The sequence below is a fragment of the Bos javanicus genome, chromosome 7 (genome assembly GCF_032452875.1).
Source record: "Bos javanicus breed banteng chromosome 7, ARS-OSU_banteng_1.0, whole genome shotgun sequence".
Classification (NCBI taxonomy): domain Eukaryota; kingdom Metazoa; phylum Chordata; class Mammalia; order Artiodactyla; family Bovidae; genus Bos; species Bos javanicus.
This window is the reverse complement of record NC_083874.1, coordinates 76,268,359-76,340,447: the sequence shown is the minus strand read 5'-3', so window position 1 is coordinate 76,340,447 and position 72,089 is coordinate 76,268,359. Positions and strand designations below refer to the sequence as shown.

At 35.6% G+C, this 72,089-nt stretch overlaps 1 pseudogene; it reads left to right on the top strand.

The window, feature by feature from the left end:
• Window positions 1-22,794: 22,794 nt before the first annotated feature.
• On the top strand, window positions 22,795-47,044 carry LOC133252158 (tigger transposable element-derived protein 1-like; annotated as a pseudogene).
• The last annotated feature ends 25,045 nt before the right edge of the window (window positions 47,045-72,089 follow it).

Here is a 72,089-nt window from a genome sequence, read left to right as displayed (position 1 = left end):
GAGCTATCTGAGATGCTGCCTCCCAGGCTGCAGTCCTCATTTTGCCCCCAATAAAACAACTCACAACTCTCAAGATGTAAATCTTTTTTAGTCAACAGTGTTCAGGACTGATTTCCTTTAGGATTGACTGGTTTGTTCTCATATACATGTTACTAAATTTATTTTTGATTTCCTTCTATTAATCTGTCTCATGCCAGTTGAATTATTAAAGCAGGCAGAAGAACCTGAAAGGGGAGAGAACGTCTTCCTCTTTAATTTTGTCTACTCTGTATGTCAGCTTTCTTTTCTCTTGTGTTGTTCTATATTCTTTCAAGTCATACCCACTAGCTGTTTGTTCTCCTGAGGGTTTGTTCTTGGCTCTCAGAAATCTTTATCTAAATGGTTTTAATTCACCTATTTACCCTGACAAATTCCAAACTACCTGCCAACCCTCAAATCTCTTATGCTCCCCACCTAGTTTTTGGGCTGCTCATAGTGCTGTCTTAAAACTCAGTTAGTCCCAAAATTTAATTGTTTCCCTTGAATCTTATTAGTCTTCCTCTCCATTGTATTAGCGATAATTTTTATTACTATTTCTTTGGCTTTCTAACCTAGAAACACTGATACAACCTTTTTTCTGCCCTGTACTAACCAGTAGTATGGCCTCACAGATAAGAATGAACTCTGAGCAAAGAGATGAGTAAACAAGGGAGGAAGTAATACCGGTATCTATCGGTAAAGCGTTTTAGCCAGAGACTGAGAGAGGAGGAAGAACAAAGTGTCGAAGGCACTAGTGTGTCTTAGGAATGCCAAGGAGGTCAGTGTGAGCAGTCAGAAGCAGTGAGAGAGAAAATGTTAGAAGAAAGGACACGCAGTCCACAGAAAACTTCAAGTCTTACACGTCTATTCATTTTCTGCCTGAGCCTGAAAAGCAGAACGGCTGCAAATGGGCGCATATTTGCATAATTGTTTTCCTTTGTGCCTTTCTTCCTGGGTGACCTAGAATGCCTTTGCTTAAAAAAAAGAAAAAAAGCCCTCAATACTAGGTCTCAAGCTTCCCTGGTAGCTCAGCTAATAAAGAATCCTCCTGCAATACAGGAGATCCTGGTTCAATTCCTGGGTTGGGAAGATCCCCTGGAGAAGGGATAGTCTACCCAGCCAGGCCAGTATTCTTTGCTTCCCTGGTGGCTCAGATGGCAAAGAATCTGCCTGCATTGTGGGAGATCTGGGTTTGAGTCCTGCTTTGAGGAGATCCCCTGGAGGAGGGCATGGCAACTCACTTCAGTATTCTTGCCTGAAGAATCCCCATGGACAGAGGAGCCTGGCAGGGTCACAAAAGAGTCAGACCTGACTGAGCAACTAAGCACAGCACACACAACACAGTAAACAGCAATGAAGGTTACTGGGGTTTTTGTTAGCTTTTTCCCAGTCTTCAGATACAAACAAAATGTTGAATTGTGAACCAACGTTGAGTGTAGTGTTGTTAACAATGTATGTCACAATCTATGTGGAATATTAATAGACAAGGAAAAATTACGGTGTTTGGATTTCTTCCAGTTTCTCCTACAGAAGTGTCAAATAGATGAGAGGGACAACTTGGGAGAATGATAGTGGAAGGAAGTTATGAATTTATTTTTGTAGTATGAAGAAGTTGGCTTAAAGCTCAACATTCAGAAAACGAAGATCATGGCATCCGGTCGCATCACTTCATGGGAAATAGATGGGGAAACAGTGTCAGACTATTTTTCTGGGCTCCAAAATCACTGCAGATGGTGACTGAAGCCATGAAATTAAAAGACGCTTACTCCTTGGAAGGAAAGTTATGACCAACCTAGATAGCATATTCAAAAGCAGAGACATTATTTTGCCAACAAAGGTCCGTCTAGTCAAGGCTATGGTTTTTCCTGTGGTCATGTATGGATGTGAGAGTTGGACTGTGAAGAAGGCTGAGTGCCAAAGAATTGATGCTTTTGAACTGTGGTGTTGGAGAAGACTCTTGAGAGTCCCTTGGACTGCAAGGAGATCCAACCAGTCCATTCTAAAGGAGATCAGCCCTGGAATGATGCTAAAGCTGAAACTCCAGTACTTTGGCCACCTCATGAGAAGAGTTGACTCACTGGAAAAGACTCTGATGCTGGGAGGGATTGGGGGCAGGAGGAGAAGGGGACGACAGAGGATGAGATGGCTGGATGGCATCACTGACTTGATGGACATGAGTCTGAGTGAACTCCGGGAGTTGGTGATGGACAGGGAGGCCTGGCGTGCTGCAATTCATGGGGTTGCAAAGAGTCGGACACGACTGAGCGACTGATCTGATCTGATCTGATCTGATCCTGAAATACCCTTAAATGCTCTCTCTGGATTGCCTCAATGATAATTTTGCCAGAGATCAGGAATTTCTTTCACATCATACCTATAAGCTAGTAACTTCTTTCCTGGAAGAAAAACTGAAAATTTCTCCAGGAAGCTCATAAAGTCAGCTGGTTTCTAACACTAGGCTAGCTGACACCAAAAGTAATTTGTCCCCTCATTAACAAGTCCCTCTTGTGTATGCCCTAATAAAAGAGAAAAAACAACAGGAAGTCTGATTTCCTTTTCTGGAATATACCTTCAGGAGGCCTGCCAAGAAGAGCACTGCTGTCCTTTCATGAATCTCTTTGCAGAGGATAAGAGACTGGGGGCAGAGGGTGCAATCACTTCTTGCAGACTCCTGATTTGTTGTCTCTGATAAAATTTGTTCCTTATTCTGTGTACTCTGTTCTGTCACATGTCAACCCGAGAAGGAAGCAGTCTCATATAAATATTGAATTTTAATTCCCACAAATCTTTGTAAAATCTCCCTTTTTGTTGAGTCAGACTTGATCTTGGATATCGACTTGATTTCCATGGGATGAAGAAATGCCAGGAGGATAATTACACTTTCTAACTGTCTATAGCAAATTGATCTGTATTTCATAGATTTACATTCCTCCATACAGGTAGGGACTGTGGCTATAAAAAGCTGGAGGTTTGGGGAGGAATCCTCCCCAGGGACTCGTACCATCCTTCATGTAAGCTTTCAAAGTGATATAAGCTTAGCTGAGACTATTACTCTGATTCATCACACAATCACACTTAAGAATTGAAATTGCAAGTAAATCAGAGATATGGTAAAATGAGAGGTTCCTGAAGGAAAAGGAAATGTCCTTTGATATTTCCAAGGACACTCCCTCTGCTATGTTCTAAGCCACACCAATTTGACAATGCTTTCTATAGTTAACAATGAAGCAGAAGCCTACACAAAGCCATCACTGAGAACCCCTTTATCTACATTGTTCAGCTGTCTTCATGTGCCTTTCCTTGATGGTTTTGAATAGAAAACATCCCTTGCTACGACAGACCACAATAGTTTCTTACTTTTTAATAGGGAGCAAGTTCTGCCTTTCTGCCTCTGCTCCTATACCCTGAATAATTTCATCTCAAAATGTTCTTTGTTGACTACAGAGGCAGTGAGAAATTTCATTTTACTATTTAGTAGCAAAACCTATAGTTATTTGCCACACTTCTTTCTGTAGTAAGTGTTTTATATCCTCACAATAATGGAACACTTTTCATACCTAAACAATCCACTGTGCAATATATAATATACAATGATAGGCTATATATATATATATATATAAAACGATAGATATAAGCATACTCTTTGTACATATAGTTTCTACAGGTAAGTTTGTACCCAAGAGTTGCTTACAGTAGAGATAAGGACAGCCTAAAACTTTTAAATTTCTTATTTGCGTAATGCAATAAAATGATTTTAAAATTGCTAACACCCTGCCCAGGTATGATCAATCACTGCTAACCTGCCTACAACTTAGTAAATTATGAATCTGAAGAGATTACAACTGTCATCTTCATCTCTTGCACTGACAAGAGATTCATATTTCAAATCTGGGCTATCTTTGCATACAATTCAGTGTTATATTGTCCTGCCACCTACTAATCATGATTTGGAAAGATGATGAGTCTTCCAAATGCAAACATACATTTTCCTCTTATCACAGCAGCACAGTTCACTTTAGCAGAGTTAAGGTAGCATCAGTATTTCCATTATAAACTCCTGATTTCAAGGGGTTATGTTATGAAAGTCTGAAGTAGGAAGAAATATGTCATATGCAGTATGTTCTGGAATACTTAATAAAGTAACACTATACTAAAAAATCTTAAGTCTGAAATTGTGTCTTTTAAATACGTTTTTGTGACTGAAAACTCAGTAAATTATTTTCATCTTACAAATGATATTGCTTTCCTCATCACAAAACGTGAAATTATTTATGAAAGGTAGTTTTGAAACAAAATAGATGGCATTGAACAATAAATCAAAGTTAAACATATCTTTCTACATCATGTGGGTCAACATTTGATCCAAACATAACCAATCAAAGGACTGTGTCCTCCAACCAAATCACATAAATCAGATGTCCTGGGATCCAGGACATGTGATCCAGCCCATGATCTATGCTGGCCGATGAGAATGAAGTCCAATAATTTGCGGACGAGCCTACAAAGGTGTCCAGATCTTTTCTGTGATACATGAGCCTCAGAGAAATTGATGTTGGAGCTCCTGTAGGCATATTTACATCTAGAAAAGAGAGACTGAAACTGGCAGATGTGACGATGTGCAGCTCTAGGTGTAGGCCAGCCCAAAGTAAGGCAGATTCCAGAGGAAACTTAGTCCTAATGGCATCATTTGAGTCCCCAAAGTCATCATTTCTAACTGTAACTCCGCATATGAATGTTTTAGTTACATGACCTGATAAACTCAATTTGTTCTCTCCCTTTCCCTCCCTCCCTCCTTTCTTAAACCATAAAGTTAGTTTTATTTTTTTCTGTGACCTAAAGCTAAATGTCTCTTAATTGACACAGCATCCTAATCCATCTCTTCCATCTGGGCTCTAGGCTCTTTCAGTTCAGTTCCATTCAGTCACTCAGTCATGTTAGGCTCTTTAATCATCTGGAATTTTCTTACCTGACTCATCTTCCTAAGAGCATGCTTAATCATGTCATTCTCTGTTTTAAAAAAAAAGAGTAAGGAAAAAATACACCACCTGCAACAAAGCCCACTGCATCAAGTCTAAAGCCAGATTCTAAAGCCTTCCTTTGTGCCTCCCAAAATATGCAAGCTTATTCCAAGTAATCTGTATACATGTTCCAGTTAAAAAAGTATTTATTTTCTTCTTGCTTTGTTTAAACTCCATGTTTCTGTTCATATTTCCTATTCCTGGAATGACCTATATTATCCTCTTCACATACAGAAACTCTTCTTAAATTTTAAGGACCTATATTCTTCTAAGCCTTTCTCAAATACTACATTTCAATGATCTTCAGCTCCTTATAATTTTGACTGTCTGTGTACGGTCTATATCTTTGCCCTAAATATTTTCTTACATTTCTAGATAATGTTTTTCCTGAATCCAGTGACCATGTTTTAATAATTAATTTAAATGCCCATATTAGGTAGGACTCTTTTACTTTAGGTAGTAGGATTTACCTTAAACAAGAGAGGAAACCATTTTATAAGGGTTATAAAATGTTTAAAGGAAGCCAGGGAAGGTAATTCAAGGCTAAGAAAACTGTACAAACAAACTTTCTTACTTGTTCAACAGTTTGCTATCCCAAGCACAAGTCATTTTGCTAAATCTTCACAAGTAATCATTTCTCTGTCCAAAAATGATAGTGTTGTTTTGGCCACTTCGAGGGTTCCATTTCTATGAGATTTCCAGGCATTGAATTAAATTCTCTTTTTTTTTTCCTCTCCTGTTAATCTATCTTGTATCAATTTATTTATTATATCATCCAAAAGAACTCATAAGAGATGGGGGGAAATCCCCCCTTCCCTAACAGAGGCTAAGATGGGAGGAGTGGAGCCTAATGAAATGTTTGGTTTCCTATTCCAAGCAGACCAAGAGAGGTGAAGACTGAAATTGACTGATGCTGCAATGATCTGATGATCAAGTAGCACATGCTAGAGGGAGCAGTAGGAATAAGAGCTCATGGAACTAAGACTACACTCAGGGTTCCAATCCTGTACAGATTTGGAAGGAGTTAGAAAATGTTAAACAAATGGATAAAATTTATAGTGTTAATATAATTCATACTAACTCGCTCTAAGTGCAGGAATAAGAAAATCAAAGAAAAAGAAGAGGAGGAAGATGAGGAGAAAAGGAGGAATAAGAAGAAATCCAATTACCTTGCATATGAAAACATGTGCCGTGTTCTCTTCCCACATCCAAGGGATACCCTAGTTCATTGGTTCTCATACTATGACCCATAAACTCAAATTTGTCTGCTAATGACTAGCAGGTGCAGTGGTGTGGAGATGCAGAACAAATCTAGCTTTATAAGTAAAAATGCCATGCTGATCTACATAAATGATAATATGCTTTTTAAAGAATAATATCTGAGAGGTAACAGAAACCCAGTGTCTTCATTTCAGTTCAGTTCAGTCACTCAGTTGTGTCCAGCTGTATGCAACACCATAGACTGCAGCACATAAGGCCTCCCTGTCCATCACCAACTCCCTGAGCTTGCTTAAACTCATGTCCATCCAGTCATTGATGCCATCCAACCATCTCATCCTCTGTCATCCCCTTCTCCTCCTACCTACAATCTTTCCCAGCATCAGGGTCTTTTTCAATGAGTCAGTTCTTTGCACCAGGTGGCTAAAGTATTGGAGTTTCAGCTTCAGCATCAGTCCTTCCAATGAATATTCTGGACTCTTTTCATTTAGGATGGACTGGCTGGATCTCCTTGCTGTCCAAGAGACTCTCAAGAGTCTTTTCCAACACCACAGTTCAAAAGCATCAGTTCTTCAATGTTCAGCTTTCTTTATGGTACAACTCTCACATCCATACATGACTACTGGAAAAATCATAGCTTTGACTAGATGGACTTTTGCTGGCAAAGAAATGTCTCTGCATTTTAATATGCTGTCTAGGTTGGTCATAGCTTTTCTTCTAAGGAGCAAGCATCTTTTTATTTCATGGCTGCAGTCACCAATTGCAGGGATTTTGGAGCCTGAAAAAATAAAGTGTTTCACTGTTTCCATTGCTTCCGTGTCTATTTGCCATGAAGTGATGGGACCGGATGCCATTACTTTAGTTTTCTGAATGATGAGTTAGCTTGGTGTCTTAGCTTGGTCTATATAACCAAAATACCATGGCCTGGGTGGTTTAAATTATAGACATTTACCATTTACAATTCTAGAGGCTGAGAAGTCCAAAATCAGGGTGCCACAATGGTTGAGCTTTCTTCCTGGCCTACAGTTGACTGCCTTCTTGATGTATTCTTATAGAGCATAGAGAGCTCCTCCTCTTCTTATAAGGGCATTCATGAATCTCATCAGGAGGCCTTCACTCTCATGATCTCATCTAAACCTAGTTATCTGCCAAAGGCCCCACCTCCTAAAGCCACCATATGCTAGGGCTTCAACGTATGAATTTGGAGGAGACACAAACATTCAGTTTATAACATTCAGATTTTTTCTGTGAATTCATAATGGAGAATCTCAATTTTTAATTATTTAAATTATTTTTCTTAATGTAAATAAATATCTATCATTACATATTTGAAAAGTAAAGAACACAAAGAAGAAAATAATCTTCTATAGTCACGTATTTGACTATTGAAAATATTCTGGTGAATTTTTTTTTCTTCAGTTTCAAATATATGTGTGGAATTTAAACAAATTCATGTTTAAACACTTAAATTTAAATATTAAATTCATGTTTAAATATTTAAACACTCATATGTCTGGGGTTTAAATTCTGTATGTATGGAATTTAAACAAAATAATGGTCACATGCAATATATTATAATCTTTCTTTTTACTTAAACATGTTGCATGTCTTTAAATATTGCTTAAATTTTATTTTAATAACTATAACATATACCTTTCATATATTCTATATATTACTTTTTTTGTTTTGCTAACATTAAATTACTGTTTTTCCAATATGATAAATATATTTTTCATACTTATGTATTCCTATCTCTAAATATTTCTTGATAATAAATTTCAATCATAGGCATTTTAAGTATCTTCATTAGTATTTCAAAATTTATGTCAGAACTATTACAACAAATTTAGACTCTCACTGTTTAGGATAAAGTGCTTTCATACTGGTCCTTTAAAAACCCTAATTCTTATTTTATTTTGTTACTTGCCAATTGTACTGAAATTCTTTCTAATATATTTTAACAAAGTCATAATTGTTTTAGATATTTATGGCAGCATAGTTATTGGTTACAAAACCTAACTCCAAATATAAAATTAAGGACACATTTAGACGCCATTTTACAAAAAGTGTTTTAGTCTACTTTAAAATATTGCTTGAGAAACAGAAATAATTCTTATTAGAAAACTTTCATGAGAGCAAAAGTACAGCAACAAATGTATTTCCTTTAACTACAAACTAGAAAAACATTAATTCAAACCTGAATTACCATCAAGAGCATAAGCTAATGCATTTATAGGTTACCACTTGAATTTTATTTTACATTTAAAAAATAATAAAAAATATAACTTTTCATTGTAGCAGGCTACATTTTAGTTTTAATGTGAGTATATTTCAAAGAAGCATCATTATATATGGAAAACTCCTAGTTTTTAAGAAACCTAATATCTTATGTTTCTACTATCCCGTTGCAATCCCTCTTAAAATAATTTAGTTCCTACTGGGGACTACTCAAGGGAGGGAATCTTTTCTAACAATTCAGATTAACTGTTAGATTAAAATATTGACTTTCAAAAATAATTCTAAAGTAAATTTATTTATTATCCATAAGTCATAAATCAAAGAATTTTAGAACCAGAAATGGCATTAAGGATTTTCTAGTCGAGGACTCCTCAAAGGTTTTTTCTCTCCCTCTCTCTCTCACAGTTCAGTGTCAGTATAACCATTTATTCAAATGTAGTCTTATAAGGAACCCCAATACAAAGATAACAGCAGAGGCAATCTGGGGTAAATAGTTGATGAGTCCCTCACTCCAGCTTCTGAGGCTGAGCAGGAATTCTATTGCTCCATATGGTGCTTCTGTGCCTATTTGAAAAATATAGTCTCCTTCAAGACTATTCTATTAGTGGACACTCATTTAACATACTAATTTTGTCATAAAATCACTTATTATTATACTTCGCCAATATTTTCTCAGCATGCATGGTATCTATGATGTACAGTGACACTGCTGTGTATAATTGAGCCTGCACATGTGATCAGTGAACCCTGATGTGAACACTGTGGTTCTAGACAGCATAGTAGTCTAAACAACAGATCTGGTCAAACTCCCTTGTTTTTCAAATGGAGATGACCCAGTTCAACTGAGCCAAGAGTCCCTTACTAGACAGACCTGCACTTAGAAAAGTACATATTCTGCTTCTTTTTTTTTTTTTTTCTTTCCATAATATCCCTATAGCTTTGCATGGAATAAAACAACTGAAAGGAAATACAGAGATAACCTTTAACAAAATTAAATTTCATATTGTGATTAATTGCTATCAAAATCAAAGGTGATGAGGAACAAGGGTTTCTTTGGCCTGTGAAGGATTAAAAAGGTAGATGAGGAAGAAGTAGTTGGCCTACTGGAAAGGAAATAGAAAATGCACAAACTCTCTTGAAATAAAGGCAATTCATTTGAAGAGGATAGGAAAAGAATCCCTATAAAAAGCATGATTATGGAGTCATAGCCTAGAAATAAGTGGACAGGATGATGGAAATTTGTCAGAGGCAATAGTATCTAGATGTAAGGTTATTTTGCTTTTCAGGAACAGGATAAATAAAAGTAGCTATAATATAAGTAAAGACATATGAGCTATTTAATTAGACTATTTGGTAAAGATGAGTGAGACAAAGAGAATAACTGACAAAAAACATATGGGTGTAATTCCCTTTTAGCCAAAAGTTTCATAGTCTTTTCCATGGTTCCAAAATAAATATAACTACGTATTATGATGGTCAGTCAGTTCAGTTCACTCACTCCGTCATATCTAGCTCTTTGCGACCTCATGGACTGCAGCATGCCAGGCTTCCCTGTCCATCACCATCTCCTGGAGCTTGCTCATATTCATGCGCATTAAGTCAGTAATGCCATCCAGCCGTATCATCCTTGGTCATCCCTTCTCTTTCTGCTTTCAATCTTGCCCAGCATCAGGGTCTTTCCTAGTAAGTCAGTTCTTCATAGCAGGTGGCCAAAGAATTGGAGCTTCAGTTTCAGCATCAGTCCTTCCAAAGAATATTCAAGACTGATTTCCTTTAGGATTGACTGGTTTGATCTCCTTGCTGTTCAAGGGACTCTCAAGAGTCTTCTCCAACACTACAGTTCAAAAGCATCAATTCTTCAGTGCTCAGCTTTCTTTATGGTCCACTTCTCATATCCATACATGACTACTGGAAAAACTAAAGCTTTGACTAGATGGACTCTGTTGGTAAAATAATGTCTATGCTTTTTAATATGCTGTCTAGGTTAGTCATAATTTTTTTTCCAAGGAGCAAGAGTCTTTTAATTTCATGACTGCAGTCACCATCTGCAGTGATTTTGGAGCCTGAGAAAATAAAGTCTGTCAGTGTTTCCATTGATTCTCTATCTATTTGCCATGAAGTGATGGGACCAAATGTCATGATCTTCATTTTTCAAATGTTGAATTTAAAGGCTACTTTTTCACTCTCCTCTTTCACTTTCATCAAGAAGCTCTTTAGCTCCTCTTTACTCTCTGCCATAAGGCTGGTGTCATCTGTAAACCTGAGGTTATTGATATTTCTCTCAGCAACCTTGATTCCACCTTGTGCTTCATCCAACCTGGTATTGTGCATGGTGCACTCTGCATATAAGTTAAATAATAAACAGGGTGACAATATACAGCCTTGATGTACTCCTTTCCTGATTTGTAACCAGTCTGTTGTTCTATGTCTGGTTCTAACTGTTGCTTCTTGATCTGCATACTGATTTCTCAGGAGGTAGGTAAGGTGATCTGGTATTCCCATCTCTTTCAGAATTACCACAGTTTGTCATGATCCACAAGTCAAAGGCTTTGGCATAGTCAATAAAGCAGAAATAGACATTTTTCTGGAACTCTCTTGCTTTTCAATGACCCAACAGATGTTGGCAATTTGATCTCTGATTCCTCTGCCTTTTCTAAATCTAGCTTGACATCTGGAAGTTCTCAGTTCATGTACTGTTGAAGCTTAGCTTGGAAAATGTTGAGCATTACTTTGCTAGTATGTGAGATGAGTGTAATTGTGAGGTAGTTTGAACATTCTTTGGCATTGCCCTTCTTTGGGATAGGAATGAAAGCTGACTTTTCCAGTCCTGTGGCCACTGCTGAGTTTTCCAAATTTGCTGGCATATTGAGTGAAGCACTTTCACAGCATCATGTTTTAGGATTTGAAATATCTCAGCTGGAATTCTATCACCTCCACTAGCTTTGTTTGTAGTGATGCTTCCTAAGGCCCATTGACTTCACACTCCAGGATGTCTGGCTTTATGTGAGTGGTCATGCCATTGTGAGTATCTGGGGCATTAAGATCATTTCTGTAGCGTTCTTCTTTGTATTGTTGCCATCTTGTGCTTCTGTTTTGTCCATACCATTCTGATCCTTATTTGTGCCCATGTTTGCATGAAATATTTCCTTGGCATCCCTAGTTTTCTTGAAGAGATCTCTAGTCTTTCCCATTCTATTGTTTTCTTTTTTCTCTTAGCATTGATCAGTTAGGAAGGCTTTCTCATCTCTCATTGCTATTCTTTGGAACTCTGAATTCAGATAGATATATCTTTTCTTTTCTCCTTTGCCTTTCAATTTTCTTCTCTTCTCAGCCATTTGTAAGGCCTTCTCAGACAACCATTTTGACTTTTTGAATTTTTTCTTCTTTGGGATTGTTTTGATCACCACCTTCTGTACAATGTTATGAGCCTCTATTCATAGTTTCAGGCACTCTATCTTTCACATCTAACCCCTTGAATCTATTTGTCACTTCCACTGTATAATCATTTCCATTCTAGGGGTTTTCCTGGTGGCTCAGCTGGTAAAGAATTCGCCTGCAATGCGAATCTTCCTAACCCGATCCCTGGGTTCGATCCCTGGGTTAGGAATATCCCCTGGAAAAGGGAATGGCTACCCACTTGACTATGAGGAGCAGTGGCCCCACAAGAGACTAAGCCAGATTTGCCTGTGTGTGTCCAGGCATCCCTAGCACAGGCATGGGTCAATAGTGGCCTGCCCTGGAGTCAGGGGCACTGAATAAAACAGTCCGGGCCTAAGTCATTTTGAAGGAGGACTTAGCTCTACCATTAGCCCTACCATATTTTGGCCTCAGGCCAAACTCCAGGAAGGGAACACAGCCTGACAAATCAATAGAAAATTGGATTAAAGATTTACTGAGAATGGCCCTGCCCATCAGAGGAAGACCCAGATTCTCCCACAGCCAGTCCCTCCCATCAGGAAGCTTCCACAAGCCTCTTATCCTTATCCATCAGAGGGAAGACAGAATAGAAACCAGAAAACTAACCAAACTGATCATTTGGATCACAGCCTTGTCTAACTCAATGAAACTATGAGCCATGTCAGATAAGGCCACCCAAGATGGTTGGGTCATGGTGGAGAGTTCTAATAAAATGTGGTCCACTGGAGAAGGGAATGGCAAACCACTTCAGTATTCTTTCCTTGAGAATCCCATGAACAGTATGAAAAGGCAAAAAAATATATGACACTGAAAGATGAACTCCCAATGTTGGTAGGCGTCCAATATGCTATGGCAGAAGAGTGGAGAAATAGCTCCAGAAAGAATGAAGCAGTGAGCCAAAGCAAAAACACCCAGTTGTTGATGTGACTGGTGATGGAAGTAAAGTCTGATGCTGTAGAGAATGATATTGTATAGGAACCCGGAATATTAGGTCCATAAATCTAGGTAAATTGGAAGTGGTCAAACAGGAGATGGCAAGAGTGAACACTGGCATTTTAGAAATCAGTGAACGAAAATGGACCAGAATGGGTGAATTTAACTCAGATGACCATTACATTATGAGGGTAATTAACTTTAAAAAAACTTTAAAGGAAAAAAGCACTCCTCAAAACAAGAGAGATAAACCTTAAGATTATTTGCAGTTGTTTTTGCCTAGGAAATAGCACAGAAAGTTTTAGAGAAATTTACAAGTATTTAGGGAATAACTAAGAGAGTAATAAAAGCCCAGAAGGGAATAGAGGTCTTCTAAAAAGCAGCAGTAGTAACGGGCTTTGTGCAGAGTGGACATCTGCACAAGACACAAGAAAGAAAACACAATTAGCCGCAGAATGCAGTAAAATGCCAAAGAAAGGAAAGACAGAGAAGGAAAGAAAGAATCTCAGAGGTTAAAAAATGGGAAGCTTATAAAATAAGGATAGCACTGTAATAAACAATAATAATTGGTCTTTGAGATATATTTGTCTGATTCATGAAATGGAGGGAAGGAAGGGAGGAAGGAAGGAAGGAAGGAAGGAAGGGGAAAGAAAAGGAGGTGTACAGGAAAAGGAGGAGGAAAGGAGAGAAAGATGATCAAAATAATAGGCCTAAAACATGACCTCACTAGAGAACATATATCAACTCCCTCCCTCTGTGAAGAAGGCCTCCTGGCCAAAGTAAACTTTACAATTCAATAGTATATTGGTAATTAGTTGAAATGTTTAATTTAATGGTTTAGTAAATTCAGTTAATAGTTTATCTCAAGTGTGAGATTAAGTTATTCTTGAGGAAATTCTTTTTTTTATTACAAATCTCAATTAAGATTTCTAACATGGTATTGGTTCTTTCAATACATCCCAATCCAGAAAAAGAAATAAGATGTATCTCTATCTTAATCTGTGTTTGAAAACATGTTGCAGATGGATCAAAGACCTAGATGCACAAACTAAATTCAGAAAATTGCCAAGAGCAGCAAAACTTACATAGTTGTATATAAAAACTTTTTACATAATCTGAGTAGGAAAGGCAAAATATTATATAAATCCAGGAGCCCTAAGGAAAAGATTGATAAGTTTGTTCACTTTGAGTTTTTAAAATTCTGATTCACAAGAAAAATCTTAAAGTAAAAGAAACAGTTGAATATTAGAAGGAAATACATGTAATGTATGATAGAAAAAAAGTAAATTCTTAATACTTACAAAGCTCTACATAATCAGCCTTTTTAAGAAGAAAAATCATTGGATGATAAAAATAGACAACTCCACAGCTATTAAGTACTTGGTTAATATTTAGACTTGCTTACTGTGTAATATAAAGTAAAACTACATTAATATTCCATATTTACTTAGCAAACTGGCAAATTATCAAAGGTTGGATAACACAATTTGTTAGTGAGATTGGAGAAAGAGAAACAGGCACTCTCAAATATGTTAATATAATTATTAAAATTATTATTATAAAATTATAAAATTTTATATAATTATAAAATTATAATTATTAAAAATTAAATTTGCAATTTACTTAATCTTTGTCTCCCCCCCCCTCAAATTCCAACTCTAGGACTTTTTGCTACAGATTATCATAAACTATGAAGGGTCTGAGATTTTCCCCTACTTCTGAGAAAACAGCCTGCCACAGTTTCATGGAAGCTGCCAGAAGACTGGAGATTTCTGAGGCAGAAATGAACCACCTGTTCACTTTATCATGAGACAGAAGCAGCCTGAGTTGCCTGTTTCCATCAGTTTCCTTTCAGGTCCCACAGGGGTGAAAAGGAAGGACTCAAATGGATGTGCTGAGTCCTCTGTGCTTGCGTCACAGCTGAGGAATCTTGAGTTTAGGAATCTGAATCTTTTATGCTGACCAATAACCGCCCCTGCTCTCCTTCCACAGGGACTTGCCATCTCTATCTTCCATGGGCTATTTGCCGTACAAACCTTGACAAAACAGTCTGGAGTAAAATGGCAATGAGTGCCTCTACTCACAGGCCCATAGAAGGTTGCCTCCTAATACAGACATCTCACATAGCTTTAAGTATGTGTGTTTCCACTGGAGCTCTGTATAACAACAAACCATTACAAATAGTTAAGTTCTAAATGTACTAGTGAGTTTGTATGTTTGTTGGTGACCAGGGCAGGCCACCCCAAAATATGACATATTGATTATTTTCAGTTAATGTTACTTTAGAGAAGGCCGACGCAAGAGGGACATTTTGACTCTCTTTTCTCTTTCCTTGAAAGCCAGAAACAAACTCTTACCACCAGAATAGAGAATTCTGGGCTAAGAAGCCTGTATAAACAAACTTTGTTCCTTCTTTAATTTACTACCCCATACCCAAAATCTATGTAGAATCTTCACTAAGCACCCAAACCCTAAATTTCTTTTCCTGTCAATTCCTCATAAATTTATTATTTCTTTGTCTAAAAGGTATAAAACTTGCTTGCTTTGGCTACTTTTCAGGTCCTATTTCTATGAAACCTCCATATGCACAAATTCAAATTTGTTTATTCTTCTCCTGATAATCTTGTGTCAATTTTATTATGAGTCCAATTGATTAGAATTCAAGAGGGGTAGAGGGGGGAATTTCTTCTTCCCTGACACTGGTATTATCAATGTATAATAAAGGCAGGAAATTGGTATATCTCTATCTCTTTTCCAAGTCTTATTTTCTAGAACTTAAGTTCATTCATATAATGAATTAAAAAAAAAAAAAAACAGCAAAAGCATTGTGCCTAGGAAAGGAAGCTGCATAGTTTGGGGCACGTGGAGAAGAAATTTACTTTTAAGACTTTTTTTTGCCTTTTGAATTTTATCATATTTACCAATTCAGAAAATTAGTCATCTTTTAGAAATATCCTGATTTACTTAATTGTTCTTGCCACTGGACTCATGTTGAGGCGTGGCCCCACTCTGATACTCACTTATCCCTAAATAGTAAAGAGAAATAGGTAAAAGGCTTCTAAACCCCTGACTATATAGTAGAATATTACCACCATTATTTTTCATTTCAAGATCCAGTTTTCTTCCTATAAAATACTCATCACAAGTGTAAATACTTTATCTAGTGGTTTATTTGATTTTATTCTGCTCCCTGACAGAGAGCACTGTAATCTCTACTATGTAGTTCATACACTAAAGCCACTGTAAAAATTAGAGAAATTATATTGTAACATGTAACTAAACAGTAAGCTCCAGTGTATGAGCTTTTTTGTACTGCTATTTTGTTGTACAACTATAAGAGTAGATTAATCAGATTAATAAAGGGGTTGTATTGTTTAAGAGATTAATACAAATATTCATCAGGAATTATCCCAACTCTAAGGGGTGATAGCAATATCTTGTATTAATATATTGATGTGAATAAGAGCAATGGATTATCATTAGTTAGATGTTTCTTATTCTGGAGCAGAATTTACAGGACTACAGGCCACAGGCCAAATCCAGCCCACCACCTATTTTTTTGTTTAATAGTGTTTTAATAGAACACAACCACATTCATTTATTTAAATATTGTATATGACAGCTGTCACACCACAACAGCAGAGGTGAATGGTTGCAACAGAGATCACAAATCCTAAAATATTTACCATCTGGCTCTTTACAGAAAATGTTTGCTGACTGCTATTCTAGAGGTTCTTTGTGATGCTTCAAATAATGGGGAGAATAGTTGCTTCCATCAACATTACAGAGAAACCGGATAACCAACAGCATCAGGACTCAAGCTACTCAAAGTCCTTTGTCTGGAAAGGAAAGGAATAAAATTCTCATATGAATACTCTCTAAAAAAATCCCTTGAAAATAATAGCTATTTAGTCTTAGGTTAAGATACAAGGCAAGAAGCACGGGCAGTGAGAAACTCATGTATGTTTCTAGACATGGTCTCCTGAGGTGATGCTAGTCTAATTGTTTATTCAAGGGATCATTTTGTGTTCAGACACAACTCAGTCTCTAGAAATGGAAGGTGATTGCCATTTTCATGTTCTCAATGATTCAGAGTTTAACAGTCTTCTCTTCCTCAACATAATTTCCCTTATTAAAGTACTGATGACCAGCAAGCAATTTAAGCCAACAGGAGAACTAATTGCAAAGCAACATGGCTATATCTTTCAGGCCCACAGGCTCCCTTCTGTTTAAGGTGAGGCTCAAACTCTGAAATAGGTATGATATCTGTTCACCATCATTAAAGGTACTGCTTTGATTATGTGTTGTGAGTGTTTAAACATCCATCTATGAAAATCAGAGCTGAGATTTTCAGCACATTCATTTGGATTATCCTGAAAGAGCTTTGAAAGACGACTTTTAATCAATAGCAACTTAGCTGTATATATTTTTAAATGACCCAGAGGTAAAAATATTCTTCTGAAATCTATATTATTCAAGCCATACATCTCCTCAGCCTGAATGTAACTCATTCATTTTTGTTTATGTTTTATGAAATAATAATGTTCCAGACAGTGGGTAAGAAATGCTTATTTGCCCATGGGTCACACTTGAGCTTATATGCACCCTGATGAATAGGAGAGGGAGCTTCAATTTGCTTTAAAAAAGCAAGATAAAAAAAGATAAAGGAAGGGAAACAGCATTCTCAGTTGATCAGTTTGATCACTTTTATAGATTGCTTGTCAGAGCGAGAAAAGAAATCATAGACATTGCTTCAAGTTTTCAAAGGATTAGCATTGGACTAAGTTGTTCCCTAAACCCCTTCTTACCATTATACCTCAATTATTTGACTTTTCTGTTAGCAAACGCCAATCACTCCCAGGTGTCCTTCATTATCAAGTCAAAGCATTTTCCTTCTCAAACCTCAGAATGCAGCATTTCCCAAGGCTTACTGATGGTTTTAAGGGGGACCAAACTTTCAGATAAGATATTTTATACTTTGAAAATCCTTTTAAGAACAGCATGCTGTAAGTATGTGATATTAATTCTCTCTCCATCACACACAGATAAAGTTGGGGAGGTTTGTCTACTATAATCAAGAGAGCTTTTTCTGTTACAGTAACCCTTTCTGACTGTGATATAGCTTCCGACTGTTCACAAAATAAAGGGGAAAAAAGAGCTTTGACGCTGTAAGTCACAACTGTCGTATACTGTTAAAAACTGCAATGATGACAGGTGACAGATGACAAGTGACATATGTTAAATTATTTCTGTACATCAAATTAACTAGATTTGCTTTTTTTCAGATGGACATCAATGCTAATATTTTGTAGTTCAGTGTATATGTTTAGTTCAGTGTGTATGCAACTCAAATTCAAAGTACTGTAAAACAGAAAGAGCTAGTGTTTATGCATTTCTATTTAGAAATGTCCAAATTCAAGGTAAATATTTGCACATCAATGCAGGCTAATCAGGCATACTTATTAAGTGGTAAAGCTAGTGCTTTACTCAAAGTTTAACATGGAATGGTTAAAGGCAAGGACAACTTTCAGATGCCCTTATCAACATATTAGCCCCAATTGCATTTTCCAAATATGTTATCAAAATGGTAATTCTGTGCTTTCCTTTCTGTAGCTGGACTAGGTTTCATAAAGGTAGAATTATTACTATAAATATATTGGGGGGAAACTATTTCAATTACTGGGAGAATATGTAACTCCAAGTCTATTTATTTCAATTTATTCAACTGTCTTGATATATTCGTGCACAGAACTTTATAAAGAATGAATAAATTCACCTTGAAATTGTACCAATTGACTTTGGCTGGGCTAGACTGTGAGAGGAATCAGAGTACCTTTTTGAAATAAGCCTTGACAATACTGATCAAAACAAAGAGGCTATTCATTTATTAAACTGACAGCTCAACCCCAGCTTCAAACTTATGGGATGATGGGGCCTGGGGTGTTAGTCATGGCCTGGGGTGCTGGCCTCTACCAGATACATTTTTGCTACTCACACACTCAGAGCCTATATCTGATAGTGTGACATTTCCTAGGGCATTGGCAGCTGTTCAGATGTCAAGCAGCTGGTGTGAGAACTGTCATCCACTTGAGGTTGTTATTCCATGAGTGACATGTTATCCCACAGAATTTTTTCATAAAACCATATTGGTTTCCCTTTAGTTACTTACAATCTATCAGAAATTTCAGCAAAGAGATATGTTGTGGATAACAACTCTATTAAAGCAAAATTGAGCATGCAACCATCAGGCCAGATAATAGTGTCTATTATTACAGGGTTGTGAAACTTGTTACTACAGTTAATGGACCAAATGTTGTGAATAAATCATTTATTTTGAAAGTGATAGTGAACCCAACTTTCCCTTTACTAATGTAAAAGATTAAAGCACTGTAATGCCATTCCGGATACTCTCGGAATACTGCATAAACCAGAATAATATCGGGTATGGTAATAAATGTGAGTTGGGCACACAGAAACATCACTATCTACCTATGTGTGACCATCCAAAAGCTGTAAAATCATATGGAATGGCAAAACCATGATAAACATGGCAACAGTACATTAAGGTTCAGTCATCTAAAGCATTATCTTGGCTTGTTAAGTACAGTTAGCAACATTTTAGTGAAAGCTTTCTCTCTTGGGACACTGGTTATTCTATGCTAAACCAAAGGGTTTCTACGTCTAAGAATATTCTATTTTAAAATCAATACTAATTCACTAAATACAAGTTCTGAACCAGCATAAGTTGGTGTCAGAATGTGATTGTTGCTAGAAAAAGAGTAAAGTATCTTCTTTAAAAAATTAATAGTCTGAAAAGAATGAGGCTGATTAAGGACCAAAATGCTTGTATAAAACCTTTAAACGAGGATAGGAAAGCATAGTAACACTCCCAACTAGAGGCTAGACATCCCCAGAGCTTATAAAACATCTCGGGTCCCGTCAAAAGACAAGCTTACTCACGTTTACTCAAGATGGCAAAAACAAATTTATAAATGTAAAGCCCTTTTAGTAAAGCTAGAACAATGTGCTGTGATAAAAAATAGATGGTAATATTGCTAATTTCCATTCTTTCATATCATGCTGAACATTCACACATGCTCCTTCATGAACACACAAGTATTCACCATCATATAGTTGACTTTATATTTTTTTTCCTAGATTCCTCTCAAAACTTTTGTAACATTATAAATTTCCCTCAAGACCAAGGGGACAAGCATGTGATCTGAGTTTATATGAATCACTGCCTTGCACACCTCTAAATGTGGCATATGATTCTAATTGGGCCAAACTTAGTCCTGAAATTCTAATATGAATTAGTGAGGCTGTAAGTCAATCTCCTTACTGTGCTACAGAGCGGACTTCTCTGAAAAGTAACTTATTACAGAATGAAAACAAACACAGAAAAGAACCTGGTAACATACACTGAGATCCAGAATTTATCCTTATCTGAAACTAAACATACCTTTCAGTTATGTAAGCAAACAAATTCTCTATTTCATTAAGCCAATTTGCAATGATTTTGTTATTTGTACCTGACAATTGTTTAATTTTTATTAAGTTCTCTTTTGAAAGTTCTTCTACAAACTGTGTTTGGAAAGGAAAAATATCAGAATAGATTTATGTCAATATTTGACAGATTTCACCTACATTTTTTGCCTATGCTGTAAGAGAAAAATATACTTTAAAATGGTGCTAGATAACTGAACATTCAGATGCAAAAAAAAAAATGTATCTAGACACAGAGCTTATCCCTTACAAAAATTATTTCAAAATGGACCAAAGTCTTAAAAGCAGCCAAGGACAAAAGACAGAGTATTTTCAAAGGACTGAAGTCTAGAATGAAATTGACTTACTAGAAAAACAAAATCCAGAAAACAATGGAATGCTATTCTTCAAAAATCTGAAAATTAAATAAAGTCATTTATACAGAATTCCACATCCAGCAAAAACATCTACAGAGAATGAAAATGAAATATAGATATTCTCAGACAAAAACAATGTAAATAATAAAAAGGGAAACCTGGGAGAATTAATCACCATCAGGCTTGTAGTAAAGGATATTTTGAATAGAATTGTTCAAGTGGAAGAATGTTGAGCACAGAAGGAAGCTAGAATGAAGGAAGGCAAATAATAAAGAGTTGACTAGGTACAAAAACAATCTTAAAATGTATCACAGACCCAAATGTAAAAAATAAAACATAAAACTCCTAGGAGCTAACATAGGAGAAAACCTAGGAGACCTTGTGTATGGTAATGACATTTTAGATACAACACAAAGACATGATCCATGAAAGAAATAGTTGATTAATTGGACATCATTAAAATTTTGAAAATGTCTGTTCTGTAAAAGATAATGTCAAAAAATGAGAAGATGAGCCAAAGACTGGGAGAAAATACTTATAAAAAACATATCTGATAAAAGACTTATGTCCAAAGTATGCAAATAGCTCTCAACAAAAATTAAAAAAACAAAAAACAAAAAACCTTATGGGCCAAAGACCTTAGCAGACACCTCACCAACAAGAGATAGAATATACAGATGACAAATAAACATGAAATATACTTCATGTCAAATGTCACCAGGAAATTACAAATTAAAATAACAGTTTGATACCAGAACATACCTATTAAAATGGTCAAAATCTGAAACTGGCAACATCAGTGCTGGGTGAAGAAGCAGCACTGTAAGAACTCCCATTCATTACTGGCTGGAATGCAAAAGGGCAAGGCCAATTTGAAGATAGTTTGGCAGATTGTTACAAAATTAAACATACTCTTATCATACAATACAGGAATCCCATTCCCTGGTACTTACCCACGTGAGTTAAAATTTTTTGTCACAGTCTTAAGTCCTTACAAAAACCTACACATGGACATTTATAGCAGCTTTATAAGTAGGGATGAGTAGACTAAGCACAGAGGGGTTTTAGGGCAGTGAAATTACTCTGTATTTTTTGAAAACACCATAATACCACATAACTTGTTGTTATATGTATACATGCATGCTAAGTCACTTCAGTCATGTCTGACACTTCATGACCCTATGGACTGTAGCCCTCCAGGTTCCTCTGTGCATGGGATTCTCTAGGCAAGAGTACTGGAGTGGGTTTCCATGCCCTCCTCTAGGGGATCTTCCTGACCCAAGGATCAAACCCGGGTCTCAAGTCTCCTGCATTGGCAGATGGGTTCTTTACTACTAATGACCTGGGAAGCCTCACATTTTGTGACACATTTTCCAAGCCCACAAAATGTACAATGTCAAGAGTGAACCATAATGTAAGCTATGAACTTTGAGTGATTATGATGTTTGGGTGTCAATATAGATGCATCCATTGTAACAAGTATAACTCTGGTGGAGAATGTTGATAATAAAGAATAATGGAGTGGGCTGTCCTCCTCCAGGGGAATATAAATATATTCTCACTTTTACAGTTATTTTTAATATCTTATTTAATCCTACCTTTTCTTTGAATGTTTCTACTGTTCACTTAACCATGATAACTGTTACCTAAATATTTTTTGCTTGTATTTTGGTTTCTTGATCAGATGTAATATTTAATGAACATGAAAGTGAAGTCACTCAGTTGTATCTGACTCTTTGCAACCCCATGGACTGTATGTAGCCTACCAGGCTCCTCTGTCCGTAGAATTTTCCAGGCAAAAGTACTGGAATTGGTTGCCATTTCCTTAATATTTAATACTAATCACTAAAACAATACTTATCTGAAATTTTCATTTTATTATTCTCATTGTTAGATTTTTCCTATTACATATTGAATTATAGTCTTTCAAATAAACATATGTATGTATATACATAGGTATTTGTATGTATATGTGTATATATATATAGATTTTTGTTGTCTGTCTATGGAGAGGAAAAGGGATAGAGAGAAAGAGAAAAACATATAGAGGGAGAGAGGACCATAAGCTAATACTTGCTGAAATTTAGACTATGGAGCTTCTCTCTTCCTTGATTTTAAAATATGCTCTAGTTACAGGAGGCGAGGAGGAGGAAGAGGAACACATTAAGGTATTTGCGTCTACTTTAAGTCAAAGGATTTAACTGTTTTTTGTTTTGTATTTTTAAGGGAACAAGTGATGCTAGGATGAGGCAGTAGAAGAGTTCATAAGCTTCTTTGACCCCTAGTCTTCTGTGATGTTCAATGTTATTAAGTGGTATCTGCTGCTGCTGCTACCGCTAAATCACTTCAGTCGTGTCTGACTCTGTGCGACCCCATAGACAGCAGCCCACCAGGCTCCCCGTCCCTGGGATTCTCCAGGCAAGAACACTGGAGTGGGTTGCCATTTCCTTCTCCAATGCATGAAAGTGAAAAGTGAAAGTGAAGTTGCTCAGTTGTGCCCGACTCTTAGCGACCCCATGGACTGCAGCCTACCAGGCTCCTCCGTCCATGGGATTTTCCAGGCAAGAGTACTGGAGTGGGGTGCCATTGCCTGCTAGACAGAAATAAATTACCATATGAGCAACCATGGTTTTGAAACCATGAAGTACACACAGCAGGAAACGATTACATTAACAAATGTGTTTATCTCCTGTATACTATGTAATATTAGCATGAGATGGAATATTGCAATATATTTGTAATTTTTCACTTTGTCCAAAACTTAAACTCGATTTTTGACTCAGTTAAAAGTGATTATCTGTTCACAATTCAATTCCATTTTGGATTTCATGCAGTCTTCTTCATAATTACTCTGACCAAAGTGAGGAAAATTCAGCTTATGAGGATTCTTTTTTAGTTTATTTTCTTATTTAAGACCAGACTAGGAAAGTGGCCATTTCTTACAATTTTGTTTCTTGTTATATTACTAACAAATTATATATTATCTTTTTAATAATTGGATCTTGAAGAATCAGGCAAAAGCTTGATATTTTCTCTATCTTTTTAAAATATCCAGCTGATGGGAGTCTGATATTTTTCTGTTTTCAAAAATCTACATCAAAATCCATACAAATGTCTTGTCTCACATCACAATGAAAATAATTCAACTAGGAAAAAAATCCCTTTTTCTGTGTATGTACAAAGTAGTCATTTATATCAGAGAAGGCAACAATTCTGTGGGGGGAAAAATGTGATTTCTAAAGAATCTTTCATATATTTTTAACTTAGATCCTTATTTATCAAATACAAAGTTTCATGCATATTCCTCAGGAAATAAAGGGTATGAAACATCTCTTTATTATTTAATACTACCAGTTGACTTGATTTATGTTATTGAAAATACTGTTTCCTATTTACTACTTCCAAACATTTGTCTTCCTTTCTGTCCCTTCTATTTTTGTCATTTGTTTGCTTGTTTGCTTGTTTTGTTGCTATTTGCTTGTTTTGTTGTTGTTTTTTATAATTTTATGTTTTTTAGAAAGAGGATATAATTGAAGAATTTGAAAATTTTGTGTGGAGCTGAATAGCTAACCTACAGTCCCATCTTCATATCCTCTTACTCTTGAGAGAGAATAAAACTCTCCATATTCTTTAGATAACAAGATTTTCCTTGCATACGGCTGGTTTTTATTTCCCCCTCCTCAGCAAAACTGCTGATCAAGTGTCAGGTTCCATTTGGATAGCTTAAAAGCACATTTTGTTGGTTATAACTCCGGAAAATGTCCCCAGTTTACTTTAATTGTCTTCTCTCAGGTGGCAGCAATCAACTGACAGTGATATCAGAAGTGTTTCCTATTAGAGCAATGCATTTAGATTCTCCAGCCTTCTCAGACATACCATATACAAGTGATAATGAGCAATGTGACAATTAAATAGATACCATTTTTGAGTTGCTATATAAACAGCAGGACAAAGACTTATTAATAATTACCAGAATACCAGCTGATAGAAAAAAGCCAACATTTTTTCTAATGTGTGGATTCCAGAAGAGTCCCTTGGAATTGATTCCTTTATCTACATTCTTGGATTAAAGCATGCCATGGTGAAATGAAAAAACACACTTCATATACTTAGCCTGCCAACATGTTCCCTTTCCCCTACCTAATACTACAGATATTAATTATCCATTATTTACTTGTAACTAAAGATTGAAAAAAAAAGTATACATAGTTTTATAGTTGCTACTACTTATGAAAAAGGAAAGAAATATGTATTGCTTTAAAAATCATTTTCTACATTCACATTAAACTAATTCCCCTTCTGAATTCAGTATGAGGAACCAGGAGTAGATTGGAAGTGAAAACTTTTTTAAAAATTTAGTAATTCTAAGAGGTATATCAAATATTCAAATTCAGTTCAGTTCAGTTGCTCAATCATGTACAACTCTTTGCAACCCCATGGACTGCAGCACGCTAGGTTTCTCTGTCCATCACCAACTCCTGGAGCTTACTCAAACTCATGTCCATCGAGTAGGTGATGCCATCCAACCATCTCATCCTCTGTTGTCCCCTTCTCCTCCCACCTTCAATCTTTCCCAACATCAGGGTCTTTTCTGATGAGTGAGTTTTTCACATGAGGTGGCCAAAGTACTGGAGTTTCAGCTTCAGCCTCAGCCCTTCCAATGAATATTCAGGACTGACTTCATTTAGGATGGACTAGTTGGATCTCCTTGCTGTTCAAGGGACTCTCAGGAGTCTTATCCAACAACACAGTTCAAAGTCATCAGTTCTTCAGTGCTCAGGTTTCTTTATAGTCTAACTATCACATCCACACATGACTACTGGAAAAACCAGAGCTTTGACTAGACAAACCTTTGTTGGTAAAGTAGTGTCTCTGATTTTAATATGCTGTCTAGGTTGGTCATAGATTTTCTTCCAAGGAGCAAGTGTGTTTTAATTTCATGGCTACAGTCACCATCTGGAGAGATTTTGAAGCCCCCCAAATTAAAGTCTGTCACTGTTTCCCTTGCTTCCCCATCTATTTGACATGAAGTGATGGGACTGGATACCATGATCTTTGTTTTGTGAATGTTGAGTTTTAAGCCAACTTTTTCACTCTCCTCTTTCACTTTCATCAAGAAGCTCTTTAGTTCTTCACTTTCTGCCATAGGGTGGTGTCATCTGCATATCTGAGGCTATTGATATTTCTCCTAGCAATCTTGTTTCCAGCTTGTGCTTCATCCAGTCCAGCATTTCTCATGATGTACACTCTATATAAGTTAAATAAGCAGGGTGACAATATACAGCCTTGAGGTACTTCTTTCATGATTTGGAACCAGTCTGTTTTTCCATGTCCAGTTCTAACTGTTGCTTCTTGACCTGCATACAGATTTCTCAGGAGGCAGGTAAGGTGGTATGATATTCCCATATATTGAAGAATTTTCCAGTTTGCTATGACCCACACATTAAAAGGCTTTGGTGTAGTCAAAAAGCAAAAAGTAAATGTTTGTCTGGAGCTCTCTTGCTTTTTCGATGATCAAACAGATGTTGGCAATTTGATCCAGTTTGGCCATCTGGAAGTTCATGATTCATGTACTATTGAAGCCTGGCTTGGAGAATTTTGAGCATTACTTTGCTAGCATGTAAGGTAAGGGCAATTTTGTGGTAGTTTGAATATTCTTTGGCATTGCCTTTCTTTGGAATTGGAATGAAAATTGACTTTTCTAGTCCTGTGTCCACTGCTGTTTTCCAAATTTGCTGATATATTGAGTGCAGCACTTTCACAGCACAATCTTTTAGGGTTTGAAATAGCTCAACTGGAATTCCATTACCTCCACTAGCTTTGTTTTTAGTGATGCCTCCTAAGGCCCACTTGACTTCACATTCCAGGATGTCTGGCTCTAGGTGAGTGATCACACCATCGTGGGTATCTGGGGCATTAAGATCTTTTTTGTATAGCTTTTCTTGTACTATTGTTACCTCTTCTTAATATCTTCTACTTCTACTGGTCCATACCATTTCTGTCCTTTATTGTGCCCATCTTTGCATGAAATGTTCCCTTGGTATCTCTAATTTCTTGAAGAGATCTCTAGTCTTTCCCATTCTTTTGTTTCCTCTCTTTCTTTGCATTGATCACTGAGGAAGGCTTTCTTATCTCCCCTTGCTATTCTTTGGAACCCTGCAATCAAATGTATATATCTTTCCTTTTCTCCTTTGATTTTAGCTTCTCTTCTCTCTCAGCTTTTGTAAGGCCTCCTCAGACAATCATTTTGCCTTGTTGCATTTCTTTTTCTTGGGGATGGTGTTGATCACTGCCTCATGTACAATGTCATGAACCTCCATCCACAGTTCTTTAGACACTCTATCAGATCTAATTCCTTCAATCTTTTTGTCACTTCCACTGTATAATCATAAGGGATTTTATTTAGGTCATACCTGAATGGTCTAGTGGTTTTCCCTACTTTCTTCAACTAACTCTGAATTTTACAAGAAGGGGTTCATGATCTGAGCCAAGTCAGCTCCCAGTCTTGTTTGCTATATAGAGGTTTTCCATCTTTGGCTGCAAAGAATATAATCAATCTGATTTTGGTATTGACCATCTGGTGATGTCCATATGTAGAGTCTTCTCTTGTGTTGTTGGAAGAGGGTGTGTTCTATGACCAGTGTGTTCTCTTGGCAAAACTCTGTTAGCCTTTGCCATGTTTCATTTTATACTCCAAGGCCAAATTTGCCTGTTATTCCAAGTATCTCTTGACTTCTACTTTTGCATTCCAGTTCTCTTTAATGAAAAGGACATCGTTTTTGAGTATGAGTTCTAGAAGGTCTTACAGGTCTTCATAGAACCATTTTACTTCAGCTTTTAAGCATTCTTGGTTGGGGCATAGACTTGGATTACTGTGATATTGAATAATTTGCCTTGGAAACGAATAGAGATCCTTCTGTTGTTTTTGATATTACACCCATGAACTTTGCATTTTGGTCTCTTCTGTTGACTGTGATGGCTACTCCATTTCTTCTAAGGGATTCCTGCCTGCAGTAGTAGATGTAATGGTCATCTGAGTTAAATTCATGCATTCCAGTCCATTTTAGTTCACTGATTCCTAAAATGTCGATGTTCACTCTTGCCATCTCCTGTTTGACCACTTCCAATTTGCCTTGGATTCATGGATCTAACATCCCAGATTCCTATGCAAGATTGTTCTTTACAGCATCGGACTTTACTTTGATGACCCATCACATCCACAACTGGGTGTTGTTTTTGCTTTGGTTCCATCTTTTCATTCTTTCTGGAGTTATTTCTTCAGTGCTCTCTAGTAGCTTATTGAGACCTTCCGACCTGGGGAGTTCATCTTTCAGTGTCCTATATTTTTGCCTTTTCATACTGTTCATGCTATTCTCAAGGCAAGAATACTGAAGTGGTTTGCCATCCCCTTCTCCAGTGGACCGTATTTTGTCAGAACTCTTCAGCATGACCCATCCATCTTGGGTGGCCCTACACAGCTTGGTTCATTATTTCATTGAGTTAGACAAGGTGGTGGTCCATGTGATCATTTTGATTAGTTTTCTGTGATTGTGGTTTTTACTCTGTTATCCTTATCCCTCTGAGGAATAAAGATAAAAGGTTTATAGAAGCTTCCTGATTGGAGAGACTGACTGAGGGCAAGTGGGTCTTGTTCTGATGCGTGGGGCTATGCTCAGTAAATCTTTAATCCAATTTTCTGTTGAAGGGTGTGTTCCCTCCCTGTTGTTTGACCTGAGGCCAAACTATGGTGGAGGTATGAAGATAATGGTGAACTCCTTCAAAGATCCTGTGTACACACTGAGGCACTCGGTGCCTCGGACCCTACAGTGGGCCCCTGCCATCCCACGCCTCCACAAGAGACTCCTGGACACTCACGGGCCAGTCTAGGTCAGCCTCCTAGGGGGGGTCACTGCTCCTTTCTTCTGAGTCCTGGTGCCCACAAGGTTTTGTTTGTGCCCTCCAAGAGTCTTTTTTCCCAGTCCTATGTAAGTTCTGGTGGCTCTATGGTGGGGTTAATGGTGACCTTCTCCCTCATGCCATACCCCAGCCTGTGGTACCCAGAGCCCCTGCCCCTGTCAGCCCACTGCTGACCAGTACCTCCACAGGAGATGCTCAAACACTCAAAGGCAGGTCTGGCTCAGTTTCTGTGGGGTCTCCTGGTGTACACAAAGATTTTATTTGAGTCCTTGGAGTGTCTCTGGTGGGTATGGGTTTTGATTCTAAATACGATTTTGCCCCTCCTACCATCTTGCTGGGATTTCTCCTTTGCCTTGGACATGGGGTATCTTTTATTGAATTTAATATTTATTTAGATTTAACATTCAAATTAAATTTTGTAAAAATTTTATTCTCTTATTAAATCTCCTACTACTGTCAGTGGATGACTGAATGATGCAGAACTAGTAAGTAAGTTCTCACATGTATGATCACTCTCAGATTTCTTCAGACTCTGAAACCTAAACTCTGAGAATGTTGGGCTTCCCGGGTGGTGCTAGTGGTAGAGAACCCACCTGCCAATACAGGAGACATAAGAGACGTGGGCTCAGTCCCTGGGTAGGAAAGATCCCCTGGAGAAGGGCTTGGTAATCCACTCCAGTATTCTTGCCTGGAGAATCCTATGGACAGAAAACTGGCAGGCTACATAGGGTCGCGTAGAGTCAGACATGACTAAGCAACTAAGACATACATACACACATATATTAGAACTTTAAGTCACAGAATGGTCAGTTAACATGACTAATTGAGTCACCTAGGTTTTTACACTTTAAAACATCATACAATGTATTGAAATGAAAAGTAAGAAAGCCTCTAGTGCTATATTTTGACTTAGAACAACTAATTTACTTGGGAGAAAATGGTTAAATCTTGATTTTTTTCTTCTCAATTTTGTCAAGCTCTTTGTTTAAAGCCTACTTTTATACAGTAAAATGGACAGTTAGAAAATGCCACAAATTTCATATAACTCATGTTTTTATTATTGCTTTGTTTCCTTTTACATTCAAGAAGCTATATGTAATATGAAGTAAAAACAAAAGACATGGGGAATATGCAAAGATGACTAAACTATTTGTTGTTGCTGCTGTTTTGTCACTGTTCAGTTGCTAAATCATGTTTAACTCTGTGACCCCATGGACTGCAGCACACCAGGCTCCTCTGTCCTCTACTGTTTCCAGGAGCTGGCTCAAATTCATGTCCATTGAGTCAGTGATGCTATTTAAACATCTCATTCTCAGTTGCCCGGTTCTCCTATTGCCTTCAATCTTACTGAGCATCAGGGTCTTTTCCAATGAGTGGGCTCTTCACATCAGATGGCCAAAGTATTGGAGCTTCACCTTCAGCATTATTCCTCCAATGACTATTCAGGGTTGATTTCTATTAGAACTGACTGGTTTGATCTCCTTACAGTCCAAGGGACTCTCAAGAGTCTTCTTCAGCACCACAATTAGAAAGCATCAATTCTTTACCAGTCAGCCTTCTGGACCAACTCTTACATCCATACATGACTACTGGAAAAACCACAGCTTTGACTATAGGGACCTTTGCTCGCAAAGTGATATCTCTGCTTTTTAATATGCTCTCTAGGTTGGCCACAGCTTTCTTTCTGAGGAGCAAGTGGTTCTTTGTTTGTTTGTTTTAAATTTCATGGCTGCAGTCATCATCTGCAGTGATTTTAGAGCCCAAGAAAATAGAACCTGTCATTGTTTCCATTGTTTCCCTTTCTATTTACCATGAAGTGAAGGGACTGCATGCTATGTATGACTTGGTTTTCTTTTCAATGTTGATTTCAAGCCAGCTTTTTCACTCTCACACTCATCAAGAGTCTCTTCAGTTCCTCTTCACTTTCTACCACTAGAGTGGTAGCATCTGCATACGTGAGGTTGTTGATATTTCTCCCAACAATATTGATTCCAGCTTGTGATTCATCCAGCTGGCATTTCGCATGATGTACTCTGCTTGAAGTTAAATAAGCAGGTTGACAATATATAGCTGTGTCATATACCTTTCCCAATTTTGAACCAGTCTAATAAACCTCTGTGAACAATAGCCTCATACCATTAATACATATGTATGGAAGACCTTTACAGAAATAGTTAAAATCCTTGTTTCCCTAAGCATATCTGTTCTTTTACACTTCACTTGAAAGCTGCAACATCATTGCAATTATCTGTCATCATTATAATATGAAATTGCATAAACTGCTTATGATTTTAGGTTAACTGTTTTCTTCTAAGAAAGGGGTATATAATAAATTCTTTAAAATGTGCCAAATGTTAAAATATAAAATGAAATAAAGTGAGCAATGAAGAAAATTATTTATCAAATGGAATAATTATTTACTAATTATTCACTTTAAGCTTTCAAAATGTGGTACAGTGTTTGTATTTGTAATAACTCTTTCATTTTTCATATGAAAGCATATCCATAAATATTTGTCTAAGTAAAGACCTGCACTGTGTACAAATGACTGTTGAAATTGAGTGCTTGGAAAAAGATCTTCAATGTTTTCACTGAGAAATAATGAAAACATATTTGATAAATAATTCATTTACACCTGCTGTGCATAATAATCACTCATGATGTTGGAGCTCTTTCTGAAATAGTTCTCCAAACAAGTTGTCCTTTGCAGTGTTGTTTCCAGTGAAGAGACTTGAAAGTTTGTGATATTTCAGTAAGCATGTTGGTCTAGGAAGTAATACAATAAAATTACTCCCTGAAGCTTTGTGTAAATGATTTTATCTTAAATGTGCAAATGGCTTGGTTAAGGTTTAAATAAAAATTCTGTGAAAAGAATAGCATTATGCAGATCCTAAATCAAGCTACACTTTTTACTTTCTTCAAGTATCTATTGATGTGGCATATTAAACATATAGAATGTTTTTAAAATAGATGTGAAAGTATTATTAAAGTATTATTAATATTATATGCCTAAGCTTCCCAATGGGTGGTCTTCTAAGAAGCCTCAACTAGGAATGTGCTAGAAATGCAAAATCTCAGTCTCTTCCTCAGATCTACCACTGTATCAGAAACTTTGAGGGTGAGACCCAGTGATCTGAGTGTCACAAATCCTGCAGGGAATTTTGATGCTTGTTCAAATTTAAGTATTCCCAGTTACATTATGAGGGTGCCATATTGGGGGTGGGGGGCAAAGATTTCTATACTATTAGTATGTCATAAATATTTAGCATGTCTTGAAGATTAAGAATTTATGAAACCAACAATATACACAAACATTTCCATTTGCACTTGAATGTGAAAAAGTATTTTTGTAACTTTCTATTTATATTTAAATAATTTTCACATAAGCAGATACTAAGTCTTTTCACCTTTCATTTTCAAAACTTTTTTTTGTATTTCACATTTCATAAGAATCTGCCTGCACTGCAGGAGACCAGGGTTAGGTCCCTGTGTTGGGAAGATCCCCTGAAAAAGGAAATTTCAATCCATTCTAGTATTCTTACCTGGAAAACTCCATGGACAAAGAAGCTTGGAGGGCTACAGTCACGGCGTCTCAAAGAGTCAGACACAACTGAGTGACCGACTTTCACTTTCAAGAACATATATTTTAAGAGGGTTCTGAGGAGGTACAAATATATAACATTTTTCAAAGTAAAAAAAAAGACCTTTGTTTCTTTTTGGTGTTCAGTTACTGAATATAATACAGTTCTTTCATACTTTCATAATATTTATATTGGTGAAAGATCATATAATTAAGATTTCCTGTACTGGAGGGTTAATAAAAAGAATCATGACTCATACACAAAAACAATGAGATTTTTAGATGAAATAAATTGAGATAAAATGTAATAAGATGCCAACAAATTCAAATAAAGGAGAGCAAAAATTATGCCTTTATTCTGATCCTTGGTTTTGAACAGTTATTCATTGGTTTGGAATCTATATTCCTTAGGCATTTACTTAGTTGAAATTATTTCTTCCTACCCAAACATGCTTTCCCATATACTAATGCCACTGCTAAAATAACTTAGAAGTTTCTTTTCTAACAATAACTGTTTTCAACAAATCTTAGGGTGAATAAATGAAAGAGGTTGCCCTAGCAGTTGCCAAGTTCTGGGATATCTTTGAGGAGTAAAGACTGTTAATATGCATATATTGCTTACTACAGTTATCTAGGGTATAAAAACTGACTTGGTAGCTACTAGTAATAGATGATAATTAAAATTATGGAGTGATTGAGATTCAGGGAAAATAGAGCTAACAGAAAACCTAAGACAAAACGTAGATGCTCAATAACACAGAAAAAGTCAATAACACAGAAAAAATCATAAAATCAGAAAAATACAGGAATAATAAAAATTATATTTAAGGCAAAATGCCAGGCTAGATGATCACAAGCTGGAATCAAGATTGCTGGGAGAAATATCAACAACCTCAGATATGTAGATTATACCACCCTAATGGCAGAAAGAAAAGAGGAACCAAAGAGCCTCTTGATGAAGGTGAAAGAAGAGAGGAAAAACACTGGCTTAAAACTCAATATTCAGAAAACTGAGACCCAATCCCGTCACTTCATAGCAAATAGTTGGAGGAAAATGGAAACAATGACAGATTTTATTTCCTGGGTGCCAAATCACTGTGGAGAGTGACTCTAGCCATGAAATTTAAAGATGTTTGTTCCTTGGAAGGAAAGCTGTGACAAACCTAGACCTATTAAACCTAGCATATGAAAAAGGGAAGACATTAGTTTGCCAAGAGAGGTCCACATAGTCAAAACTATAGTTTTTTCAGTAGTCATGTATGAATGGGCGAGTCGGACCAGAAAGAAGGCTGAGCTCCAAAGAATTGATGCTTTCAAACTGTGTTGCTGGAGAAGACTCTTGAGCGTTCCTTGGACAGCAAGGAGATCAAACCTATCAATCCTAAAGGAAATCAACTCTGAATATTCATTGGAAGGACTGATGCTGAAGTTCCAATACTTTGACCACCTGATGCTAAGAGCCAGATCATTGGAAAAGACCCTCATGCTGGGGGAGACTGAGGGCAAGAAGAGAAGGAGGCAACAAAGGATGTGATGACTGGATGGCATCACTGACTCAATGGACATGAGTTTGAACAAACTCCCAAAGATAATGAAAGATTTATAAGCCTGGCATGCCACAGTCCATGGGGTCACAAATAATCATATACAACTTAGCAACTGAACAACAAAAATAAAAGCGATTGGGTTATAAGACAAATCATGGTTTCATTGCTATAAGAGTGGCATAAAGAAAACAAAAATGAAAGAAATAGAAAGGAGAGTCTCAAAAATCAAAGACAACCTAAACAGGAATTTGAAAAAAGTAAGAGCAAAATGTTGAGCAGACACTAAATAACAATTGCTATTTTTATGCAGAAAGTCATTTTGGAATTTTATAACCATAAGAGAGAAAATTTTCATAGCAACATGAGAACTTCACTGAATAAAGTGGAGCCTAAATTTAAGGGTGATATAATATCTAAAAGGCTGATATTGTAGAGATAACCTCATTAGATATATTTTACCATTAAGTCCAGTATACCTCTAATATCTTAATTAGGCTTAATAGCCAAATATTTCAAATATGCTTGTTATATAAAGTTATATATAATCCTCCTTAATAACTGAGACTTGAACCAGATGTTCTGCTAAAACCAGATTTTTAAAACTTTTAAAAACTGCAGGAAAGATTTGATTTTATTTGATCTTAAAAATCCATGTATATCTTTTGACAACAGGGCCTTTTTATTGTAAGTATTGCTAACAAGCTGTGAAACTTTCTCAATTGGTTTAGAAAGTAATTTAATGACCACCATCCCAACCATGGCACAGTCTTAGTGATCAACTAAATACTGGTCATGAAAGCCAATTAATCCCACCCTTGAAAGCTCTGTTTGGCAGGTACATTAGAGATGCATTAGAGATTGGCCACTTGGAGAGACCATGTAGGAGATTTGCATGCAACTGTGCAAAGACATCTCCTGACAGAATGTAAAGCTGAGAACTGCCTTCACAAGTTTAGTTTCTCTGAGTTTTTGTTTGTTGATTTGGTTTGGTTTTTAGTTTGTTTTGTCCAGAGCAGCGGTGCTGAGAGCTGCTGCTGTGAATGTTTGTTTCTGCAGAACTGCACACCTGATTGACATGTCTTGATACTAGTAATTTGCCTTGGTGCAGTACGTTGTCACTTATGGAGGTAACCTTGACCACAGCTCTGGTTTGTTAGTATATATAGTTTTTCCAGATCGTCTTCACCCCAACAATCTATTAGGTGTTTCTGAAAGAAGATACTGAAATTTAAATATATTTTCTTTAACCCTTTTTATTGCAAAATATCACTTGTAAAAAAATATAGCATACAATTTTATCATAAATACTTGTGTATTCATCATTTAGATTAAGAAATAGAGCATTGCGAGCAACCTAGAAATCTAATCCCATACTCCCTCCCAACTATCCACTCCCAACAGCTAAAAGATAACTGAATTTCATAGCAGTCACTTTATATAGTCTTTATAATTTATACAAATCAAGCTTAAAACTCTAATACCCACTTGCTTAATTTTTGAAATATGTATAAATGATATCATAGTCTTTTATGTCTGGTATCATCCAACCAATATTATATTTGTAAGGTTTAGTCATATTGCTCAGTGTAGCTATAGAGCTTTCATTTTGTTCTACATAACGTTGCTGTGAATATTCTTGTACATGTCTCGTATACCTATTATTCTTTTCTACATATCCAGGGGTATCATTTCCGGAGGAGGAAATGGCAACCCACTCCAGTATTCTTGCCTTGAAAATCCCACTGATAAAGGTCTGGAGGGCTACAGTCCATGGGGTTGCAGAGAGTTGGATATGACTAAGCGACTGAGCAGGAGTATAATTGCTAGAAAATGGAGTATGCAAGCATTCACAATTAGGAGAGAGCACCACATTGATTTCCCGTTACTCTCTCTTCTGTAATGTATGAGAGCTCCCAGGGTTCTACACTTTTGCCACACTTTTACATTTTAACCATTCCAGTGGATACATAGTGGTGTCTCATCAGCTTTCCCTGAATACTAGTAAGATTTGAGAATTTCTTCAGATTTTTATTTGATAGCTTGATATCTTATGGGATATCTTTCCCATATTCTTACAAGTTCTTTTGGGTTATTTTCTTATTAATTAGTAGCAGTTCTTTGCATATTCTGGATACTAGTCCTTTGCCTGTTTATGTATTGTAAATAAATTCTCCCACTTTGTGAACTTTTTTTTTCATTTCACTGGCATTGCTTGAAAATAAGTTCTTAAATCTAATGTCCAATTTATCAATATTTTCTTTTATGGTTTACATTTTGTGTGTCCTATTTAAGAAATATTGCCCCATTCCATTATAAAGATATTCTTCAATAGTATCTTTTAGAAGTTTTGTTATTTCCCACCTAAATTTATAATTTCCTGGAATTAATTTAATATATGGTACAAGGTAGCAATCAAATTGCACTATTTTCCATATGGAAAATCAACAGCTCCACCAACATTTGTGAAGACAACTTTATTTCTTATTGCTATACATTACCACTTACAGTTGAATTGGGTCCATATATGAACAAATCTACTTATTCACTGTAGTATTTTATGTTCAACTGATTATTTATATATTCTTGCAGAAATGACACATGTTCCCTTTACTGCAATGTGATATCAGTTCTGATATCTGATAGAGCATGTCCTCCCTTTTGCCCTTCTTCTTTGAGGCAGAGTGTAATGGCTATTATTAGCATTTGGATTTTCATGTCAGTTTTAGGGTAGGTCCATCATATTCTGTAAAACTCTACTGGAATTTTTATTGAGATTGTAGTGACTCTAGAGGTGAACTTAAGGAAAATTAGAGTCTTTACAATAATGAATGTTTTACTCCATAAACATGATAGACATGTCAATGTATTTCCTTTACATTCTCTCAATAATGTTTTGTAGTTTCTTCCAGAGAGGTATTTCTCTTTGTCTGCTAGACTTATTATTTGATATGTTTAATGTGATTTTATTTTTAAATATATTTATTTTATTGTATTTTTTAACTTTACAATATTGTATTGGTTTTTCCATACATCAACATGAATCCGCCACAGGTATACACTTGTTCCCTGTCTTGAACCCTCCTCCCTCCCTGTACCATCCCTCTGGGTGGTCCCAGTGCACCAGCACCAAGCATCCAGTATCATGCATCGAACCTGGACTAGCGACTCGTTTCATATATGATATTATACATGTTTCAATGCCATTCTGCCAAATCATCCCACCCTCTCCCTCTCCCACAGAGTCCAACAGACTGTTCTATACATCAGTGTCTCTTTTGCTGTCTCATACACAGGGTCATCGTTACCATCTTTCTAAATTCCATATATATGTGTTAGTATACTGTATTGGTGTTTTTCTTTGTGGCTTACTTCACTCTGTACTGTTTTAGAATTTCTTTTCCTTTGCAACTGAGTTTTATGATTTAACTTGCAAACAGAAAATCTGCTAAAGTAGTTTACTGATTTTGATACTTTATTTGTATTCTTTTGTTTATATCTATATATTATCATATGTGGATAAAGAAGATTCCTTTTCAGTTCCATTCAGTTCCATTCCTTTTGTTTCCTCCTTTAGCTTGGTGCACTGTTCAAATCTCCAATAAGATTCTAATGGCTGGTAGTAGCAGGTACCTATGTCTCCATTTTAAGGGGATGACTAAAATATGGTTTTACCAGTAGTCATGTATGGATGTGAGAGCTGGACTATAAAGAAAGCTGAGAGTGGAAGAATTGATGCTTTTGAACTGTGGTGTTGGAGAAGACTCTTGAGAGTCCCTTGGACTGCAAGGAGATCCAACCAGTCCATCCTAAAGGAGATCAGTCCTGGGTATTCATTGGAAAGACTGACGTTGAAGCTGAAACTCCAATACTTTGGCCACCTGATGCAAAGAGCTGACTCATTTGAAAAGACCGTGATGCTGGGAAAGATTGAGGGCAGGAGGAAGAGTGGACGACAGAGGTTGAGATGGTTGGATGGCATCATGGACTCAATGGACATGAGTTTGGGTAGGCTTCCGGAGTTGGTGATGGACAGGGAGGCCTGGCGTGCTGCAGTTCATGGAGTCACAAATTCGGACAGGACTGAGTGACTGAACTGAACTGAACTGAAAAATTTCAATATCAAGCACTATTTTTGTGATAGCACTTTTTTTTGTCATATTCATTTATTGAAGGCATTCATTTTATTCTGGATTTTCTAGTTTTTTAAAATAATGAGTATATATGAAAGGATATAAATTAAATTTATCAAATATTATCCTGTAACATTTTGAAGATGATACAATTCTTATTTTTCCTGTTAATGTTACATTAATAGATTTTCTGATATTAAACTAACCTTACACTCTCCAAATAATATTAAACTAGTTATGATGTATTACCCTTTTTACTAATTTCCTAAACTAAGTTTGCAAATATTTATTAGATTTTGAATTCTATATTCATACTTAAGATAGGCATAAAAATGTCTTTTCCAGAAGTATTCCATTATCACAACATGAATTGAGAAGCATTGGTGCTGTGGGATTTTTAGTTCCACCAGAGGGTTTTGAACAACACTAAATTATTTATTGCTTAAATATTTGGAATTGTTCACCAAATGAAAGCATCTAGACCTAAATTTTTGTTTTGCGTGGCTTTGTAATGTTTTCCTTAAATTTGAAGAAAAAAAGTTTGTTGAAAGGCTTTTAACTAGGGATTAAATTTAGTCAGTATTCACAGGATTGCTCAAATTACTATTTCTACTGTGTCGGCTAAATTGCCATATTATTGATTTCAAGATTTCATTACATTCTCTTATCTCATATATTTCTGAGAATTTTTCTATTAAAGTTTTATCTTTTAAAGCAGTTTAGGTTCACAGTAAAATCAAGAACATACAGAGATTTCTCATATACTCTCTACCCTCACACATACAGTTGTTATTTAGTCCCTAAGTAATGTCTGTCTCTTTGCGACTCCATGGGCTGTAATGGCTCAGTGGTAAAAAAAAAAAAAAAAAAAAAAATCTGCCTTGCCAAGCAGGATATGCAGGTTTCAATCCCTGGGTAGGGAAGATCCCCTGGAGGAGAAAATGGCAACCCGCTCCAGTATTCTTGCCTGGAGAATCCCATAGACAGAGGAGCCTGGTGAGCTACAGTCCATAGGGTCACAAAGAGTCAGACATGACTTACTGACTAAACAACAACACACATGCAAAGCCTCTCCCGTTATCAACAACTCACACCAGAGTGGTCCATATGTTGCAACACATCACCATCACCCCAAGTCTATAGTTTATATTAAGGTTCACTCTTGGTGTTCTATAGGAGAAGGCGATGGCACCCCACTCTAGTAATCTTGCTTGCAAAATCCCATGGATGGAGGTGCCCGGTAGGCTGCAGTCCAAGGGGTCGCTAAGAGTCGGACATGACTGAGCGACTTCACTTTCACTTTTCACTTTCCTGCATTGGAGAAGGAAATGGCAACCCACTCCAGTGTTCTTGCCTGGAGAATCCCAGGGATGGGGGAGCCTGGTGGGCTGCCATCTGTGAGGTCTCACAGAGTCGGACTGAAGCGTCTTATCAGCAGCAGTAGCATCTTGGTATTCTATATTATATGTGCTGCATACGTGCTCAGTCGCTCAGTCATGTCCGACTCTTTCCTACTTTATGGACTGTAGCCTGCCATGCTCCTCTGTTCATGAGATTACTCCAGGCGAGAATATTGGAGTGAGTTGCCATTTTCCCTTCCAGGGGATATTCCCAATCAAACCTATGTCTCCTGCATTGGCAAGCAGATTCTTTACCACTGAGCCACCTAGGAAGCCCACTCTGTTATATGGATTTGGACAATGTATATTCATTGTACCCATCATTATAGGATCAGAGAGAATATTTACACTGTCCAAAAATTCCTGGTCCTCCACAACTATGCCCTTCACCCTAACACTCCTAATCCCAGCAACCAATGATCTTTTTACTGTCTCCATAGTTTTGTCTTTTTCAGAATGTCAATTAGTTGGAATTTCTAAGAATTTTATTCTTAAAATTGGCCATTTTCTCTCTCTGCTCTGTCTCTCTTTCCCTAAGCACACCAAAGTTTGTCAGTTTTATGGATCTTTTGATTGTTATTTTATTCTTTCTGGTTTATTAACTCTATTATTTTACTTTAATTCTCCTATATTTGCAAAACATACAAATTACTGTTATATAACTTCTTGAGAAGGATGCTTGGTCCATTGATTCTGTCTTTCTTCTTTTCAAATACATGCATTGAAAGACAAAAATTCTTTCTAAGCAAAGATTTTTCTGCAAGTTTTGGTGTGTTATTTTTATTATCATTCAGATTAAAATCTATTCTAGTCTATATTATGACTTTTCCCTTTGACTTTTGAGTTATTTGAAAGTATTTCCCTTAGTTACCAAATATATTGAGGCTTATTTAACTTTATAACTTGTTTTTATAAAAATAATTTGTGGCTAAAGCATTTTCTTTTTATGATATCTAATTTTTGGCCTTAAATAAAAATTGATTAACAACCAGTATCCATGTAACTTTTGTAAATGAGTGTACTTGAAAGAACGCTTGTTTCTGTATTTGTTGGGTGTAACATTTTATATATAATATCCATTCTATCAAGTTTGCTAATTGTTTCTCAAATATTCTATAGCATGGCTGATTTTTGATCCAATTGTATAAACAGTTCTATCTGTAGACCTGCTTTTTTCTGCTAGAGTGCTATAAATTTTCCTTTTTATATATTATTGAATACTAAATAATTTATATAATTTTAGACATATATCTCATCAGTGAATTAAAATTGATATGGACTGTTTACCTTTATCTCTTTTACCTTTAATTATAATATTTCTATCATTAATATAACTCAGAATTTAAGTATTTTGTATGAACTACCTTTTGTTCTCTCTTCTTTTGATAATATCTATCATTTTTTAACAACTCACTAATTCAAACTGTATATCTTTATATTTTTGACATGTTATTCTAGAAGTTATTTTCTGCAATCTGAAAATCCTTGTGTTTTAATTGAAACATTTAATCTATTTGTTGTTGCTGCTGTTCAGTTGCTAAGTTGTCTCTGACTCTTTGTGATCCCATGGTCTGTAGCATGTCAGGCTCCTCTGTCCTCCATTATCTCCTGGAGCTTATTTAAATTCCTGACTATTGAGTTGAGGATGCTATCTAACCATTTGATCCTCTACAGCCCCCTTCTTTTACCTTCAATATTTCCCAGCATCAGGGTTTTTTCCAACTAGTCAGATCTTTGCATAAAGTGGCCAAAGTATTGGAGCTTCAGCTTTAGCATCAGTCCATCCAATGAATATTCAGGACTGATTTCCTTTAGGATTGACTGGATAGATCTCCTTGCCATCCAAGAGACTCTCGAGAGTCTTCTCCAGCACCACAGTGTGAAAGCATCAGTTCTTGGCCCTCAGCCTTCTTTACGGTCCAACTCTCACATCCACACATGCCTACTGGAAAAAGCATAGCTTTGACTAATTAGACCTTTGTGAGCAAAGGAATGTCTCTCCTTTTTAAAATGTTGTCTAGGTTTGTCATAGCTGTCCTTCCAAGGAGCAAGAGCCTTTTGATTTCATGGCTGCAGTCACTGTCCACAGTGATTTTGGAGCCCAAGTAAATAAGATCTGTCACTGCCTCTACTTTTTTTTTTTTTTCCCCCTTCTATGTACCTTGAAGTTATGGGATCAGATGCCATGATCTTGGTTTTTTAATGAGTTTCAAGCCAGCTTTTTCACTTTCCTCTTTTACCCTCATCAAGAAGCTTTTTAGTTCCTCTTTACTTTCTGCCATTAGAGTAGTATCATCTGCATATCTGCATATATATACACATATATTTATATAACTGAATTTAAATATACCATATTTTTCAATCTTCTCTATATATGCCATTTTTCTGTTTTCTTATTTTCCATCTCTCAACTTTTTTGCTTTAAAGCTTTTATTATCCAATCTCTCCCTCTTTTTATTCTAGTTATGAACTCTTTTTTTTAAACTCATGTGCCTAACCTCTATTACTGTAAGCTGTGCTAAACCTTATAAGACATCACTATTTTTGTTTAATGAAATTAATATTCTTACAGATATACCCAGATATTTCCCCCTTCCTGGTATTCTTATTTCTGTGTAATTTCCTAGTGCCTTTGAAGCAAGTTTCCTTCTCCTGAAATAATTTCTTTAGGGTTTTACTGTGCATCTTCCTGTAATAAATTCACTCATTTCTCATTTTTTTCTGAAAACATCTTTATTTTTACTATGTTTCTGAATTAAGTTTTGCTGAGTATAAAATTTGTTGAAATTTGTAGTCTTTCATCATTTAAAGATGGCATTCCAATGTATTCTGGTTTCCATCATTTTTATTAAAAATCCAATTGTTAATCATACTGTTCTTTGGAACATAACATGTCTTTAATCTCTGATGGATTTTAACTCTGGTTCTTTATATTTTTATCTCAGCAGTTTTTAAATATAAAACTGAGTTTCATTTTATTTTTATCATATTGAGGTTTGTAGTGCTCCCTATTCTGTGACTTGATAACGTGATGCCTTTTTCCAGTTTCGTTCAGTTCAGAGCCATCTTCAGATATTACTTCTGCCCCATTTCCTATCCAATTTTCCTTGGATTACAATTTCAGAAAGGTAGGCCTGCTTTCTGTGTGATCTATGTCACATTCCATTATTCTGTAATTTTCATTTTTTGCTTCTCTGTGCTTCATTCTGGACATTTACTTCTAAGATATCCTCTTTGGATTAATTCTCTTTTCAACTGTGTCTGGCATGTGTTGAACTTATCTTACTGGTTTCTTCATTTGAATTTATTGAAATTCTATATTTTTATTTGGTATTTTAAATTTTCCAGTCTTCTGTAAATACTCAATATTTGCTTTGGCTTCTTTTGACAGAGAGAGATCATTATTTCAAGACCTGTGTCTAATAACCTTACCATTTGAAACTTAGTGGGCTTGTTTCTATCTTCTACTGCTTTTTTTACTTCTCTTCATCATGTGTTCTCTACTCCTATTCTTGGTGACTTTTTTACTGTGTACCTTTTGTTTTTTTTTTAATGTTTATAGATAATTTGACTTTTAAGATGATAACATCTTGCTCCAGAGTTTTAATATTTGTTCAGCCTGTCTCCAGAGAGACCAGCAGTAAGATTACCTCAGTTCAATTCCAGATATGAGAGAATAAAAAACTGAGCTGCAGTCACTTCTGGGTACTACATTCAGCTCTTCCATATCCCTATGATGTCATCCTGGACACCTATCCTTTCCCTCTTAGTTCAAAGAAGCTTTCAATTGTTCAACCCTTTATCAACCCATTCCAGAACTGGAAAACATCCATAGGGAAAAACATTCTAGCATGAATCTTCCTTTTGATAGCTACCTATTAATTCTGTTGCTCTCTATAACATCTCTCCATATTCTATTATTCTAGTTGTCCTTGGCAGAAAAACTTTGTCCGAATTATTTACTCTACCTTTACTAGAAACTCCACTGCACTGATTTTGTTTTTTTTCTTTTAGTTTATGACACTGGCATGGCTCAAAACAGAACCATAAGGGAGCCAATAAGAACACGTAGGTGTTACAGAAACTGCAAAGAATGTTGTTGTGGAATTTTTTTTTTTTTTTTAGTTGAGACTAATATCCTCATTGAATCAAACTACTCTTTCCTCAGCCAAAATATCAAAAATAAGAATACAAATAAGATTTCTTGTGAATTTCAAAGTTTTCATATTATTTTCTCTTGCTAAATTTTAAATTAAAAATATGAGATTATAAATCAAAACTGTATTATAAAATATTTATCAAAATTTTGAATTAAAATGTAAAAGCAACCAACTTTAAACACATTTGCATAAAATACATTTGTTAATTCTTTTTTCCTTTTTCATATTGAACTATCCTCAGATGATTTGCATTATAATATTTGAGAGTTTTAGCTTTATACTTGTGTTTCAGGACCAAAAGAGAAGGACATATTTGGAAAATATAAACTTTGGATTTTTTTTTTTTTAATCAAATGATCTTGAAAACCAGTAGGTACTTGCAGAGTAGCAGGAAACTGGGAAGTGAACTGGGAGGCAAAAATAAGTGGAGAAAGAGGCAGAGAAGAGTTCGAGTCAAACTATGATCTTGACACAGAATGCTGCTGCAGCTGAGTCACTTCAGTTGTGTCCAACTCTGTGCGACCCCATAGACGGCAGCCCACTAGGATGCCCCGTCCCTGGGATTCTCCAGGCAAGAACACTGGAGTGGGTTGCCATTTCCTTCTCCAATGCATGAAAGTGAAAAGTGAAAGTGAAGTCGCTCAGTCGTGTCCAACCCTCAGCGACCCCATGGACTGCAGCCCACCAAGCTCCTCCGTCCATGAGATTTTCCAGGCAAGAGTACTGGAGTGGGGTGCCATTGCCTTCTCCATACAGGGGCATAAATGAAAAATGTTTAAAAAATATTCAAGTTAATATATAGTATTTCCACTCTCTGCTGTTTATTATCCACCACCACCAAGTAATTCTACAGTTTACACTGAACCTTGATGGGTTTCCTACAAATTTAGCTCAGTCCTGACTGCCAACCTACTGTCAGAGTCCACAGGTGAAGACGCTGTCCTACAAGACTGCCCCCAGTTCAGAGGCCATCACAAGTTCAGGTTGTTACCTGTTCTTCTGACTGACAGGCTATGAACTGAAGGTTTCTATTGGTCCTTCCTGGGTTCTAATAGCTCTTTAGAGCAGAGGTTTCCAACCTTCTTGGTGCTAGGAACCGGTTTTGTGAAAGACAGGTTTTCTATGGATTGGGTTGTGGGGGTGCTTTCAAGATGATTCAAACCTATGACTTTACTGTGCACTTTATTTCTATTCTTATTACATCAGCTCCACCTCAGATCATCTGGCATGAGATTCCAGAGATTGGGGAGCCCTGGACTAGATTAGCTTACAGAACTCTGGAAACCAGTTTACTAATCAATTTACTGCTTTATTACACAGGATATTCAAGGATATAAGTGAGTAGGCTAATTAAAAGATGCAGGAATAGTTCATTTTATCACTGTTTGCTTTATTGCACTTCACAGATATTGCAGTTTTTACAAATTAAAGGTTTGCAGCAACCCTGCATTGAGTAAGTCTATGGGGCCACTTTTCCAACACGATTTGCTTGCTATGTATCCGTGTCCCATTTTGGTAGTTCTCACAATATTTCACACTTTTCCACTATTGTTATATTTCTTATGGTGATCCGTGATCTTTGATGTTTCTATCATTATTGTTTTGATGTGCGACAATATTGAATAATGTGTTTTAATGACTGCTCTACCAACCAACTGTTGTCCTCTCACTAACCCTAAGACAACAATACTGAAATTAGGACACCTGCAAGGCTTCGTGGGCAGGGAAGGGTAGCACATCTCTCACTTCAAATCAAAAGCTCTCACTTCAAATCATTAAGTTTACTGAGGAAGGCATGTTGAAAGTTGAGATAAGCCAATGTTAGGTCTCTTGTTAGGTCTCTTCACACTTAACCAAGCTGTGAATACAGGAGACAAGTTCCTGAAGGACGCTGACAGTGCTACTCCAGTGAACACATGACTCATAAGAAAGCAAAACAGCCTTATTGCTGACAACAAGAAAGTTTCAGTGATCTGGACAGAAAACCTAACCAGCGACACATCCCATTAAGAAGAAACTTGATCCAAAGAAAGGCCTTTTCTTCAATTCTATGAATGCTGAGAGAAGGGAGGAAGCCACAGAAGAAAAGTTTGAAACTAGCAGAAGTTGGTTAATGGGGGTTAGGAACAGAAGCCACCTCCATAACATAAAAATGCAAAATGAAGCCTCAAGTACTGATATGAAAGCTGCAGCAAGTTATCCAGAAGATCTAACTAAGAAAATTCATGAAAGTGGCTACCCTAAACAACAGATTTTCAATGTAAGCAAAATAACCTTCTACTGGAAGAACACGCCATCTGAGACTTACACATCTAGAGAAGAGACGTCAACACCTGCCTTCAAAACATTAAAGGAGCGGGCTAATTTTCTTGCTAGGCACTAATGCCACTGGTGAATTTAAGTTGAAGCCAATGCTCATGGACCATTCTGAAAATCCCAGCACCCTCAAGAATTATATTAAAAATACTTTGGTTGTGGAGTAACAAAGACAGAATGACTGCACATCTGTTGATAACGTGGTTTATTGAGTAGTTAAAGCTCACTATTGAGACCTACTCTCAGAAAAAAAAAAAATCCAAAATAATAGTGCTCACTGATAATATACCTAATCACCCCAGAGCTTTGATAGATATGTTAAATGAGATTAATTCTGCTTTTATGCCTAATAACACAACATCCATTCTGCAGCCCTTGGATCAAGAATAAATTTGACTTCAAGTCTTATTATTAAAGAAATACATTTCATAAGGCTACTGCTGCCATAGATAATGATTTCTCTTATGGATCTGGGAAAATTCATTAAAAATATTCTGGAAAGGATTCACCATTCCTGATTCCATTAATAACATTTATGATTCATGAGAAGAGGTCAAGTCATCATGAACAGAAATTTGGAAGCAGTTGATTACAACTCTGCTGAAGTTTTGGAGAGGATAAAGACTTCAGGGGTGGAAATAATTGCAGATTTGGTAAAAACAGCAAAAGAACTAGATTTGAAAGAATCTGCATATATGACTTGAATTCCTGAAGTCTCATGATGAAACTTTAATAGATAAGGGGTTGCTTCTTATGAATGAGCAAAGAAAATGGTTTCTTGAGATGGACTCTATCCCTGATGATATGCTGTGAAATTTGTTGAAAACAAAGTATTTAGCCTATTATATTAACTTAATTGATAAGTTAAGGCAGCAACCCTTTGAGAGGACTAACTCAAAATTTTCAAGAAGTTCTACTGTGGATAAAAGTTATGGGATGGGGAATGAGGTGGGAGGGGGGGTTCAGGATGGGGAACACATGTACACCCATGGCTGATTCATGTCAATGTATAGCAAAAACCACTACAATATTGTAAAGTAATTAGCTTCCAATTAAAGTAAATAAATTTTTTAAAAAGTTATCAAATAGCACTGCATGCCACAGAGAAACTATTTACAAAGGGAAGAGTCAATAGACACAGCAAACTTCATTTCTGTCTTATTTTACAAAACTGCCACAGCTACCCCAACCTTCAGCAACCACCCTGATCAGTCAGTGGCCATAACATCAAGGCAAGACCCTCCACTAGCAAAAAGATTCCAACTCACTAAATGTTCAGATGATGGTTAGCATTTTTTTAGTGATAAAGATTTTTTACTAAGTATCCACATTATTTTTTTTAGAAATACTGTTATTGAACACTTAATAGACTATTAGTACAAGGTAAATATACCTTTTATATTCATTGAGAAACCAAAAAATCGTGTGACTCACTGTATTGAGAGATTCGCTTTATTGCAGTGGTCTGGAAGCAAATGTGCAGTATCTCAGGGATATGTCTGTGCATGGTGCAAGGTCTGGAAGGGTCTTGAATACTAGAGCTTCTGTTCCAGTCTTTAGATTCATTCTGGTTCAGCAACCAAAGTTCAGGAAGCACATCAAAGCCTGTCCTTTAAAGTTTTTATGAAGTCGTCATTACAGGGGCAGGTATCAGTAAATCATCCTTGAACTCAATGTCCAAGGCTTCTTCCTTTCCTGGATCATTTTTCCTGGCAACCAGCTCCTCCTTAAGGGTTTTCCAAAAGTTACCTCATTAACATAACCTCAGTATTGGTTGAAAGGGACATGTTATGAATCACAAAAGGTATTCTTTTCACCCTTATTACTCTATCATTTATATTCCAAGGTTTTAGGATCTCTGGTGATAGAAAAGGACTAAGACCAAATATGTATTTCTTTTTTTAAAAGTATTTATTATAAATCATAGTGTCACAAATGCAAAAACAAAAACAATTTGTGAAAGCTAGAAAATGGCATTAAAAATAACTTAAAAGTAAACTCATCTAATGTTTGTCTTCTTATCTTGTAGACAACCCATCCACTCTAAATATCTGATTTGATTTTATTAACGTATGTGTATGTAAACTTTGATCTATCAAGAAAGGATTTATGTTTATTTCCAAGTATCAGATATTTCAATGACAGCATAGGTCTGTGAGGATACTTGAAGTTTATGAATTCCATCAATATAAGCAGATTAAAGGCAAGTAAGTGTCACAAATGGTAGGAATAATGTTTAAGAAGGAAAATTATTCTTTTCAATTATTTATTTATTTTTGCATGTAAGTTCTATCCTTTTTGTTTACTCAGTAAAGCTGCCTGTTACCCAGTAAGAGACCAGAAACAAACTCTTAGAATTACCTTAAGTTCCTACTGAAAATGAAGATTCCACGGAAAGCCTATCCTACAACTGTTAATAGCATACAACCCAGAATTCCCTTTATAACATGCTCTCAAGATGATTGTTTACCACTGAAGTTTTCAAATCATACTAGTAAAGCCTTAAGGACCCTCTCCATCACCAGTAAAATCCACTGATGAATTCTATAGTGAAGATTGCTGCTGATTACTATCTGAAGCCCATGAAACAAAAGCAAGACATCCTAATAATACTTTGCCTTAGATATTAACCACATCCTTGGGGTTGTGATTGGCTGAGCATGAAGAACATGGAAACAAAATCTTTTGTTTACTTCTAAAATTGACGGCAACAGTTTGAACTGGACATGGAACAATGAACTGGTTCAAAATTGGGAAATGAGAACGTCAAGGATGTATGTTGTCTCCCTGCTTATTTACTTCTATGTAGAGTACATCATGTGAAATGCCAGGCTGGATGAAGCACTAGCCAGAATAAAAATTGCAGGGAGAAATATCAGTAACCTTAGATATGCAGGTGACACCACGGTTATGGCTGAAAACAAAGAGGAACGAAAGAGCCTCTTGGTGAAGCTAAAAGAGGAGAGTGAAAAAGCTGGCTTAAGACTCAACATTCAAAAAATGAAGATCATGGCATCCAGTCCCATCATTTCCTGGCAAATAGACAGATAGATGGGGAAACAATGGAAACAAGGACAGATTTTTTTCCTTGGACTCCAAAAACACTGCAGATGGTGACTGTAGCCATGAAATTAAAAGATGCTTGCTCCTTGGAAGAAAAGCTGTGACAAACCTAGAAAGCATATTAAAAGCAGAGACATTGCTTTACCAAAAAAGGTCTGCTTGGTCAAACTATGGTTTCTGCAATAGTCATGTATGGATGTGAGAGTAGGACCATAAAGAAAGCTGAGCACTGAAAAACTGATGCTTTTGAACTGCGGTGTTGGAGAAGACTCTTAAGAGTCCCTTTGACAGCAAGAAAATCAGATCAGTCAATCCTAAAGGAAATCAGTCCTGAGTATTTATTAGAAGGACTGATGCTGAGGCTGAAGCTCCAACAGGTGGACTTTGGCCACCTGTTGCAAAGAGCTGACTCATTGGAAAAGACCCTGATGCTGGGAAAGATCAAAGGCAGGAGAAGAAGGGGATGACAGAAGATGAGATGGTTGGATGGCATCACTGACTCAATGGACATGAGTTTGAGCAAGCTCCAGAAGATGGTGATGGACAGGGAAGCTTGGTGTGCTGCAGTCCATGGGGTCACAAAGAGTTGGGCATGAATGAGTGACTGAACAACAAGATGACTCAGTTCTAGGTTCCTGAGGTTGAAACATAATAATTTCTTTAACAGATAAATAGATATAATAGATTATAGATAGATATACTCCTTTCACATTACTCAACTATTTAAATAGAATGTCTCTATTTTCCCTTCTAAAAAGTGACATCACGTAACACATCATTATACGAGATAGGTTTCTAAACTATTGCATAATTACTTAATTTAAATTGTACCCTGAATAATACTTAGCAAACAAGGTCTTCACTTTTTGGGATAGGTTTATTTTGTTTAAAAAGACAAAAGTTTAAACTATTAAAGCAATTCTTTTGACCAGCTTCACCTATAATCCAGCCTCCTGTGTAGTTTATGATTCTCATATTGCTCAATATTTTTATCATAAAGGCAGCACATATAGCGTGTGCACATATCATCCATAGGCAAAAGTACATGAAGCCCAAAAAAGAACTGAGTAATCAGAGATGACAAATGTAAAGCATAATTCAAAAGACAAAGTATTAACACATGAGCTATTTGAATAACATTTTAAATAACATCTGAAGTATAATATTGATGCATGACTAAATAGTATTTTAGTGCTTGTAATTGGGAACCAAACAAACATGAGTTGAATTCTGGCTTTGCAAAGTGATTTGGGAAAGTGACTTACTTTCTGAGGAAACCCTAGAGCTCTCAGCAAAAAAAAAAAAAAAAAAAGTAGGATAAGATGCTATTTATTTCCCAGTAGGTACTGAGGTCCAGCAGAGTATTCATTACATAAAGGCAAAAACTTTTCTGTCTTTTTCATTGCTATATTGCAAGCACCTACAACAATATCTAGGGTACGGCAGGCAGTCAACAAATAATTAATTAATGGATGAAATAACTCAATATGCAAGACGTTTAGTGCACTATGTAGCAATATTAGTAAGAACTAAATAAGTCATAGTTATCATTATTGTTATTGCTATGGGTTTAAAGATCCTTATAATAATATATTGATCATTTAATAAAACCATCTGTGTTTATTCTCTATATATTTCTAACACATTCCAAATAGTTAACTTAATAATAAAAGTGAAAAGGGAAGTTGCTCAGTTGTGTCCGACTCTTTGCTATCCCATGGACTATAGCCAACCAGACTCCTCCATCCATGGAATTTTCCAGACAAGAGTACTGGAGTGCGTTGCCATTTCCTTCTCCAGGGGATCTTTCTGACCCAGGGATTGAACCTGAGTCTCCCACATTGCAAGCAGACACTTTACCATCTGAGCCGCCCTGGGAAGTGAAAAATATTTAGGCTGATGTAGAGAAATGATACAGAAATTAATCTTTTTGGACTCACATCTCTCTAGAGGAAATTGCAATTTACTTTGCATGAACCTTGTATAATCAGAGACTGAGAAGTTTATTAAACATTTGGATATTTCTAAGTTATCAAGAAACATTTAAGGATATACCTTATATTCATATTATTACCATGAGAAATCTAAAAAGGAAAATAAAGAAAATTTTCAGATATAAAGGTTCATTGGAGTTGTTTCATAACAGAATGCACAGATCTGTATTAAAATGGAAAACTATAAAGATATCATCAGTCATATTGGCCTTAAGAAGTAAGTCACAAGCCAGCACAAATTCTGCCTCTGTCCCAAGATTCATGTTTCCTCTATGCACATTTTATATGTCTGATATTATAACACTAAAACATGCAAAAATTATGTATTACTATCTATAGTATTAAAATATCTACATCAAAAAACCCCTCAGCAACACATGTGCTTTGCATTGAGAACCTTGCAAATTTAGAGAACTGAAAGATAAAGATAGATGCATATGAATCTAGCACTGTGGTTAGGAGATTTACATAGGAACCATATATTTTGAACTCAAATGTTGAGATTTTCTCTTATTAGCTGTGTGATTTTGCACAATTTAAACTCTAAAGCCTTAGTTTCTCTATTAAAAGTATATTCCTAAAATAAGAACCTGATAAAAGCCAAATTTACTTTTTATATAAATTCAAGACAATGCACAACTGTACATACATATTCAAGATTAGGAAATTAAAATTAATTGCAAGATTATCGTGGAATGAATCTAGCTGATAAAGTCTTCTTATATACACTATTAGGAAATACAAGTATCTTCTAGGACTATATAAACTATCAATTCCCATAAAAATTCCCAGAAAGGCAAGTAAAATAGAAAAGGCAAAAGGAAAAGATCTACTACATGTTGCCCATGAGAACTCAGCAACTTTTGTAAGCCTTTTGTACTACCAATAATGCTTATTTTATCACAATAAAAAATGAAAATTTATTTCCCAGAAGGACATTTAAGTACAAGATATTAATTGCATGTTATTTTAGTTATTTTTTTTGCAATATCCTTGGATTATACAGAATGAAATATACTAAAACTTCAAGATTTATTAATAGATAAGTTCAAATTATGGGCTGGTCTATTTTTTCTTTCAAATGCGATGTAAAATCCATTCCACAGGTTCAACTTATTTCCACTAAAAAATATCCAAGCTAGTTTTAATTAAACTATACTGTTTTTCATATGTCAGGTCAATTCCTTTCTAACTTGTTTGAATGGTCACTGTCTGTTTAATAACAGCATTAGAAATGAATAGAGACAGCTTTGTTTCTTGGTATATAATCATTATTAAATTATTTACTACTAAATATAAAGACTAGGCTTCTAATAACATCATTCACCAGTCTAAACCACACAATGCTCTTCAACTAATCATCAACTATTTAAATAGCTCCCATTTCTGCATAAATTACTAATGCTAAAATTGAGACATTTGTCATGGATATTATCATACAGAATTTTTACCTAACTTTACTTTTCCTACCTAACTTTTACTCTGCTTATCTTGACAAAACAAACAAAATATATTTTGGTTTCTAGTGGAGTAGTGTGAGTGAGAAAGACTAAGAGAAGCTTCATGTTTCTGGATAAGAAATCTTTATCACAAGTAACTTAAATACATGGGCAAAATTTCATTCAAATCATAGTCCTGCTCCAATCCACTTCCCATTCAGATTATTACACAATTTTAACTTCACCAATCTAAATGTAAAATATTCCAGAACAAGCCAGATCTTTTCACAGCTCCTTGACATTGTTTCAGCACCTTCATCTATATATTAATTCTCTACTGTCAAATAAGAATATATTTCTAAGATTCTAGTGGGTTTTACTTAATTTTACAAATGAGTTTATATTTTATAAATTTAAAGATCAGACACATTATCCTTTTGTGTCATTCAATGCATCTGCCCCCATCTTCTTAGAACTTAATTCTATAATAGACTTTCATTTATTTTTATCACTCATTCACCAATAATAGTCTATATGCTTATGGTATTGGAGAAAGAGTACAGTGTGGTGAGGCACTCCAGCTTCAGTGTCAAACTCAAGTTCAACCACAAGTTCTACTTGGTGAAACTGTTTCTCCTTAGTCGTGTTCCTTGATATCTCTACGTCTCAGTTATTTCTTCTGTAAAGTATAACAAATAGAAGGCAAAATTTAGCCATGTTATATATTGTGTAATAGGTTCCTTAAAAGATTATGAAGAGATATAAATGAAATAATGGGGACAAAGCACTAGGAAAGTGTCTGGAAAGAATGAGCTTTCAATGTCGTTGCCACTATTACTACAGTGTTGCTGCTATTTCAGCATATCTGGCGTGTTTTACAATACTGTCTTTTCCTACTGCTTTAAATGTGTCAGTGAATCAAAAGTCAGTTCTTGTGTATGTAAGGTTAACAACAATCCAACCTAATATGGAGTGGCCCCCAACATTATAATCAGTTTTTCTCCTTTGTGCCTCTCACAATAGCATTCTCATTTTTGAACTCTCTTTCCTCATGCTGTTTTTCAACTTGTAATTTTTTCCTACCACTTGTTGTTAATGAATTTAAGGAAAAGAAAGGGCATGAATAGAGGCGTCCATGGAGGACACTGTCCTTGGTAAACAATATGGATTCATAGGTGATTCATATGGGATAGAGGAGAATATAACTTAAAGAGATACAGCAAATACTAGAGTTGAAGAAGATACTGCAGAAACCAAATTATAAAATAAAGGTGTTGAGAGCTTAGACAAAGTTCATGGCAATCAAAGTGGAAAAATAAAGAATCTAAGAATCGTTGCTAGTAAAGAATTCATAAAATTAGAGGCTGATTATCTATATAGCTCATTAAAATATGAATACATTTTAAAATAAGAAATATAAGCATGAAGTACACAAGAGTTAGCAAAAACAACAATCAACTAAGAAACATCTGTGTCCTCTAGATATGCTCATTTTAAAATCTGGGTAATGTGTGTGTAAGTGTGTATATTTATATGTGTATGTCTGTGTTTGTATGTCTGTGTGAGTGTTGACAGGGGAGAAAAAGGAATGTGCCAAATGAACACATTTGTGACACTGCATTAAAAATGCTTCAGAAGAGTAAAGTGAGCTGAACCTGTGTTGCTGGGACTCAATATAGTTTCCAACAACAGTTTATTAGGTATTTACTATGTGCCAGGCACTGGTAAAGACTGCTTATACAACACTAAACAAAATAAAATATGTGACTACCTTCATTGTCCTCTATTTTGCAAGGGGAGGCAACTGGGGAAGGTAAGACAATAAACAAATAATATAAACTTGGTTATGAGTATTCATTATATGTGGATATTATTGTAGATTGACTTTTATAGCAGAGAATGGGGTCTGTGTGTATCTATTGTAAGTCTACTACATAATAACATGTGTATGTTTACAGTAAATTAGCAGTGGTGATCAAATTTAACCTGAAATTCAGACTGTACAACTTTACATTACTATACACTACATACAAGAAAATTAAAGAATAACAATATTGTTATCGAAAGTAGTATTGATAGCAGCATCAACACTCTAAAATGTATTTTTAGGTCTCAAGAATAAGATGCAAACTGCACTCATTATTAAGGGCCAGATATATTATATGTGCCATATATTTATTGCCATATTTAACCTTTAAAACAGCCTTATAAGTTTCATAATATTATTCTTCATATGTGATTATATTCTATGACATTTCATTATGGACAAAACTTTTGAGGTAAATGCCTTATTTTTTTCTGAACAATGAAAAAAAGTGACTATACAAATGAAAGAAATTATTACAATTTTCAGATCATGACATTTTCAACATTAGCTTTTATATAAAATTTATATTTTGACAGTAGATTATTAAAACCCTATGAGAAAAGATGGTGTTGCCAGAAAAGAAGCCCCAGTTACCTCTACTTTCTATACTCACACCTCTCTTTCAGAGATTTCCAATCATGTATAGACTTGGTGGGATGGAGTTAATTCCTACCAACAGAAAAAACACCAAATCCTCCTTCTCCCCAGTACATGGAAGAAACAAACTGCCTCAAGCTCAGTTAGACAAACTCTTTCTTGACAAATTTTGAGAGTGATATAATCTTAAGAGTGAAAATTTGAGAACACAACATAAGGACATGAGGTCACATTTACTGGACCAAAAGGCAGCTTCTGGAGGACTAGACTGTCTAGGGAATGAGATCTATCCTGCTTCTTTCTGTATTTTCTATTATTTTCTAAGCTGGGCTCCAACTTTAGGCTAACGATGACTCAGTTCAGTTCAGTTCAGTCGCTCAGTCATGTCCGACTCTTTGCGACCCCATGAATTGCAGCATGCCAGGCCTCCCTGTCCATCACCAACTCCTGGAGTTCACTCAGACTCACGTCCATCGAGTCAGTGATGCCATCCAGCCATCTCATCCTCTGTCGTCCCCTTCTCCTCCTGCCCCCAATCCCTCCCAGCATCAGAGTCTTTTCCAATGAGTCAACTCTTCGCATGAGGTGGCCAAAGTACTGGAGTTTCAGCTTTAGCATCATTCCTTCCAAAGAACACCCAGGGCTGATCTACTTTAGAATGGACTGGTTGCAGTCCAAGGGACTCTCAAGAGTCTTCTCCAACACCACACTTCAAAAGCATCGATTCTTCAGCACTCAGCCCTCTTCACAGTCCAACTCTCACATCCATACATGACCACAGGAAAAACCATAGCCTTGACTAGACGGACCTTTGTTGGCAAAGTAATGTCTCTGCTTTTCAATATGCTATCTAGGTTGGTCATAACTTTCCTTCCAAGGAGTAAGCGTCTTTTAATTTCATGGCTGCAGTCACCATCTGCAGTGATTTTGGAGCCCCCCAAAATAAAGTCTGACACTGTTTCTACTGTTTCCCCATCTATTTCCCATGAAGTGATGGGGCCAGATGCCATGATATTCATTTTCTGAATGTTGAGCTTTAGGCAAACTTTTTCACTCTCCAATTTCACTTTCATCAAGAGGCTTTTGAGTTCCTCTTCACCTTCTGCCATAAGGGTGGTATCATCTGCATATCTGAGGTTATTGATATTTCTCCCAGCAATCTTGATTCCAGCTTGTGTTTCTTCCAGCCCAGCGTTTCTCATGATGTACTCTGCATATAAGTTAAATAAGCAGGGTGACAATATACAGCCTTGATGAACTCCTTTTCCTATTTGGAACCAGTCTGTGGTTCCATGTCTAGTTCTAACTGTTGCTTCCTGACCTGAATACAGATTTCTCAAGAGGCAGGTCAGGTGGTCTGGTATTCCCATCTCTTTCAGAATTTTCCACAGTTTCTTGTGATCCACACAGTCAAAGGCTTTGGCATAGTCAATAAAGCAGAAATAGATGTTTATCTGGAACTCTCTTGCTTTTTCCATGATCCAGCAGATGTTGGCAATTTGATCTCTGGTTCCTCTGCCTTTTCTAAAACCAGCTTGAACATCAGGAAGTTCACGGATCACGTATTGCTGAAGCCTGGCTTGGAGAATTTTGAGCATTATTTTACTAGCGTGTGAGATGAGTGCAATTGTGCGGTAGTTTGAGCATTCTTTGGCATTGCCTTTCTTTGGGATGACTTAATTAGACTAAATTCAACTGGCCCATTATGAAACATAATTAAGGATATATGAGATTAACTGATAATATCATCACAGATTCACCCTTTAAATGGCTACATACTGTATCAACTTTCTATTTATATTTAAGATAAATAATATTTTATTGTGTAAGTACAATCTTCCTCTTAATATTACTTAGGATAAAAATTCCATATTTATTTCCAGGTACTACTGCTATTTGCTATTTGATTGCCATACTCCATTTTGAGTTATAGGAACAAATCAGAAAAAAAAAAAAAACACCAGAAATCAGGAAAAAGCATTCTTAAAAATGTAAACCATGCACATGTATGACACTGATATTTCTTTTACAACAGCATCCCTAATGTCAGCATTCTTCTCCAGTATGTACTTTTCTTGAGAATATAGAGCAATACAGCTAAGTTATAGTGAAGGGCAGGGAAGCCTGCAATGCTGCTGTCCATGGGGTCTCAAAGAGTAGAACACCGCTTAGCGACTGAACAACAACAACAGATAAGCTACAACCTAAAAAGAATCATCAATCTTCTCAAAACCTCTATTTGGAAACCTAATATATCAGTATTTTAAGTTGCCTTCTAGTATTTTCCTATTACTGTTCCATAGCTCTTTCAAAGCATTTGTTTTACTAATTTTGGCTAGAGTTTGGTTGTTAATTGATTTTCCCCATACTGTTTCAAAATTTTTTCATTTGGGTTCATATTAGACAGAGGCTAAGGCCCTGTGAGAATCAATATCTAATACATTTCTGAATGTAGTTCACAGTATTTTTATCTTGAATTAAAACAACTTGAAGTGTTCACAGTACCACCTTTAATCAAGTGTAACTATAAACTACAAAGAATTGAAAATGAAATGAGTATAAGACATTTCACACCCCAAGCAGTCAGATGATAATAAATTTCCACCTGTTAACATATTAATAATAGTGTTAAAGAGCACAATGTGCCTGAGGTATTACAAGTCTGTGCAATTTTCCATGTGTCAAGAAATGGTTTGCTTGTTAGCAACTGGTTAGAGTATCAAAGCAGAGTGAATTCCATGGGGAAACTGATTGCGTAATAAGGAAATGGGGGAAACCTTCATTTTCTTGAATCATTTCAAATAACCCGTGAAAAGCACAGGATAATACAGCAAGGACTGGCCTCTGGAGGGTATTAGATGACCTACAGTAATAGATCATTTCCATCCTTAATGTCTGTGATTAATATGTCATAATTTTGAATGGTGTATTCAGGAAGAAGAGAGCCACTGAATACTAATACAAAGAGACAAGCCATAGCACAGAGAAGGGGCATCCAATACTAGTGTCTGAAATAATAAGGCTAGGAAGAGCATATGGAGAGATCTTCTCTTCATAAGAGATTGGTTAAACTATGCTTCTAAGATTATTCTATTTTCTTCTTATGTGTTTTTCTCTGCTTATTAGCTTTAAATATGTTTTAGCACTAAGCTCAAAATGTGACTATAAAAAAATAAAGCAGGTCCAACAGAACATGATACAGTTTACCTACAATTTTTAAAACTAATATTAAATGTTAAAGGTCAAAGAAAAAAATCAAAGTGTAACAATATTACCATTAAGCTCTTTTATTGTTGGAAAGATGAAAATAAATGTTTATGAAATGGAAACATTCTACATTAATGTGAGGAACAAGTATTCCTTTTTGTTTATTTGCTTTTATACATTTATTGATGAATAAACCCTACTTTAAAAAAAATCAAGATGATTTTGTTCAGCATATTGTAAAACATTTGGACTTCTCATAATCTGCCAGCATATTTCCCAGACTATATCACACATTTTTTCCTTCAATGAGATAACCCCAAGAATAATACCAATCCCAACTAGTCCATAACTAAAAATTGTTAATTTATTGGTTGACTGCTCATTGATTATTCATTTGGGCTATTATCTATATCTAATTAATATAAAAGAGAATGTTTAATGTTGAATGGAAAATGGAGCTAGCTATTGAATTTTAGGTAACTTTTTACATTTTATATTCCAGAATAATATGAAAACCATGTAAGATCATGACAGAAATCAAATAATGTAATAAGACAAACTAGCACAATAAACAGTAAAGAAATTGTTATTAAAATAATCAAGGTTTCCCTAAAAAAGAGAGGTGGCCTTAACGACCACTTATTGTGCAGCAAGACTGAACCTATATTTCAAGCAACTATAAACAGTATTCATATAAAGCCAGCTATAGAAAAAAGAATATATACATATATTTCTATATATAAGATTTATATACATATATATATATATGTGTGTGTTTATGTATATATGTGTATAGGTATGTATGTATGTATATCTTCCTTGGTAGCTCAGATTATAATAAATCTGCTTGCAATGTGGGAGATCCAGGTTCAATCCCTGGATTGGAAAGATCCTTGGAAAAGGGAATGGCTACCCACTCCAATATTCTTGACTGGCAGGCTACAGGCCACGGGGTCATAAAGAGTTGGACATGACTGAGTGACTATCACTTTGACTTTTCATATATGTGTGTGTGTGTGTGTGTGTGTGTGTGTGCCTTCTCAAATGGTGTTCTGTGGGATAGGGGTGAATAGCACTATTTGAAGCAAAAACTGTCCCATATGGAAATATGCATGAGAAGTGCAGCTTGTATTCTTTCTTTTAAAACTGTACAGTGATGTAGGTTACCATATTAAAGGCTCAACTGATTCAACACAGGTCGAAATGAGGTCCTCTTTTTGAAGATGTCTATCAAAAATTTTTCTAACAATATTTCTTTAAACAAATCTGAAGAGCTCAATCTAATCAATTACAGAATTGAAGACGGTTTTTAAGAGTTAGAAAAATTAATAATTTTCCATACCTAAGAGAAAGATCAATAGAAAATAATTTGAGTAAAACAGAGTGTTTGAAATATTTTTGGTCTTTATGTTCTTTGAAGAGCCTGTTATTCTTTCCAAAAGTCCAACATAAAATCCTTTAGCTTATCCTACAAGAAGCTTGTACTATATAAACTACTATATCTCCTAAAAAATGTTAGCAAGACACACACATATATATGCATATATATATATATATATATATCATTGCTTTTTTTTACTTTATTATAAAAAGCTGAAAAGTATTGTCAAAAGATTGCATAGAACATAGATTAAACATATCATTCAAACCATCTGAAACTAAAAGAAAAAAAAGATTCAAATCAATTTCTCTCCTAAAATATTTTTCCCCAGATAAACAGCCCCTGGCAAAGATAATTTTAAACAATTGCAGTATTTGTAGCTATTGCAAACACATTTGGCCTAAACCAGAGTAATAACCTATAACTGGTGTCTGCAATTTATTCTCTATACCAAACTGAAATGCATTTGAAATGTCACTCAGATCATAATGTTCCCTTCCTATTTATATATATAGAGACTATAATTCAAAGTTGTTGCCATGTCACAAAAAGGCCCTTTTAGTAAACTAGTCCTTGTCTACTTTTGCACTATATATCTTACCATTTCCCCACCTTGCTTTTTAGGATTCACCAGCACTGGCCTTATAATTGTTCTCATAATGACTACTTTATGGCTCTTGCCCCCATTGTTCATTCTGCCTGAAAAGTTCTTTTTCTAGACCTTGATATAGTCCATTTCTAGAACAGAATTCAGCTCATGTAATTGTCATATCTCAAAGAGAACTTTATTAACCACAGTATCTAAATAAGTATACCTGCAGGCACAGTCATTGTACATAATTTTATTTTATCATAGAGATTATTGCTATCTGAAGTCATCTCATTCTTTTTTCTCCTCTCTCCATCAGAATATAAACTCTGAAAAGAAGTAACTGCTCTGACTTCACAACTTCATCTCTAAAACCTAGAGAAAATCACCTGAACTATAAAATATACTCAATAAATATTTGGGGGATTAGTGGCAATCCTAGTGGCAATGTAGTTTAAATCATCATAAAAATGTAAATTTGATTAAATTTTGACTCCTACAAGGCATATAATTAGACAGCAATCTAAAGTAAAGGCATTTTCATTGATATTATATCCCTAAGGTGTATGCATGCGTGCATGTGTGCCAAGTCGCTTCAGTCGTGTCGCACTCTTTGCAACCCTATGGACCGCAGCCCGCCAGGACCCTCTGCTCATGGGATTCTCTAGGCAAGAATACTAGAGTTCTTTGGCATGGCTCCTCCAGGAAACCTTCCTGTCCCAGGGATCAAACCCACCTCTCTTAAGTCTCCTGCTTTGACAAGTGGGATCTTTACCACTAGCTCCACCTGGGAAGCCCCTAAGGTGCAAAGTTAACTCAAAAACGTAATTTTACTTTTTGTTTAAATTATGTATGCCTTCCCCTCACAGATGTTCATTTAATTTGATGAACATAATAAAAACTCATACTTCTCTTAATCAATTTTATTTCTAAGATTTGTTTTTTGTTAATGAAATATAATTCAACTAATGAAGCATGTGACTCCTAAGAATTTGCTTTAGAAATCAAACTCTGTATTCTATAAATGTATTAGAACAGATCAGATGGATATATATTAACCATGTATGAACAAATACTAGGCCAACATTCTCCAAGCCAGGCTTCAACAGTATGTGAACTGTGAACTTCCAGATGTTCAAGCTGGATTTAGAAAAGGTAGAGGGACGAGAGATCAAATTGCTAACATCTGCTGGATCATCGAAAAAGCAAGAGAGTTTCAGAAAAACATCTATTTCTGCTTTATTGACTATGCCAAAGCCTTTGACTGTGTGGATCACAATAAACTGTGGAAAATTCTGAAAGAGATGGGAATACCAGACCACTGACCTGCCTCTTGAGAAATCTGTATGCAGATCAGGAAGCAACAGTTAGAACTGAACATGGAACAACAGACCAGTTGCAAATAGGGAAAGGAGTATGTCAAGGCTGTATATTGTCACCTTGCTTATTTAACTTATATGCAGAGTACATCATGAGAAATGCTGGGCTGGATGAAGCACAAGCTGGAATCAAGATTGCCAGGAGAAATATCAATAACCTCAGATACACAGATGACACCACCTTTATGGCAAAATGTGAAGAACTAAAGAACTAAAGCCTCTTGAAAGTGAAAGGGGAGACTGAAAAAGTTGGCTTAAAACTCAACATTCAGAAAACTAAGATCATGGCATCTGGTCCCATCACTTCTTGGGAAATAGAAGGGGAAACAGTGGAAACAGTGTCAGACTTTATTTTTGGGGGTCCAAAATCACTGCAGATGGTGACTGCAGCCATGAAATTAAAAGACACTTACTCCTTGGAAGGAAAGTTATGACCAACTTAGATAGCATATTAAAAGGACCTTTGCCAACAAAGGTCCATCTAGTCAAAGCTATGGTTTTTCCAGTGGTCATATATGGATGTGAGAGTTGGACTGTGAAGAAAGCTGAGTGCCGAAGAATTGATGCTTTTGAACTGTGGTATTGAAGAAGGCTCCTGAGAGTCCCTTGGACTGCAAGGCGATCCAACCAGTCCATCCTAAAGGCAATCAGTCCTGAATATTGATTGGAAGGACAGCTGCTGAAGCTGAAACTCCAATACTCTGGCCACCTGATGAGAAGATCTGTCTCATTTGAAAAGATCCTGATGCTGGGAAAGATTGAAGGTGGGAGGAGAAAGGGATGACAGAGAATGAGATGGTTGGAGGTCATCACCCACTCAATGGACAGGAGTCTGAGAAAACTCTGGGAGTTGGTGATGGACAGGGAGGCCTGGAGTGCTGCAGTCCACGGGGTCACAAAGAGCTGGACACGACTGATCAACTGAACTGAAATGAACTGAAACAGTAGGCCTTCTTGATTCATAGGAAAATATTAAGTTGTGTCCATGGCAATCTAGCAAACCCTCACCGCATAGGACTGCCAACAATGTATTTTGTATATTTAATATTTTTATAATTTAGAATTACAAAATGATCTCTGAATATCAAATTCTAATTATAAAACAGTTCTATCTTAATCTGGAATAAAGCTATTTCATACCAGTGCCAGCCAATGGAACATTCTGTGTGGTGGAACAGCCTAATTTTCAAAAGAAGGGAGTTGTGAATTGCATTAGAAATAAACAAAAAGGCCATTAACTGATTCTTGAACATGTTAAAATATTAGATGCCATAAATGAAATTTTTGTTTTGATTTTCAGAATATTATAAGCAAATTACTATAGAAATATCTTTCATTTGATGTTCTTCCTATTGTAGCAAACATGTGTGATTCAAAATAATTATTACCAAATGACATCTAAAGGAAGAAAATAATATTCTGTGAGGGAACTTAGATTTTAGAAAACTCCTTATATTATTTTTTATAGGTGATGGCAATATAATGAATTCCAATAGATTTGTTTATTTCTCCTCAAATAGAAAAAGACTGCACTATGCCATATATGATCTTTTTATGAAACTGGCCATCTGTGAGTGGTAATCATGAAACAGTTTGATGCTATCATCCATTATATTTTTGATAAACTTATAATAAATCAAGTTAATTAGGTTTGACATTCTCTACCACATCTTCAAAAGAAGATGCTCTCATCTAAGAATTGGATATTGATCGTTCTTTAAATACAGACAAATAGCCTGTGTAGCTACTGTAGCCATAGTATATACACTTCTAAAATTCAGGCAAAAATACAACTGTACCTACTGTTTTTCAGCAAAAATGTAATTTTATTAATGTTACACTGATCTATTTTCATGATGGTTTGGGAGATGAAAACATATTGTAAAATGGAATATCAATAAAGTTACTGCCACCATTGTTTTATAAATTATTTTTAAAAATCTAATAGAAATACTATTTTAGAATATTAAGTACAGCTTATTTTCAACATATTCATTTTTAAAACCAAAACACAATTTAGCAGTAAACACTCTATTTGAAAGATAATGTAGTTTCTTAAAATTAAAGAATTCATGCAAATATATATAATTAAGTCTAAATCATACCTCAGTGTCTATCTTTCTTTTCCCCAGATGACACAGATTAAACTCAAGGTATGTTTCCAGAAGGTGCAAATGTGTTTGTCCAAAAAAATTTTCTAAATATGAGGTATGAAATCTCAAATCAAAGTAATAATCTTTGAAGTACTTGTATTTTGTATCCCTTTGGTACTTGGTCTTACAGCAGAAGATTATGTATACATACATATAATAAATATGAGTATATAGATATATATATATGTTTTTAAATTAAGACAATTATTGGCAAAATACCCTTTACACAGTTAATTTATCAAGTAGTCTTTGTGAAATGGAGCTGACTTTATCATTTCTGTCCACCTACGTATTATAACCTTTCCAAACTTATCCCTGAGTCCAAGTTACTTTTTAGACTTTATTTTGTAAAATAATACAATAGAGGAAAGTTTATAAAATATAAATGATTAGCTTAGCACATAATTATAAAGAGATTGGTCATGTAATTATCACAGTAAAGATGCCTGCGGTCCAGAAGTGCCTTACCTTCCCTATTACACCTCTTACCAATTGAACCTTTTTTTTTTTTTTTTTGATTTTAAAATAAAATTTTATTTTTATTTTTTTAATTTTATTTTATTTTTAAACTTTACATAATTGTATTAGTTTTGCCAAATATCAAAATGAATCCGCCACAAGTATACATGTGTTCCCCATCCTGAACCCTCCTCCCTCCTCCCTCCTCCCTCCCCATACAATCCCTCTGGGTCGTCCCAGTGCACTAGCCCCAAGCATCCAATTGAACCTTTAAATCCACTTTCACTTTTATCTTAATTCCTCTTTTTCAGTTTTACTAGCTGGTTATGCATACTTCAAACGTTGTTTAACTGTGTTTTCAACTCTATAGTTTTTTTATGATTCATTTCTATATTGCATGGAACTATAATTAATTAATTCTAACTACAATAGAGTATGCTGTGGATATAATATATAATATTTTATTAAGAAAATTTGCTAAAGCATTTTAACTTTAATAATATGCTTGTTCAGTTCAGTTCAGTCGCTCAGTCATGTCTGACTCTTTGCCACCCCATGAATCGCAGCACGCCAAACCTCCCTGTCCATCACAAACTCCCGGAGTTCACTCAGACTCACGTCCATCGAGTTGGTGATGCCATCCAGCCATCTCATCCTCTGTCGTCCCCTTCTCCTCCTGCCCCCAATCCCTCCCAGCATCAGAGTCTTTTCCAATGAGTCAACTCTTCGCATGTGTGGCCAAAGTACTGGAGTTTCAGCTTTAGCATCATTCCTTCCAAAGAAATCCCAGGGCTGATCTCCTTCAGAATGGACTGGTTGGATCTCCTTGCAGTCCAAGGGACTCTCAAGAGTCTTCTCCAACACCACAGTTCAAAAGCATCAATTCTTCGGCGCTCAGCCTTCTTCACAGTCCAGCTCTCACATCCATACATGACCACTGGAAAAACCATAGTCTTGACTAGATGGACCTTTGTTGGCAAAGTAATGTCTCTGCTTTTGAATATGCTATCTAGGTTGGTCATAACTTTTCTTCCAACAATTTCCTAACACAAATCCATATTACCCACTTCAATGAAAGCTGGCATCTTCTCTTTAGTTCCTTTAGGTTTTATATCTTTTTCCAGCCTGTTTGCTCTAAGACTTCCAGAATGAAATTAAACAGCATTGGTGATACTGAGAACCCACATCTTGAGCCTGTACTTGAAAGTAAAGATTTTAATGTTCTTTTGGGCGATTAAGTATTTTAAGTTTGGTGTCTTCAGTGGAGTGTTATAAGATACTTTTGTTATTTTTAAAGGATTAAAAAAAGTTCCTCTCTTTTCCTACTTTGCTGTTTTTTTTACTATTATTACAAATAGATTATGAATTTAATATTTTTTTCTTTAGGATAAAACTCTTTAGATAATGAGTTATTTTGTAATGTTGCAAATTATAGTTATTAATTTTTAAAAAGCTTAATGAACCATGACTATCTGAAATAAGCACCAAGTGAGCATAGCTTTTATTTGTTTGTTTATAGATATGTCTTTCTCAATTTACTTAATAGATTTAAATTTGTGACTATGACTAAGATTACCTAACAATAGTGCTTTCTTAACCACTCCTTGTTAGGTTTTAGTGCCAAAGTTTTGCCAGCCTGAAAAAATGCAGAAACAAATATCCTTTTTTTGTTTCTGTTTTTTGGACTAGTTTATGTAAAATCAGTATTTTAAAAATTTCGTGCACATCTGTTAGAAATTGCTAGTGAAGGCAACTGAATTTGGCCATTTAATTACTCGTTCAATTTATTTAGTAAGTATACAATATTCAGATTATCCATTTCTTCTTGTGACCATTTTACTCTACATTCCTATAAATTCAAATTTTCATTCTTGGCATAAAGTTCATTTATAACTTTCTTTTATATTTGTAATGTTTACTTTAAGTAGATATTTAGTAATTTTTTTTATTTCTAGTATTAGTTATTTTTGTCTTGTTTTTTTTGTTTTGTTCACTCACACCAAGGATTTATCACATTTATTAAAAATGCTTGTGCCTTTTTCTCTTTCTACTGTATATATATATATATATATATATATATATACACACACACATATATATATACAATATATAAATAGAAAAAGAACACAGCAAGACTCATTATTCAGTTATACCAGGGTTAAGTTGCAACCCACTGCATTTAACCATCAATAGTGCACCTTGAAACGAATTCAGAATGAAATAAGCAAATGAAAAACAGGATCAGACAATCTATGCTTTGGATAAACAGGCCTCTAGAGTTAGATATATATCTCAGAAGGAATTTCAATGACCCCAGTTTCTTCCATATTCCCATATATAGTAAAGCACTAAAATCATTAACTTAAGATATTTGTTCTTTGTGATACACAGTAATCTTTTACCAAGGCATATGCTTGCCTATATATATTTCCTAACCAAAAAAAAAAAAAAAACTCATATACATACTATGTCCTCCATCTTTGGAGCAGTGTACTCAAAGTTACTAAGTGGATGTCCCCCAGACTATAGTCTTCAGTAAGACCCTGAGTAAAGCTTAAACTCACAATTTTCATGTTGTGTGCTTTTCTTTAAATATATATATACACACACACACACACACACACACACATACAGACACACATATATACACTTTTATAGACTTCTTCCAATTACTATAGTTTTATTCATTCCACTAATTTTTACTTATACCTTTATTATTTCTATCCTTTTCTTTCCCATTGGCTTTATATTTCTTGTATTCTAACTTCTTAAAGTGGTTACATCGATTAGTGATATTTAGTGGCAATCCAAAGAATAATAATAGTTTTGTTTTCCTGTTCCTTGTTATCTGTGATGATGTGGTGGATATTATATTCAAAATGTCATTTCTAGAAATGTTTTAAGGTCAAAAACAGTGCTACATTTAATCAAAGATGATTCTTTCCCTGGATGCTGTTTTGCTTGTTTTCCCCAGCTACTTACAAGAATTAGAAATCTAGAATTATTCTAATTTCTGTTAATAGTTTGAGATGTTCCAAAGTTTCAAAATGTCATGAATATACAGCCCTTGCAACGATAACACAAATTGACTCTGTTTTCCAATTTTGTCCATCTATACTTGCAAGTTTTCCAAAAGGTCAGCTCAACCTCTTTGCCACCTCATATAGGTTGGCAAATGCCTCCAGGAAATTCCCAAGATCTTCACTTCATTATGCATATATACATACGTACATATATACACAATTGACTGAGCAGAACCTTGTGGGCCAACCCTTCACCAAAGTAAAAAAGGCCCCTCCCTGCCCTCTGCCTCTTGTTTCTGGAAAAACTGAAGTCTCTCAGGCCTCCCAGAGTCACAAAAGAGCAGATTCAAGCAGTTAATGATCAGGACAACAGAGTTACAGCATCTTTCAGTGTCTGATGCCCATTTCCAAGTTGCTTTAAAGATCTGCCACCAGAGGAAATGAACTAGCGATGTGATGACCAGACTGTATCCATGTCATCAGCTTCACCATCTTGACCAATACTGAATCTATGGCTAGCACAATTTTAAGAACAGGCCTCAGGAGAATTTCCACACAATATTAACATTATTGCTCACAATAATCTATATCTTTGTGGGCATCAAAATAATTATAGCTTTCTCTGCCATATATGTAAGCAGGTAACTAAAATTGTCAGCAAAGAGTTGCTAGAGACCGATGCCAACATTTTCCACTCAAAGAATACAGTGCCCTATGTCATCATGAAGAAGTTACAAAAGAGGGACTCTCACCCCTAATCTCATAGAAATGGGATGATGATTGACAGTGTGGATTTGTAAGCAGCTCTTCTGCCCCTTTCCCACTTGCTCATTCCTGTTTCCCTCTAACCCTAGAAGAACCTAATAATGGGAATGAGATCACCAGGTAGTTTAATCTATCTCCTGATTTATGCTCTACTGAATGCATACGATACCCCTCCTGACCTGTTGATTCTTTTCTTAGATTAAAAGATGTAGAAATGAAGAATTAAGAAGTTAAAAAATGACTGTGTCTTGATCCCCAGCAGCCCCTTTAACAATCCTGCAATCAAACCACACAGGTCATGGGGAGGCGGAAGCAGGGTATGGATTGAGAGTTTGCAATTGACACACAAACTCTGCTATGTGTAAAATGGGCTTCCCAGGTGGCACTGGTGATAAAGAACTCGCCTGCCAATACAAAAGACATAAGAGATGTGGGTTCGATTCCCTGGATCTGGATTCCCTGGAGTAGGAAATGGCAACCCACTCCAATAATTCTTGCCTGGAGAACCTCATGAACAGGGGAGTCTGGTGTGCTACAGTCCATAGGGTCACAAAGAGTTGGACACAACTGAGGAGACTCAGCATGCACTTGTAAAATAGATAGCTAGTGGGAACCCGCTGTATTGCACAAGGAGCTCAGCTAGGTGCTCTCTGGTGACCTAGAGGGATGAGGTTGGGGAGGGTGTTGGGAGAAGGGCTCACGAGGGAGGTGATATATCTATACATAAGGCTGATAAGCTTCATTGTACAGCAAGAACACAACATTATAAGGCAGTTACACTCAAGTAAAAAAGTATTAAAAGTAACCCTTTCTTCTAATCACAAATTACAAATTTGTTGTTCATCCTTTTACTTACATTTTACACACACATATTAATATGTACATATATTATTATTCATTTTATGGCCTGTGAATCATCTTTTAACTTTCATTTTCAATTTAACATATTATTTTGAGACTGTGTCATCATATAAATACACCAAATTTTATAGAGCAAGTCTCTTCTCATGGACATTATTTCACGTTCTACAACTTCAAAATTCTTAGATCACTTAAAGGTTTTTTTTTTTTTTCTGAGTGGCTGCTTTCAGGAACCAAAACTTCCACAGGGTAGGTGCTTTGAGTTAGACATACAAAGACTCCTCAACATGTAAAAAACCTGTGAAGACAGATCTGAAATGGGTTGTTAGGAGTACTGCCAAAAGATAGATAACTAGTGCCAAAAGAAGGCTCAGAAACCTAGAGGAAACAAAGTCTCCAACTCTCCCTTCAGTAAAGTACCCTAATTTTGATATTAAAACCCCTTGATGAGAACTTTAAATACTTATGTATGGAGACCGTATGAGGATTTTTTTTTTTTTTTAACATTGGTCTCTTGGTACTAGGAACTTATCAGACTCTATTACTATGCCATTGCTGGGTACAGAGTTAGTTCCTTTAGTAAATATCTGTTGAATGAATTAATTTTAAGTGGAATGTCAGAGTTAAAAAAAAACAAAAAGAGCACATGACCAGAAGAAACAACTTGAATCCTCCTAAAATTCTATTAAAACATCACTTGGGAAATGGGTTTCTAAACTAGATTCAAAGATTTCTCAGTAGGGTTAATAGAAAATCAAATGTTCTATTCCAATACAAAATTTTCTAAGCACTACTAAAAGACAACAGTAATTTCACAGCAGTAGTTTAATAGAAAAATTATTTTTCTAAAAGCATATGAGTAATTTAATATCTAATTTTCTATATCAAAACCCTTTCAGGTGAAATGGAGCAGAATCGTCACCAGAAAATATGCCCCTTTGGCACAGGGATTATTTTAAACACAGCAGACAGAAGAGAAGTTCTGAAAGTCAAGAAGTTACTTTTTTATAGGAAAAAATATACATTTATAAATTTCCTTATTTTTTTATCCTTCCTATCTACCTGTTAACCTTCCTTCCTTCATGAGAATATTTTTCGTTTTTTAGCTCCTACGCTTTTAGCTCTCCAGATCTGCCTGTTTCTGTTCATTTCTGTTTCCCCCAGATTCTGGACTCTTTTCAAGTCATTGAATTTCTAGATACCCTTTCAATAATTTTAAGAAAAGTAAAATTAATTTCTATTCTTAAAACCAAGGTAAGAGCTATGAATGACACACCAAGCAGTGTTAGAGTAAATAGTTATAAGATTATACATGTCTATAAATGCATATCTTATGTGTGGAATGTTATCGTTATAGTTACAATGATGCTTGAATTGTCTTTTCATGCATTATACATACTACACTATTACAGTAGTTTTAGATTAAGTTTATATATATATATATATATATATATATATATAAAATTCTGTCAACAATGAAAGAAAATGTAGGAAATATTCTATGTATAGTTTGAAACTAAAACATGTCATAGCATATTGATTTGATGCTGATAACAACAGGTATGAAAATAAACTTCCTTAAAACTAAGAAGTTTCAATCACAAAGACAAAATTAAGATATGTTTCATATCTATGAAACCAAAGTAACTGGCTTGGAACTTCATTCCAGTTTAGAGGATCTACTTGCTTTGGAAGATAACTCTTTTTGTAGTTCTAAAATGGCTTCTATTGTGCTATGCTAAATGATGAAAACTTTTATCATTATACTGTTAAACATTATTTAACATGATAATATACTAGGTTATAATGAATATTAATTTTGAGAGATATAGTGTGCTGCTGTTCTCTGCAAGTGTGGAAATAAGTGATGCTATATTTCAAATTCACCCCTAAGTCTGTTTTAACCTTCTAATTTAAAACATACCCATTATATTCTATTTGTTCAGTTGCTCAGTTGTGTCCAGTTCTTTGACACCCCATGGACTGGGAAATAGGATATATACAAAAAATAGCAAAATGGCAGAGGTAGAGCATAACTTAAAAACAATCACATTTAATAAATTTAACTAAAACCTCAAATGAAATGCAGATATTTGAAGAATTTAAGTTCTAACTATATTGTGTCTACAAGAAACATACTTTAAATTAATGTTTAAAAAACCAAATAGGTAGAAAGCAAAATGTTGAAAAGAGACATACCATGTAAATAGTAACCAAAGAGTTCAAATGGCCACAAGAATATATATTTAAAAAGTACTTTAAGACAAAATTGTTTCTAGAGACAGATAAGGACATTTTATATGGGTAAAATAGCCAATTGCTTAGGAAGATATAGGACTTAAAAATTTAAATGAAACTAATAATAGAGACCCTAAGCATGAAGCAAAAACTGACAAAACTAAAGACAGATACAGATATAAAGATATAAAGAGAGACAGATAGTTTAATATTCCACTTTAAATAATGGGTTAAATAACTACATCTAAAATCAGAATGGAATAAAAGGTTTGAAAAAACCTAATAGGCAACTAAGAACACTGTGCCCAACAACAGCAAAATATACATTTTTCTCAAGTGCATGAAACACATTCCATAATAGACTATATGCTAGGCCATTAAACCAAACTTTGTAGACCTGACACAACCCTTGTGACTACGACACCACCCTTATGGCAGAAGAAGAAGAACTAAAGAGCCTCTTGATGAAAGGTGAAAGAAGAGAGTGAAAAAGCTGGCTTAAAACTCAGCATTCAAAATACTAAGATCATAGCAACTGGTCTCATGACTTCATGGCAAATACATGGAGAAACAACAGAAACTGTCAGACTTTATTTTGGGGGGCTCCAAAATCACTGCAGATGGTGACTACAGCCATGAAATTAAAAGACGCTTACTCCTTGGAAGAAAAACTATGACCAACCAAGACAGCATATTAAAAAGCAGAGACATTACTTTACTGACAAAGGTCTGTGTAGTCAAAGCTATAGTTTTTCCAGTAGTCATGTATGGATGTGAAAGTTGGACTATAAAGAAAGCTGAGCACTGAAGATTTGATGCTTTTGAACTGTGGTGTTGGAGAAGACTCTTGACAGTTCCTTGGACTGCAAGGAGATCCAAACAATCCATTCTAAAAGAAATCAGTCTTGTATATTCATTGGAACAATTGATGCTGAAGCTGAAACTCCAATACTTTGGCCACCAGATGCAAAGAACAGACTTATTGCAAAAGAGCCTGATTGGGAAAGACTGAAGGCAAATCTTTGTCCACAAAGAGTCAGACACGACTGAGCGACTGAACTGAACTGAACTGTAGACTTGAAGGATTCAAATATTTAAAAGTATTTTCTTTGGGCACCATGAAATGAATATAAAAATCAGCAACAAAAAGAACTCTGAGAAATCTACAAGTATGTGGAAATTAAAGAACAAATTAATAAATAATGTGTTAAATAACAAATCACAATGAATTCTAAAATATTTTCAGATATATGAAACAAATCCACAATGCATCAAAACTTATGGATAAAGTTAAAGCAATATCTAGAGGAAATTTATAGC